Below are 64,963 nucleotides of genomic sequence, written 5' to 3' on the forward strand. Positions count from 1 at the left end.
GTATATCACCACTTATCTTAGCATTGGAAAGTCCCAGAAGTGGGCCTATCCTTGAGGAGTAACATGTTGAAAGGGCATGACTCTCCACCTTAATTCATAAATGAACATGTTGGCAATGTGGTGGATAGAAAGAGGCCAATTTGGGAACGACTTTGGAATCTTGGGAATAGTATAAGGTTTTCCTTAGAGAGTTGAGGATGTGATCCAGAGGAGTGTTTGATATAACAAATTGGCTAATGTAGTTGTGGTAAACAACTATAGTTGGGATCACGGGAAAGATATAGACTCCAAAACTATAAAGGAGTCACAAGATTATCCTCATATAGTTGAGGCTGGTGCTCATGAATTTGAGATTAGAATTAATAAATATGAGAAGTAAAATACGGATGAAGACACAAGTCTTTGAAATGGTAGCTAGGGTTACCTTTTATAAATGCTGGAAAAAACTCTAAAACACTAGGAAGTGGTGTTTGGTATTAAAAGGGCATTAAAGGAGGCCCAAGGGACTAAGTCCTTAGTAAGTAATGGATAAAAAGTGCTATCCAATGTCTAAGGTCACGAAGACAAGAGAAGTTTATCTATCCAAATTAGACAAAGCTAACAAGGATTTTGGCATGGTTAGCAATAGGCATAAAGAGGCCCATATGTAGCAATATTAATCCTGGTGTGTGGGATTACATGATGAGTATATCCAAATTGAAGAACCACTCCTTAAGTTATTGAGTAGGTTCATCCCTAAGAATACTTGTTAAGGCATGGTAAAAAGTGCAAAACTACCCTCTTAGTTTGGAGGAGAATAACTAAAGGGAAGACAAAAGGCTAAAAGCAAATAGTAAAGGAATAGAACCGAACGATAGGAATCGAAAGGAATAATCAAGGGTAATTATGCAAGTTAAGAGTGAATAATCAAGTGGGTGATCGAACATGTTATTATTAACAGCCATGATACCATGGAAAGTTTAAAGTATAGAATTGTCCACGTTAGACCATATAGCAATTAAAAAGCTTGCGAAAGGGGAGGCTTTAGCAAGCTAAGGGATAAAGTCAATTTAAGGTGAGGATTTAGTCCTTGAGTGTTCAAAGAGATGGCTTTGAATGAAAGTCGATGGTTAAAGACTTTCACACTTATGCATGAAACCATATTATGCTAGTCATGTGACTTGTTAAGCGAAATTGGTAAGTCGGAGCAAACAAAAACCCTAGTTGGAGGTGTTGACTTCAAAAAGGGGTAGCCCATGGGGCCAAGCATGAAGGAGTCCATGCATGATTATAAACTTGTTAAGTGAAAGGATTTGGTAGTTTGGAGGAATTAGGTTCCTAAGTTATAATCCATGGCATGCTTTAAGTATAAGTTGGTGCACCAGTATAGGGAGTCATGCCATGCATCTTGGGTGATGCCATCCATATATGCATATACGGAGGTTGGGTTTGAGTTCCAACCATGGTTTGGAATATGAAGACACTCATTTTTTGGTGGTCATGGACTCTGGGAACACCGCTAAGTGGGGGATGCCTTAGAGTCATGATGCACGGTTAGATTGCTTAGTGTGAAATTTAGTATATTTAACTTGAATACTTTGGTGCAAGTAACACCAAGGAGATAGGGACACCTAATTTCAGTTGCTATAGACCCTTGGTCAGAAGGGCTAGCATGGGTGCATCGCCAAGTGTGGGGTTATGGTCAACAATTTAAAGGTCTAAAAGACCTAATACTTATTGGCAAACCTGTTAAAGTGTCAAGGTTAGATCACTAGGTGATCTTACGGCTAAACAAGGACAAGGTCCTTGTGAAGTTAAAGAATAAGATTCCTAGTTCAAAGTATTGATTTAAACTATTGATAATGGTGTGGCTCGGTCAAGATAACCAAATGGGAAGGGCACATAAGGGAAATCAACTATAATAATATAATGGTATTGTAAGTTTAAGAAAATAGTTTCCAAGGAAGGACCCATGAATGGGTCATAGAGTTAGGCTATAGATAAAGCCTAGAATAGAAAATATTGGGGAGACTTACTAGGGGTGAACACTCTCTAGATTTAGCAAAAGCAAAGTTTTTGCTATGGGAATAAAGGGATACCTCAAGGATGGAGGTAGTGATCCTATATTATTTGGTGTAACAATTAAAGGATGGGAGCAAAAGATTAGTAGCTAAAAATGGGCCATGGAAATTATTGGAAGGACCAAATGGCCCTATTAAGTGAAGAACATTCTTAGGTTGGGTGCTAATGGATTTTGGGAAAGGAAATACATTTTCAATGATGGATTCTCAAATGCTTCAATTTGGTAAAGGAGAAAACTCCAAAGGAAGGAGTGGCAAGGTAGCCAAATGATAAAGTTGTGGATAGCCCTAGAACAAATTATGGGTAAATGGAATTTAGTGCCTAGAATTGCACAAAAATAGAAGAGAGGATGATGTCCTCAAGTACAAAACTTTCTAGGATGGGGGAATGGAGATTGCACAATATATGCAAAGCACGGTCTCGGAGACACGTAGGAAATTAATTTCTAAAAATCAAAGTTAAAAGGTTCCAAAGTGCTATAATTATATCAATAAAAGTTAAGACTACTTGAGTATAAATAGTGGGATTGAGATAAAGAAGGTTCTTCTAATGGGTTTAACGAGAACTAAACCAATAAAGGAAGAGAACCACTACAAGTGGTCTATGTTGGAAAGACTATACTTTTTAGAGGATGGACAAGGTTTGCTGAGCCTTCGGTGTCAAACCATTGATGGATAATTGGCTAGATGCCAAGGATGAGAAGTGGTAATCCATGATAGAGTACTTTATAAAAATGTTTACTATTTAATGAGGATATCAAACTTCATTTATGGGTGGTGGAGTTGTGAGACACAAATCCCTAAGCCTCAAAGTGGAGCTAAAAGGGTGCCATATGGTAATGGCCGAAGTGAAAGCCAAACGAGCATAACACATTTGGACTAAAAACTCTGACTTGAAGAGTTGTGGAACTCCCAACGAAATACTCAAGGAACGAGCACAAGGCAAATAATAAGAGAGCCTTTAGAAAAGGGACATAAGAAGACCAACACATGACACATGGTGGAGTCCAAGACAGACCCAAGGTGGAATCCAAGATAGAGTTTGAGATGGACCCGAGATAGAGTCCGAGATGGACCAAGATGGAGTCCGAGATGGACCAATATGGAGTCTGAGATGGACCCAAGATAGAGTCTGAGGTCAAGGCCAAGATCAAGACCAAGACCGAGACCGGGATTGGGACTGAGATTGAGACCGAGTCCGAGTCTAAGTCCAAGCTCGAGTCTGAGCCAAGTCCGAGTCTGAGTCCGAGTTCGAGTCCAAGGGTATAAACCCAAAGCTTTTATCCCTAGGGGGTTTGGTGAGCTCCAAAAGTATAGTAGGGGGAGGACTCCAATGGAGCTAGTTTGGCTAAGAAAAGCTAATGTGACCAAGGAAAACTATACATATGGTGGGTGATAAAACCACTGAGGAGTCCAAAGCTAAAGTGAACACAAATAAACAAGTGGGGTAACTTGGTGAAGTGTTTAAGAGTTAACTTTAGCTCCCCTAAGAGATCGAATGGTTGATGCTCCCAATCCAAGTGTGGGTGGGACTCTCTATTTGGATACTTTGCATGGCTCATCGGAACCTCACTCTAACAATATAGCTAAACCATCTAAAGGTAGAAGGTGGGGAGAGTACCTACAAGGCTCACATAGGGTGTCGTGAATGTGACTTCGGATATCAAAAGTTACCTATCAGTTAGTCCTTTTGGATATTCTTTCTTTACTGCCACGACGGCAAAAGGTTGGTATTGCTGGACCCGTTATCAGTTTCCCACTTGATGAAAGAAAGAATGACTCTTAGTCTAGAAATGCAAACTTTCAAGACTCAACCAACTTCTTCTTACCAACAACTTCACATAGGTTCACTTCAACATATATTCTCACGACCCCTAGTATATCTAAGCAATGAAAATCATGCCCATATTTCAACATTCAACACCAACATTCGTAAAATGCAAAATGAACATCCAAGGCCTGATCACAAAGACTATATCTTTGGATATCCACATTGCACTAACACTCTTCTTCAACAACTTTTAAAATCTAATATGAAACCAAAATGCTAACAAGAAAAAGAAAATGACATGGAAAATCAAGGTCTAAGGAAAATTCCTCATCACTCAAAATCACAATGCCACTTCCATTAACACCAGTGTTAGCCATGCCAATGCCTCAACTTCACACTTTCACCATTCAATAATCTACTCTAAGTGCAATGGATGAATCGACAAGCCATAGCAAGTGAATATTATTACCCTTTCCAACACCTTATGGGCAACCCCTCAAGAACCAAGGTACTAACATAAGCTTAGCATATCATAAATCATTATTGAGAACCAAGTCAAAGCTACTTCAATGCTACTACTTGCAAGTAGATTAGCTTCACTATCAACCACTTTATGGTTGATCATCATTTAACCAAGCAACTTTGTAAACATATTGTTCACTATCACATGGATATGACATAAAAATCATAATGACTTGATCATCAATTGAGCAACACCATGAGCAAGCCCACATTATTAATTCAAAAGTTCACATGAGTATCAAGTGCTAACTCAATTCGACAAAATGCAACATAAATGCTACACCCCACCGATAGAGATTTATAACACCAATACCACCAACTTTGTTCATAACATAAATAAGCTCATACCACTCTCTTTTTAACCAAACTCAAAACTAATCCAACACCAAGCTACTCACCTTGAAAAAAAATTGAACATTGTAACCCAAGTCTTCAATAGTAAGCCTAGATAAAATGGTATAGCACTTTATCGCTATCCATCCCATAACTCACCATTTGTAAGACTATCATTTCCAACATGCATCAAAATAAGGTCTCTTGATTGCATAACATGAACACGAGCAATGAGTTAACACTTCGTTGCAAATCACCTCTCCAAAAAGAGAAGATGATTTATGTGTTTGATCATTCATCTCTGACAACTCTCTTTTTGAACTTTACTTTGACCAAACCTCAAGCTTGCTTTTGCACCGCCTTCAATCCAATCCAAGAAAAGTTTATGAGAAAGCGTGGCAATGACTACTTGAACCAATAGACTAATTCCTATAGTCTTGGTTGATCCATGTAGCGCACCTGAATTTAGAGCCGAACTCCAAGCCCGTTGTGCTACGAATGAGGGTTCGGTACAATCGAGCACCAACTCCCCGTATCCAGCTCCTGCACGCAAAATGGTGTCAGACGGAGTCTGGCACAATTTTGGCATACCAGTGGCCTAACACGAGGAGGAGGGTACTCCACCAACTAGAACAGCATGGAGCTTGGGCTTGGGCTTAAACCTAAGCCAGACACAGAACAAGGAGTGACACAACCCAGCGGAAGGCAAACTAATGTCTCAGATGGTCAGACATGCATTCCAACCACTATCCCTACTATACATTTGGAACCCCCCACAGCCCCCCCCCCCCCTTGAGGAACACACGCTTTGGGCTTTCACCCCAAGGCTCCTTTAGTACTAGGAGTTAGTCTCTGGGACAAGCTCGAAACTTACTAATGATGTGTTCCATTTGCATGAGTTTGCACTTGGGCTCGTGAGTGAGGCACATTAGCAACTCAATGTTATACATTTGAATTGGCAGGATTAATGTAAACCTATCAGTGGTTCCATAAGTATTTCCAAGTACCATAGGTTAAAGTAAACCTCCCTTGGGTTTGCTATGAGTGGTAAATAGGCTGTTCCGTAGCTGCTTAGCACGGCATTAGTGAATCCTTCCTAGATATGATTACGAGTGGATTGTCGCGAATGTGACTTCAGGTATCAAAAGATACTTGTCGGCCAGTCCTTACGGGCACTCTTTCCTTACTGCCATGACGGCAGGAGGTCGGTACTGTTGGTTCCCTTCAATAGCCCCTCTTGTCCAAGTGTTAGCAAACTGGACTTAGCATATGTACTTGGCCGGATGAGCATAAGGAAGGAATTCCTAAGTGTCTATTTAGCCAAGCATACTTGGCCCGGCTTGTTAGTTCTCTTTTGCTCTGTCTTGCACTTGCTTGGCAAGAACCCTCACGTATTGAGACTAGTCCCTCAACATCGCCAGATGATAGCTTACCGTGTCTGCCAAACACCCTCGCTATCACGCCCTTTGTGTTGGTTTCATTTCAGTCCCAAATGCTATTTATGGAAAGTGTCTAGATTAGCTCATTTAGTATATCTACGGAATGTAGAGATCGGCCTGAACACAATGGTGTTCATCCCGTGTCGAAATTCGCAATCTAAGGACATTCTATAATTAGTAAGTTTCGAGCTTGTCCCAAACACTAACTCCTGGTATTAAGGGAGGCTAGAGCAAGCTCATATAATCTAGTACAAAAAAATAACCAAAATCTCTACCCAAGGAATGATTGTAAAGCCTTTTCACCCAAATGTATACCCACTTGGTCATTTTCATCTTTGCATATACAACAAGATTAATTGTCCAATCTCATTAGATAGTACTTGCTAAGACTCATCCTCTAATACCAAACGTAGCGCATGTGGTTTTTACCCTTTATCCTATGGTGATTTACCATAAGATAACTATGAAGTAGAACCTAAACCCTCTATATACCACGTGTTATATGCCAAATGTCACATGCCACATGTCCAAAGGACAGTGGTGTGGAACCCAAGTTTCAGAGCCTTAGCCACTGAACAAAAGAACGGTGCCAAACTCCTAAACATGAAGCCAAGGAGCAATGGCACTAGAGCATGGAATGACTCCCAAGCATACAGCTCAAAGAGCAAAGGAACATGAGCGCAGAGCGATTTAGAACAGTCCTAAAGCATCCAACATCCCAATGCCAGAACCAATATGTAAAATGGAGCCAAATAGAGTTTGGCACTATTTCAGCAAACTAGTGGCCTAATAGAAGGATATGGGTACTCCACCAACTAACATAGTATGGAACTTAAGCTTAGACCTAAGCCGGATGCAGAACAAATACAAGCATGCAAGTGGGAGCTAGACTATGCCTTAGGTTGGTCAAGCATACCTAATCTACCTACTATCCCTACTATATATTTGAAATTTAAAACCCCCCACAGCTAGTGTGATAAAGATGAATGGGCATGACCTTAGTGTAACGAACTGATATGTCAGTGATACCTTTAGGTGTTGGTCATGGGATTGGACATGTGAAGCACTTGGACCAAATGCAAAGGTTGAGTGGCATGGATGCCATTCTCGGGGCTAGCAAACCCCAAGTCCAGAATAGAACTTATGGAGGTTGTAAGTGAGACTCCTCCAAGTGATTGGAGATGTGGTTAAGTGACTAAAGTAGAATGGAAAATTTAGTTGCTTACACAAGTCCAACTTGAGTTTTCTCCTAGCCTCCCAATATGGACACAACACTGTATGCTCCACTAGAAAGCACGAGAATTGGCCATATTTTATTTCTACAGCTTCGAAAATCCTTTTTAACTTGTCTATGATGTCCCTATTTAGTTGAAGATGCCTGTATTTAAAAAACAAGCTATGTTATCCACTAAAAAATGACAAAACTAAATCTTAACATTTTTCCAAGTACAAGTGTCTTGTAATCTCTACGATAGCGTAGGCATTTGGATCATGTGAGTTCTCCACCACAGTGTCAATACCCCCATCATAGAAGAGAGCTTTATAGTCAACCTCCACAATACCTGCTTGGCCAAGAATGCATTGCCACTCCTGCCAATACAACATTGCATTCTTATTGAGAATCTAACATAGAAAAGAGCTCCCCATAAGCCATTTCAATTGAGGGGCTTTTGCTATTATCTCCACCATGTCCTCGTCCTCTACATCTCCCATTCCATACCACCCAAGGACTTTGGTCTTCAACCATGTTACCATAGCTATCATATTGTCATCCTAAGATTTGAAGGCAAATTACTCTTGTTGCACGCTTGATAGCACCAATCTCCCCTACTTACAACAATTGAAATCTCACATTTTCTTGTGAGGCTATCTGGACTTCTTGTATGTACTGCTCACACACTCGCGGCTAACTGTCTTGCATACATTCAAACCTACATGCACAATTGTTAGTAAGATGTCAACAAAACACATGAAAAGCTTACTTTGGTACATCTCCAACCTCTAGGAGATCTATTAAACATGTAGGTGGTTGCATGTCACTCCCATCACAAATTGGAACTTGGTGTGATAAATCTTCCTTCATTCGGTTGTATTCACTGTCAAATATCATAAGCAATCGATCTATGGAGAAGTGTTAGGGATGGAGGCAATAGAAAACAACACTTCTTACCTGAACTAGACATTGGAACAAATGGTGGGAGTTCTGGTACATCTTTTATTTCTTTTAGTTTTTCATCTTTTGCATTAACTCTGCCGGCATGAACAACCACCTCTTCATTGCATTGTTGCTGTCGAATATCTAACAAACTAATATTTTCTTCTTGTAGGATTTGATTGACAGCATTGCTTGGTGCTAGAGATGGTATCCCAACACTTGTAAATGCATCTGTAAGAAATAAATGACACCATCAATATAATGATAAAATTCTACAAGAAAAAAGAAATATACCATTGGTATTGTTCTCTTGCTGCCAATAGGTATATGCCCATTTTTAGTAGTGAAGCAAGTGTTTGTGCATCAAGTATTGACTTATGTCGTACAAGTAGATGACCAAAGATAGTTTTTGTTGCTTTTGTTAGTCATTGCATTCCAAAAGCATAGCTTCAAAAAGCTAAAAAGCTCTCTCCAAACTTGAGAGTCTCAACATACACCGATGTTCCTTGCATCTTGCGAGACTTCTTCACAAAGGCACCAAGCGGTGTAAATTGATCTATTGGTAGATTGTGTGGAGGACGTTGGAGCATGTCACGAATAGCATATTGAGCTGTCCCTGGAACAAAAGCATTTTTCCTAGTATGTACTGCCCCATTCCAAACACTCTAGTAGCTTGAACTCAATATCCATGATCTCTGTAATCTTTACACAAAGTTCCTTGAGCCAGCTATAGATATGCTCATACCATGCAATCTAAATAGCAATATACTTGGAGCACGACATTGTCATCAATGACTAAGGTACTCCTTCATTAAAAGAGCCTCCACACCTCAACAGTTCTAGGGTGCCAAAGACTGAAGGTTGTTTGCTGCACGTTGTTGAACACTAGCCATAATAGGTGATACAGTCTGCATGGAGATATTTTAGCTATGAAAAGCATCAAAAAAATAAACCTTACTGATGGCTCAAGTGGCAATGCACAAGCTGCCACCTCTCAATAGCGATCTGTCATTGGGCCATTGCAAGATGTTGAGGACCCCATCGAGAGAGTGTAGTGCCTGAGGCTTCTAGAAAATCTAATTGCTGACCATTGTCTAGATGCCAATGTGGCAAATGCATTGAGTTGTGACTAGGAAATACAATCAGAGAGTGAGTATTGCAAATAGGAAAAACAAAAAGCTAACCACTCTTATGCATCCCTCTGGATGTTAGAGCCAACTGTGTTAGTGTGTGCTCGGTGGTGTTGTGTGGCCTTGAAGAATAAGATTGTCTAGGAGTATAATGCATGTGTTGGCACTCAATTGTGGGATTTGAGCTGCAACAAGTTATGTATGTTGTTGCCCGCATTGATCATGTTGTTGCCCGCAAGAATCTTGTTAGAAGAAGGATGGGAATGGGACATAGATCACATATGGGCGAGAGTGTTCTCTGTGATTGTTCTCTTGGCTTGCTCATGTGCTGTAGGCATGATAGGAACTGAACCAGACAGAGTGCTACTCACATTAGATAGCCACAGAAGATTGAGTGCCTACTATGAATCCACTAGAGGATCCTTTCTCCGGGTTTCCCCACTTCTTGTTGTTTTTAGCCCACTCACCTGGAAAAAAAGAAGATATGGTTCAGATGGGACAAAGATCGCTTTAGCTTTACCATGCTGTAGTGCTGCCTGATCGATCGCTAGAACACCCGCAAGAAATGGATGATGAAGTTTGCTGCCTCTGAAGCTTGTGATAGCGGGAGAACACAAAATTGAGGCAAAACTGTAATCATGCCAAGTTTCAAATCCAATATTAATAAATTGATATCTCACACTGTCCAAAGAAATTAATTGTTTGTGTCTTGCACCAAACGGTGACCCTAACCCTAAAATGGAAAATAGCTATAACCTTATACTCATCATCGACCTAAAAGTTCTATGGAACTTATGGTTGAATTTACACTTGAATGGAGGTTCTATGGCTCTCAGATAGTAGAATAAGAATTTTAAAAATACATTAAACCAAAATTAATGGTTTTTAATTAAAATATAATTAAAAGGGAGCTAGATATTATTATAATTAAAATAAAATCAGAATTGCCCACTTTATTATCATTAAATAAATAAAGAAATCATAAATATTATTTATAATAATAAACAAAAAACTATAAACTAGGCACTATTGTGTTATTATATAGTTGAAATAAAGTAAAATCATACTTTAATTTAAATATTTCTGGCCACAATAAGCTAGTATACATTTGGCTTAGCAAAGCTAGAACATACTTGGAGGGTAAAGAGGTTTGTTATGAACTTGGATGAATGTCTTGGATGGTGCTTCCTTCAATAGTGGCTGTCACTTTAAGCGAATGGTCATGATATAGCTTAGAAAGCTTTACTGCAGTCACTATTGAAGCATTAAACTCTCAAATCTTTGTTATAGCACTAAACGCTTGCTCAAACCGCATGAGAAAGGAAGCTAGATATGAGTTTGGTGATGGAGGAGAACTTGTCAAGGTGAATTTACAACATAAACATTTGACACAAACCTTGTCCTTGCAGCCTCCTAATGCAATACTGTAGTGCACGTGGATTTTACCTTTTATCCTATAGTGATTTATTATAGGATAACACTACAAAACGAAACCTAAACCCTCCATATGCCATGTGTTATATACCAGATGCTACATGTCACATGTCCAAAGGACAGTGATATGCAACCCAAGTTTCAAGGCCTTGGGCCATTGAGCGAAAGTACGGAGCCAAACTCCTAAATATGGAACCAAAGAGCAACGAAACCAAACCATGGAGCAACTCCCAAGCATATAGCCCAAGGAACAAAAGCACAAAGTAACTTGGAATAACCTTAAAGAATTTAACATCTTAATGCCAAGACCAGCATGCAAAACGGAGCCAAATGGAGTTTGGCACTATTTTAGCATATTAATGGCCTAATACAAAAATATAAGTACTTCATCAACTAACATGATATGGAACTTGGGCTTAGACCTAAGCCAAACGCAGAGCAAAGATAAGCACGCAAATAAGAATTAAACTATGCTTCAGGTTAATCAATCATGTTTGACGTACCTACTATCCCTACTATACATTTAGAACCCCCCACACACAAATTGCCACTTTTGGCATTGGTGATAAAACCTCTAACACACAAATGCATTGTCATAGTGAAGGTTAAAGTATACAAAGTGGACTAAATAGCTAATAACATACACTCTGACAAACATGGATGGTGAGGATACTGTTTGAAAGACTTATCATGACCTCCAAAGTGATCTTTGCACAGATGATTGGGATGTGAAATATAAATATTTCACAACTAAAGTCACAATTGTACTAACTTATTAAACTTAATGTATAACATTAAATTTAATTATTCTAATAGAATAAACATAAGCTAAAAACAATTCGTAGATTTAAGTGCTTTTTTGTTTTGTGATCGTCTAACTATGAAAATTGGCAGTCGTGGAGGAGTGCATGTTGGAGGTACTGCAACGCCTGCACTTGAGTGAAATACCTCCAACAATCCGTATTAAGGATGCTACACCGCAGCTCGCGAAGAAACAGTCCCCCGCCATCAGCTGAAAAGTAGAGATCCACCTCCGCTACGTGATTCGTCTCGCTCAAGCAGCAGCAGCACGAATGGATGGGCAGCCTCTCCGAGTAGTTGCAAGTATTGCCGACCACTTGCCCCGGCTGCCGCGAGCACAGGATCTGGAAAACCTTTGGGCTGCCACGCACCATCACCGCCCAGCTGATCGTAAAGTCGCGTATCTCCTTCTTGCTCCACCGATTGCTGCCGGAGTTCCCCACCCACACCGCGCAATCGACATTGCCATCAGTAGGACGTTGATGAGCATCCACGTCGCTGGCGCCCGTAGAGGTCGGGATCTCCACCACGAATCGAAATGTACCTTGATCTTCGTCATCGTTGTCGAGATGATCGTGGAGCTCCGGCGGCGCCGCTGCCGCTTGAAACATCCGCTTGAGCGTGTCGCCGCCCCTGGCCATGGAGCAAACCGGCGAGTCCCTGTAGTGGACGTCGAGAAAAAACACGAGCTCCCGCAATCGCAGCCGGGGATTGCTGCGGCTGGATCGCCCACCGCCGCCACCGAGCTGCGCGGCGGCACTCATCCGGATGCCGTAGAAGCGGCGGTATCCCCCCGCCACACTCACCGCCTTCTCGCCGCAATCGCTCAGCGCCAGCCCCGGCCACGCCGCGGCGCACAGCCCGCGCCACAGCTCCTCCTGCCCCGCCGCTTGCTGCCACGCCCGCGAAACGCAGCAGCACGATGCCAGGCTCCGGCCGTCCAGTTTGGAGAAGACGATCCACAGCCATCCCCACCATTCTTCCTCCTTACAGCCACCGCCATCGCCGCGATCGATCGCCTCCATCCTTCCTTCTTCTCTCGCGAGAACCGGATCGATCGCAGTCTCGCATTTAGAGAGGGTGCGCGGCCGTTGGCTTGCGGAGATGCCACTTGGCTTACCACCACACGTCATCTTCTCACAGAGCCCTAAAACCAATGCGCGAGGTGTTGGATGGTAAGCACATACATGCTTTCGCCAAGATTTATAAGATGTGATTGGAACTTTGCCATGGAATGTTACTACAAAGGTGGCAACTTTCATATAAGAGAGGAGAGTTCTTTGGAATCGCGCTTACTACAAAAGTGCTACGTTTGCGAGAAAGAGCTTAGATACGTTTTTCCTTTACTTTTTTTCTCGTTTTTTTTTCTCAAAAAAATTTGGCCACGGCTCTATACAGCTGCTTCTCCTCGAACGGCTTGCTCACGTAGTCGTCCATTCCACAGCGCCGGCACTCGTCGTAAGTTGCCTGGATCACGTCCGCCGTCATTGCCAGGATGGGGACGTGAGACCCTCCGCGCTTCTCGAAGCAACGTATCCTCCTCGTCGCCTCAAACCTGGAAGAGAGTGATCGTAAGTTGATCTTCTAGATAATCTTGGCTTGGAAACTTCGGAAAGATCACGCGCTCACTCACCCGTCCATCTCCGGCATTTGGATGTCCATGAAGCACGCATCGAACTTGTGCGGCGGCTCCAGCTTCTCGATGGCCAGCCTCCCACTCTCGACGCACTCGACGCGAGCGCCATACTTTTGTAGCGCTCCCGCCGCTACTCTCCGGTTAACTTTGTTGTCGTCCACCACCAGGATCCATTTCCCGGTGAGGAGACTGTGGAGATTGTTGCTGCTGCCACTCCCGCTGTTGATGCTGGCGCTAGTGTCGCTGCTACTGCTGGTGGGAGTGCTTGATTCTCGTGTTCTCCTCTTGAGATCCAGCCCCAGCGCTTTCTCGAGATGATTTGCGATGTGGCTTGCTCGGAGCGGCTTCTTTATCACGTTGTCCGAAAAGCCAGCGGCCTTGGCCTTGTGCTCGTCGTCGTCGAAGGCGAGGAGCACGAGCTTCGGTGCTAAAGTTGGTCCCGCCTCCTTGATCTTGCTGGGATACGAGAGCCCCGTGGAAGAACCCCACGCATCTTTGTCTATCAGAATCATATCTAAGTTCCTGTGACCGAGAAAACAAATAAGATCCGATGACCATCTATCTCAAACTACACGATCTTCTCTAAAATGGAAGGACTTACTTGGATCTTTGGTGAGCTAGAGCTGAGGAGACATCACTCGCAACGTCGACCTGGATCCCGAGCCTCCGCAAGTGATATCTCGTCACCTCCGATCGAACGGGCCGTCCATCCACGACGAGAGCTTTGAGTCCACTCAGCTGCGTCGTGAGCGGCGTTGACGAGTGTGCTGCTCGCTGCTGCTTGGAGCACTCGGCGCTGTGAGCAGCCTCGAGCGCTTCTAGATCTCCCACCTTGAAGTTGACGGTGAACCAAAACGTTGTCCCAACTCCAAGGCTGCTCACGAAGCCAATCTCTCCTTTCATGAGCTCCACCAGACACTTGGAGATGCTGAGGCCGATCCCAGTCCCACCATAGTTCCGCGAGGTAGAGCTATCGGCTTGCATGAATGGCGAGAAAACTCTCTCCTGTGCGTGGACGGGGATCCCCACTCCTGTGTCTTCGACGCTAAAAACTAGCTTCACTGTGTCAACCGGTTGCTTGTGAGTTGTGAGCCGGGACTTCTCCTGTTTCAGTATGAGCTTGAAAGTCTCCCAGTTGTTCCTTCGATCGGCGGCCTCGAGACCGCTCAGCGTGCTGCACGATCCCGCAGCGTCTACGGTGTTAAGTTTGTCCGAGTGATCTTGCGTCTCCGTGACTTGTTTCGAGCACGCCTCGCATTGTGCTGACATTGCGGCTTTCACGTCCTCTTCCAGGTGCACGGAGACGAAGATATGCCCGCGATCCGTGAACTGCGAGAGAAAAGAAACCGACCATTTGAAAATGATATATCGATCCGGATCATGAGGGTGTTCAAGGAAACAGCTTGGAAGATCTACGTACCTTGATTGAGTTTCCAACCAAGTTGGTCACGATCTGGTGGAGCCGAACGGGATCCCCAAGGACAACGTCAGGGACTCTCTCGGAAACGTATGCCGCCAGCTGCAAGCACGTAAGAAACGGGATTGGAGATCTTATACAAGATTGGAGATCATTTTGCTATGTAGCAATCTAAATACTAGTAAACAAAAGCTTACTTCGATTCCTTTGTCCTTGTTCTCCGCAGAAAAGGGCGTGAGAATATCGTCGAGAATCGTGCGTAGCTTGAAAGGGACAGTCTCGAGCTCCATCCTGCCGGACTCGATCTTGGCCTGGTCCAAGACTTCGTTGATAAGTTTTATGAGTTGCTTCCCACTTTCGAGGGCCGTGTGAGCGTAATCCCGCTGTGTCGAATCGAGCTCCGTGTCCATGAGCATTTGCAACATGCCTGCGTAGAAGAAAAAACAGTTAAAATCGCAAGAAGGAATCTTTCAACCAGATCTTACGCACCAAGCACGCCATTCATGGGAGTCCGGATCTCGTGTGATACAGTAGCCAGGAACTACATAGTTAGAAAAATCTCGTGAGTCCACTGTAGAGGTGATCTAATCGTACCTGAGACTTCGCAACATCGGCCGACTCGGCTCGAACTTTAAGATCTTCCATCTTGCGATAATCCTCCTCAACTTTGGCGATGCGGTTGCCAGCCGCGTAGAAGATTTGAGCCACCAGCAAAACAATGACAACGATTCCAAAGGTGGTGGTGATCGCCGTCCACACAACAGACGCTTCCTTGTTAAACCTGGGAGAGAACAAATCTAAGAGTAAGCTCCTGAGAGAATTATAGACAAACTCTCGAGACTTTCTTTCGAAACTTTGATACGAGAATGGAGATTGCTTTCACCTGCATCGCATCTCGTGCTTCCGGAAGGGATCCCCAAACTCGAGCTGACATACTTCGATCTCGTTCCCGTCGGGAATGTTTGGGCCGTACATGACAAGCGGATTGGACTTGTTCGTGACATCGTTGACATTGACAATGATGGTCTGGCTTTCGGACAGCTGCCGCAAAAGGTTCTCCACAAGCGACTCGAAGTCAAATGCTCCACCTACATAGCTGCAGCACAGCCATGGCCCTTCCCATCAGAAAAATAGAGAAACCTTCCATGATCTTCTTCATCTCTCTTTTTCTGTCTGTGCGGTATGTGCTACTGAGTGATGTTGGTGGTAGAGCAAACAGTGGTATTGAGAAGATCTAGAGTAGTGTGAGCAGAGTTACCGACCCAGCGGTCGCTTGGATGCGTTGAGCAGGCGTTGCGTCGTCTGGAAGATCCGTCTTGTAGACTGTGAACGTAAGAACAACTCCCAAGTGATCCGACTCGAGAAGCCGGAACGGACTCGTGAGAGCTCCCTTGCCGCTTGCTCGGGAGCGTAAGATGTTCTCTCGATCCTCCTACAAAAGCCACAAAAGAAGCGCTTAAGTTGATGGAGGAAAACTTTGGAAGACAAATCGAAAACTTATAGCAAACCTCGCCAGACATCATGTCCACGGACGCTAGATGGGCGAGAGTGTTCTGCGAGAGAACCGTAGGAGCGTACTCGTCCAGGTTCTGAGCTCGCGGAGCATTGCTTCGCATCTCTTTGATGCTCCATCCCATCTCCTCCTCGAAAGCTCGCCGTTGCCAGTGCTCCACATTGTGAGCATACGCCACCCCGGACATGAGCGGCCTCTCGAAGGACGTCCTCGCAGTGTAGGCCGCAAAAGTCTCCTGCAAAGCAACAAGCCACGAAAGCTGAGCTAAAGTTCCAACTCCAAAAGCTCGAAAGCTGGCCTTGTTCTTGAGAGAAAAGCTCTCAAGAACCAGGCCAACTTTCGAGCAAAAACCAGAAAAACTGCCTTGCCTGATCGAGCGCGGATGGCTGCTTCGCGAGATGGAAAGTGGTGACGAGGGCCGTCAAGGATCGGACGTGGTTCATGCTGGAATTAAACTGGTCCTGGAGCATCCACGCTCGCTCCTTGCACATATTCGCGAGCGTCTCCCTCCGGCGCTCAATGTAGGAGTCCGTGAGCGAGTGATTGATGTAGACCGCGGCTCCAAGCCCGAGGATCAACCAAAGAACCAGCAGCTTGCCGTGATACTTCTCCCCAAAGTATTTTACGTGGCGCTGCTTGCTCATGCTAGCACTGCTGCCACTGCTGCTGCTACTCATCGTGGTCGTCGTTTGAGTCGTGGTTTGCGTGGTTGTCTGCTGGATCGTCTGCGTGGTGGTGGCGCTCGATGGTCCCAGCAATCGCCCCCTAGAAGAAGACGAGGAGGACGTGATCATCACCAAGTTGCTGTTAACTTGGTGCTTCCACGAAGAATTCCTAGCTCGCGCCTTGAGCTCCTCCGTGGTGGAGAGCTTCTCCTCCGGCATTGCCTCTCTGCTCTTCCTCTGGAGCTTGATCCTCACAGCAGCTGCCGCTGCCGCTAAGAAGCTCACATCGTCCCGCGGTGGAGGAACTTGACACATCGATCGATTTCTTGGGATTTTTTTCTTCTTCACTCTTTCCCTCTCTTGCTAAGCTCCTCCACACTGCCACTCCATGGACGATCCTAAAACCCGTCGCCCAGAGGCCACATTCCACGACCCAGTACCAAAACTCGCTCCATCGCTCCCTCGGAGAACCTCCGCCGACCCATCTATCACTCCCCTGGTAGAATGCGTGCTCATCTCTCTCCCAAAATCTCTCCTCTCTCTCTCTCTCGCTCTCTCTCCTCTCTCTCACCTCGCGCGATCAATCGATTTAGCCCATCCTCTCTCCTCCTGGCGGCCTGGGCGAGAAGAGGGACTATTGCTTTCGCTGTGTGTGTGTGTGTGTGTGCTCGAGAGAGAGCTCACACATGGCCCAAAGCCGTGGCCACAACCCGCACGGCCGTACCCGCACCGTACAGGATTTGATTTTGGGACCGACCGGTTGGCATGTCCATCCAAACCATAGACATATGATATGCGGGCCACAGCAAATCTTCCATACAGGCGTACCACCGGATTTGTTTTCATTTCTTTTTCGCCTCCAATGCGACTTGGAGTGGCGTGGAGCAACAAACCCTTTGCCCTAAAATTTATTGAAAGGTCTTCTTCGTTATGGTTTCTAGAATTTTTCCTTTTTAACTGTTTTTCTTATCTTTTTTATCCACTGGTGGGATATTTTTTCTCGCTTTTTATAAGAAAAGTTGTCGGACGCACATAAGAGCACGATTGACTTTGGGTAAAAATTTTGTTAGACTTTCTGGTGAAAGGGTGGATTCTCTCTTGCAAAATCATGGGTATGGGCGAATTGTTCCTTTTTTTTTTTCTTTTTACATGCTCTCTTTGTTGTGAGTGTGTCTTCTTGAAAAGTTCTGTCCAGCTTTGGGGCGAACCTTGGACTCCATGCGAAACAGTCAACAGATGGATCGAATCAGCACAATGCAGTGTGATGATGATACATCAGCATCATCATCCAGCCGACTTCGATTCGATGGTGCAAGCAGCAGAGAGAGAGAGAGGATCGAATTGTAATCAAGCCAAAGCCCACCATTTTAGTTGGGGTCTTTTCAAGAACAAAGGGGAGCGAGCGGTGTAAAAAAAACTTCACTGTTGTCACTAAGCAAGATCTGCAAAAGAGATGGTGAACAAGAATTCCACTGCGGAGATGATGCCAAGAAGAAGCAATCGAGAAAGTTAAAAGTAGAGCTTTCCTTGCCTCGAGAAGAACAGTGTTGCCCACCAGCAAGTTTCTTCCTGGAATCAATCTCACGCCTTCCAACAATGATCTGTTCGAGAAGAAAGAAGGCGATATCACAAGATCGACTACCTTTTTCCTTCCACAATGATCGAGGGGACACATACCAGCCGGGACTTGCGAACGATCTCGCAAGGCCATTTCCAGAACCATGAACGATCGCCCAACAAAGAATGGAATTCTAGACTCTGCGCTTCTTTGGAGGGCGGCATCCATTGAAAGGAATGGCGGTCACGTCCCTGATCTTGAGCACTGTGAGCCCGCCCTGCTTGAATCCTCGCAGCAAGTACTTCCTCTTGCCCACCCCAAATCCTCCTTTGAGCCTCACCTCCACCGCTTTCATCCCCAGCTGCGCGGCCCCTCGCGCCGCCTGCTCCGCCACCGCATTCGCCGCAAACTTGGAGTCGCGATGCGAACCCTTGAATCCACACATCCCCGCCGACGCCTGCGCCCTCGCGTTGCCCTCGAAATCCGTGATCGTGACAAACACATTGCCGTGCGTGAATCGCGAGTGCGCGATTCCGGTCTTGCGCGGCGGCGCCGACCCCGATCCTCCCGCTGCTGCCGTGCCGCCGCTGGGCGATGCCGCCGTCTTCACGCCGCAGAGACGCTGGCAGAAGAGAGCGCCCGATTCCGCCAGCGATCGCAAAGCCCTACGCGCAGCCAGCGCCATGAGAAATTTTAGGGTTCTTGGCGTGGGCACATTTTAGGGTATCTTGCTTAGCGTAATCGCTATCTTCTACACAGTAGCTCGTTTAGTAGCGTTTGTGGATTAGGGCGCCCATCGCCCACGCCCAGTGTGGAGGGCGGAGATGGAGACGCCAATGCTGTGAGTGAATGAATCGAGGTACGATTTAGCGGCAGCGCGAGGTCGCCGATCTAATTGCGCGCCGGATCTAGATTCTAGATCTGGGAGATGGAGGATTTCGCGAACTTGCTCCACAGGGATTATGGCATCAAGCCCCAGGGCAAGATGGCTCCCATGTCAGCTGCCAAGGCCACGGCATCCGCCGGGGGTGAGCCGGCGATGAAGGGTAAGAGCAGCAGCGGCGGCAGCAATGCTAGATCGGCCAGAGCTTCCTTCGGAGACGACGATCTCTTCTTTGGTTCCAAGCCGCGCAATGCCTCTTCTTCCTCGGAGCCGCTGGGTGGATCCTACGACGATGTTTTCGGTGGTCCGCCCAAATTTGCTCCTCCCAAGCACACATCGTCCTCCGCCCCATCGGTGCCTGTCTACGAGGACATCTTTAGATCGCAGCCGCCGCCTCCGCCATCGTCGTCCTCTTCCAGAGATCACTCTCTCCCGGTTTTCGACGCTCCTTACGAGGATGATATCTTCGTGGGTGTGCGAGGGACTCGCTCCTCCTCGGGCGTTTCTTACGACAATGTCTTTGGTGGTGGTGGAGGAGGAGCTAGCTCCAGTGAAAGCCCGACGGATGATCTGCTTGGGGGATATAGATCGGGACCAAAGACCAAACCTCCTCCGCCACAGTTCGACACTGGCTCCACACCTTACGATGATGACCTGATACCAGGCATGGGATCCGGGTACGTGTTCTTTGTAGTTTCGTCCTATAAGTCTGGAAACTTAAAAATGCTGTTTCCAGGTACTCTTCTTCCAAGCAGCCAGAGCCGAGCTCTTTCATCTCTGTCGACGAACCGGCCCCTGCTTCGACGGAGGTAGACCCTTTCGCCGGTATTGAACCCGATCCATTCTCTGGCGTACCTTCTGTTTCAGATCCTTTGGATCCCTTCACCGGCTATCCAAAGTCAGTTAGACAAAGCTTTGGTTCTTCCAGGAAAGCCGACGTGGACAACGATAGTGATGATTCTTTGCCAGAAGGAAAAGAGGAAGCGGTGCAGGAAGATTATGTTCCGGCGAAGGACTACGTCCCGAATGAAGAGTACATTCCAGCAGATAGTTATGGATCAGGGGACTTCACGGAGGAGGGAACTTCTCGTGAGTTTAAGGAACCTTGGGTGACCGTTCACAGTGTGCGGCTCTTGACCGACCCTACAGTAGCGCCGCCTCCTTCCCGACCACCTCCTGGTCTTGGCTACCACGAGAGTCCGTATGTGAATGGTCGTCACGACTTTCAAGGGGGACTAAGTGACGATGAGGACGAGGCAGAAGCAAGATACAAGCTTGAGAAGGAAAGAGAGTTGCAGAGAAAAGCGGAAAGAGAAGAAGAGGAACGCATACAGAGAGAACGGGAGGAAAAGGAGAGGTTGAGGAGAGAACGGGAGGCTGTTGAAAGAGCTACTCAGGAAGCGAGGCAGAGAGCAGCGAAACAGGCTCGTGAGAGAGTCGAGCGAATTGCTGTGGAGAAGGCGACGGCTGAGGCTCGTGAAAGAGCAGCTGCTGACGCTAGGCAGAGGGCTGCTGAGAGAGCAGCAGCCGAGAAAGCGGCTTCGGAAAAAGCAGCGGCCGAGACTCGAGCAAGGGAACGAGCAGCAGTGGACAGAATCAATGCTCAAGTGCGCGAGAGAGCAGCAGAAGAAGCACGAATAGCAGCAGAAAAGAAGGCGGGGGAACGAGCTGCCGTGGGAAAGATCAATGCTCAAGTTCGCGAAAGAGCTGCTGAAGAAGCACGTAAAGCTGCTGCTGCGCAAAACAAAGCGAAAGAGCAAAGATCATCGTCTGACGACTTCGAAGGAGGTATCTTCGGCCGCGCAACAAGTGCTCCCAAGCAACGACCTCCAACTTCGGTAAAAACGGCGCCTTTGTTATATTTTTGGTTGACGAGCCCCTCGTATTTTTCCTACAGGATTTCTCGAAGCCGTTTCCTTCGAGTGATAAAAGAGGCTCCTCGGGCGCGCCAGTGAAGAAAGTCTCATCAGTCTCTGGCATTGATGAGTTAACGAATTTATTTGGTAAGCAGAAGGCGTCTTTAGTGCAATGGTCGGCTAACGGGCTCTATGCTTTCTCTTAGACAATCCATCTTCTCCTTTCAGAGAGATAGATGGTGAAACACCTGATAGAAGGAAGGCTCGGCTGGAACGGGATCAACGCACACAAGCACGAGCAGTGAGTGTTTTCCAAGTTTCACACTTTACGCTTGCACTTACGTGCTGTTTAATAGAGACAAGCTCTGGACGAAAAGCATCGGAGAGATTTGGCGACCCAGAGAGAGCAAGCGGAGAAACACGTAAAACGTTTTTCAAACATTAAGATGCGTAGAACCTTAATTCGGTTGCATACTTTTGCAGAGAGCTAGCGAGACATTAGACTCGGAGATAAAGAGATGGGCTGCAGGGAAGGAAGGAAATCTTCGTGCCTTGCTTTCGACCCTGCAATATGTAAGTAGAAAACGCATTGATCGATTCATCTCAATTCTTTGGTCCATGAATTCGCAGGTATTGTGGCCGGAATGTGGGTGGCAACCCGTTTCCCTCACGGATTTACTTACTGGAGCGGCCGTGAAGAAAGTGTATAGAAGAGCTACTCTGTGCGTGCATCCTGATAAGGTGCAGCAGAAAGGAGCGACGATCCAGCAGAAGTACATCGCAGAGAAAGTGTTTGATTTGTTGAAGGTGGGGAGATTCTCTCTCTTGTTCTTCCCATTTCTCTGGAGCTCACATCTCTTGTTCTTGGTTTTCTCCAGGAAGCTTGGAACAAATTTAACTCAGAAGAGCTTTTTTGATTGGCAGGGATCGTTGTTTCGCATTTTCTTCTTCGCAGGTATTATTGTAAATGTGGTGGTGATGCCAAATAAACAAAGATATCACATTTTGAGGCTCAAGGGTTTAGGGTTAGGGTGGGAGGGGCGATGGAGAAGGAGAGGAGGGATAGGCGCCATAGGGTGGAGGAGGACGATCGCTGGCACCATGACGAGAAGCGCGAGCGGCGTCACCACAGGGACGTGGATCGGGAGGAGGATGATCATCGCCGGCGCCACAAATCTTCTTCTTCGAGGTATGACAAGCAGGAGGATGATAGGCGGCATCACAAATCCAAGGAGGAGAGGCACGACCGAGGTCACAAGTCTTCCAAGGAGGAGAAGGAGAAAACGAGGTCGGAGAAGCGCGGCAGGGAGCAAGATGATGATTTGAAGAAGCGTAGCAGGGATCAGGAAGATGGATCTAAGGTGGAGAAGCGGAGCAGGGATCAGGAGGATGAATCAAGGAAGGACGCGAAGCGCAAGCGCGATTTGGAGAAGGAGACGGCCGATAAGTCGGTGAGTAAGCGGAGTCGTAGCGAATTTGCTGAAGAAGAGAAAGCTTCCAATGTAGAGATGAATGGACAAACACCAGCACAACCAGTGGTGGCCTTAACTCCGGCTCCAACTCCGACACCGGCTCCATTTTCATCTCCAGCTCCAGCTCCTGTTCCTGTTCCTACCCCTGTTCCAGCTCCAGCAGCAGCTCCAGCGGCTGTTCCACAGACTGCCCCTGTTGCTCCAGAACCGTCTCCAGCACCGGAACCAGAGGTGGCACCAGTTGCTGGTGATGCATCGGCCATAGCGAAGGCCAAGGCGAGAATGAGGCAGCTTCGCAAGGAGCTCAACGAGAAGCTGAAAAAGTTGCCACTGGTAAGTGAAGTGGAAGTTTGTTATTTCTTTCGTTTGAGTTCCTTTTTCTCTTCTCTTGTTCCTAGTTGGAGCAGCTGGCAAACGAAAATGATAGCGCGAACACTATAACCCCAGATTCTGTGGTGCCTTCCGGAACAGTGGACGTTGTTGCTAATGCCGCAAACATAGCGAGTTACAAGCGTGCTCAGGAATGCGTAGCTCGCCTCGGCTTCCAACAGCCGCCTGGTTCCATGGCACTTCACGTACCGGGTGTTCCATCGGCTGGGCCAAAAGTTGTAAAGCACCCCGTTCTTCGCTTGGACAAGCAAGGAAGAGAGATTGACGAGCACGGTGTCGTTGTGGATAACCGGAAGTCAAACATCAGCACACTCAAGGTGAGTTGGTTGTTTTGGGGTGCGGTCTGATCTTTCTACGGTTTGTTATATGTACTTAGGTGAACATCAACAAACAAAAGAAGGATGCTTTCCAGATTTTACATCCAGAATTGGAGGAGGATCCAATAAATAATCCTCATTTTGATGCGGACATGGGAATGGACAGAACAAAGCTTGTACGTCAAAGGAGAAACTCCTTTCAGTTCGTGGAAGAGGGAAGATGGACGAAAAAGGCGGAAATCTTTCGACTTAATGTAAGGACTCTGATTTTTTTTCTTCTACTAGTCACTCATAACTTGTGTTTAGAATCGTTTTGGGGCTGCTAAAGCCCGCGAGATAAGGTCGAAGCAGGCGGCCCTTGCAAAGGCCAAAGCAGAAGGGGACATTAACCCAAATCTTATAGAAGTTACGGAGAGGATATTCAAGGATGACAAACAGCACCAAGACCCGATTCCTCATGTGGAGTGGTGGTAAGTTTTCTTGAGTTAAGCACAAAGTAAAATCTGACATGAAGTTTTCCTACAGGGATTTCGCTGTTCTACCTCCTCAGACACAGAGTTACGACGAGGTGATCGACGGAGCTGAGGTGAAGTTCAAGAAAGAGAAGATCAATATCTACGTTGAGCACCCCGTACCGATCGAACCCCCAGCAGAGCCAGCGCCTCCACCACCACAGCCACTCAAGCTAACGAAAAAGGAGCAGAAGAAAATGCGGACCCAGCGTCGTCTAGCCAGGGAAAAAGAAAGGCAAGAGCTGATCAGGCAGGGAAAGATCGAACCTCCAAAAGCAAAGGTGAAGATGTCCAACCTCATGAGCGTGCTGGGAGCCGAGGCAACCCAGGACCCGACGAGGATGGAACACGAGATCAGGACTGCCGCGGCCGAGAGAGAGCGCGCTCACACGGACAGAAACCTCGCCAGGAAGCTCACTCCAGCCGAGAGACGCGAGAAGAAGGAAAAGAGGCTCTTTGACGACCAGGGGACGCTGGAAACCATAGTCGCGGTGTTCCGGGTGAGCGACATCTCCCATCCCCAGACTCGGTTTAAGGTGGACATCAACGCCCAGGAGAACAGGCTCACAGGTTGCGCGATCATCACCGACGGCATGACGGTGGTGATCGTCGAGGGTGGCGCAAAGTCGATCAAGCGATACACCAAGCTGATGCTCCGGAGGATCAACTGGTCCGCGAAAGAAGAAGGCAGCGGTGGAAACGAGCAAGGGGACGAGGAGGATGGAAACGAGGAGAAGGAGAACAAGTGCGTCCAGGTGTGGCAGGGAAGCGTAGCTCGGCCAGCGTTTGACAGGTTCTTCTTCCAAAAGTTCCACACCGCCGGGGCCGCGAGGAAGTACTTGTCCGACGCTGGAGTTGGGCATTACTGGGACAGCGCGCTGCATTACAAGGAGGAGTAGATAAAGAAGAAGATCGCGATGATCCATTGCGCTGCATTACAAGGGGGAGTAGAAAAGAAGATCGCGAGCGATGCAAAGAAGGATGATGGTCGAGTGGTGATCGAAGTTTTGCTACTGCTACGAGCAAGATGGTGAGTGGTCGAGTTTCTTGCTGAAGGATCTGGTTTTAGAATTCTTTCGTGTTTCTTCCAGCGCTCGATCGAGGTAGAAAGCTGCGAAATGCTAAAGCTTTGGTCAAATAAAAGAGGAGGGTTTGGTTTAATTGGTTTAAAAACAAGTATATGATTGGAGGATCACGGGAGGAATAGGGAGGAGAGAGCGATGGCGGCGAATCACGCGCCATTGTCGCCGCTCAGCTTCCTCTATAGATCCGCGGCAGTGTTTGGGGACAGGACATCGCTGATTCACGGCGCCTCATCCTTCACTTGGTCGCAGACTCTGGATCGATGCCGTCGTCTCGCGTCCGCAATCTCTCTCCGGTTCGGCGTCAATCCTGGCGCTGTGGTATGCGAAATTCCAGTGCTCTCGATCGAAATTGGCCGATTGATCCATCGAAATATCGTGTTCTTGGTTGTCATTTCTTGTTCTTCCAGGTCTCCGTCGTGGCCCCCAACGTCGCCGCGATCTATGAGATGCACTTCGGCGTTCCCATGGCCGGGGCTATCCTCAACACGATCAACTTCCGGCTGGACGCGCGCACAATCGCGCTGCTGCTGGATCACGCCCAGAGCCGCGCGGTCTTTGTGGACTCGGAGTTCTTCCCTCTCGTCACGCAAGCTCTCCAGCTCCTGGCCGAATCGTCCAAGCCTCTCCCCCAGCTCGTCCTAGTCAAAGATAAGTCCTATACTTCTCAAGCAGCTCACAGCTATGGTGGAATTCTAGAGTACGAGGAGTTGCTCGAGAATTCCAGCCCGGATTTTCCTCTCGTCCTTCCCGACGATGAAGAACAGTCCATCGCCTTGAACTACACGTCCGGTACCACTTCCAGGCCCAAGGGCGTTCTCTACACTCACCGTGGAGCGTATCTCAACTCCATAGCCAGCATTCTCCTGTGGGAGGTGGGACCTTTTCCAGTCTACCTCTGGACGCTCCCAATGTTTCACTGCAATGGCTGGTGCTTTACGTGGGCGATCGCGGCCCAGGGTGGAACCAACATTTGTCTACGCAACGTCACTGCCAAAGCCACCTTTGATGCCATAGCCGAGAGCTCCGTCACTCACCTCTCTGGAGCTCCCACGGTCCTCAACATGATCGCCAGCTCCATCCCCAGCGAGAGGAGAGATCTTCCGGACAAGGTGGCGGTGATCGTCGGGGGCGCTCCTCCGCCAGCGGCGATCCTCTCGAGCATGGAGGAGCTCGGCTTCGTCGTGACACACGCTTACGGCCTCACGGAGACTTACGGGCCGGCTTTAGTCTGCGCGTGGCGGCCTCACTGGAACTCTTTTCCTCTCGAGGAGCGAGCCAAGCTCAAGAGCCGGCAAGGCGTCGTCCACCTCGGGCTCCACCAGGCGGACGTCAAGGATCCGGCAACCATGGAGTCGGTTGCCCGAGATGGCCGGACGCTGGGAGAAGTGATGGTCCGCGGAAGCACTGTGATGAAAGGCTACCACAGAGACGATGAAGCGACGAGGGCGGCGTTCCAGGGAGGATGGTTCCATACCGGTGACTTGGGAGTGATCCATCCGGATGGTTACATCCAGCTGCGCGACCGATCCAAGGATATCATCATCTCGGGTGGCGAGAACATCAGTAGCATCGAGGTGGAGTCGGTTCTCTACGGCCATCCGGAAGTTCTTGAGGCGGCTGTGGTCGCTCGGCCCGACGATTTCTGGGGGGAGACGCCCTGTGCATTCGTGACGCTCAAGGACATTGGTGGTGCGACCAGCGCTCGAGGGATCATCGATTACTGCCGGGCTCGGATGCCCCACTTCATGGTTCCTCGATCCGTGGTGTTTGGAGAGCTTCCAAAGACGTCCACTGGTAAGGTCCAAAAGTTCTTGCTCCGAGACAGGGCCAGAGCCATGGGAAGCCTCAAAGCTCCCAGCAAGCTTTGATACTAATTATGTTTAGTAAGATGGTAGTAATATAAGAAAGCATTGATCAAGCAGAATTCTAATATATCACAAACTGAGTTGTTTCAAATGTGCCACAATGGCACGTACCATCAATAACAGGTCCTTTGCAGCAATCGTGCAAAAAGCTCCTTTTAAGCACTTGTGAATAGACTAACATACTGAGATATACTTATTAGCATCTTAAATCATATGCTGCATGAATACAACAGTGAACGAATAACGTTGTTACAGGATTGAATAAGATTTCCTGCTTTCTCGTAATTCATGGTCAAGCGACAAGGTTGGTCCAAAACTTCTCTCCTCCAGTATTTGTTATTGAAACTGCGAGGAGACTTTGTCGAGAAGAGGAACTCTTTTAACTGCGAGAGAGATTTTGTTAAACCAGTTATGAAAAAAAGAGAAGCTGTGATACTTACCATCACCTGTAGCAAGCCATGGTTACTGGGGTGGAAATAATCTTCTCAGCAACTTTGCCAATATCATCCAAAGTCAGCTCTCGAACGGTGTCGATAAACTCCTTTGCGGGTTTCCTGTCACCAAATAAAATGGTCACAAATAGATTCACAAACCATTTAGCTCTCTAACCTGCAACCATAGGTGAGAATTTGCCGACCAATGTCCTCATTCACGACCACCTACAAAGAAAACATTTTGTTTATCTATGGAAAGACAAAAAGTTTTTTTTTTTTGGAAGAAAATATTGTTCTACTTCACGAACCCGAGACTCGAGATTAATCAAAACAAGTGAAACGGTTGCATTCTGTGTGCGCTCCAATTCAATCTCGTCGACTGGAATGGAAAAGAGCGATCAAAGACAAGCTAGAATTGAAAAGTTTCAAAGTAGCTCATCTCCTATGAGATCTACAAGCTCGCCTACAAACTTGTGCTCCTAGAAGAAGATCACAGGAACACGCGTTTAGCAACTAGAAACTATTGCGAGAGAGTGCTACTCACAGACGATGCGTGAATTCCAAACAAGCCGGAGTCATTGTACACGGAAGTAAAAGCAGTAAAATTTTCCACCTTGGGATGAACAGCCAGAACGCGAGTATCTGGAAGAGTTATTGCAAAAATTAAGTAAGAAGAAAACCAAAACCACGAACGATACTTACACAATCTAGAATGGACACCCTTGCCCTGGCCTCCGGAAGAAAACGAACCACCTCCTCCAAGAAGCGACTAAAGGACGTAGACATTCCTACAGTAAACTTGATAGAGAAGGGAAGCTTACTTGTAACACGGTCGCCGTGACAGCATCGCATTCGTTTCTCCAGCCACCAGGGATTTCAAGCGCGATGGAAACCGATGTTCTTGACTTTCTACTGCATATTTATTGAACTCAAACCTTTAGTAATTCATTGTAGGTGTCAATAAATCTGAAAAGATCACAAAATCAGCATATGCATCTAAAAACAAAGTCCTCTGCTTAATATCTAAGCTCTACAAGCTTATTGATAAAGTGTAGAAAATCTTCATAAAAAAGTTGGTTTGGATTGGCTGATTACCATGAAATATGGCCAAGTTTTGTCATAAAAACTCAATTTTCATTTTGTCCTCTTAAAGGTTGTGAAACAACTTTCCCAAATTACTTCCTGGTTGACATATTAATAGCCATCCCAGACACAAAATTGATTTACACCTAACCCAGGCCATAGAATATTCTTGAAAAATTCCCCTGATTTACTTGAAGTGCATAGAAACAGGAGGTTCTCTCCCACGGTTTGATGCAAAGGATGCCCATGGGAGATTGTTATGGTGGATGATGCCAAGGTGCCACAATGACATTGTGACATAAAGGTTTCCTCTCAATTTCAAGCAAAAACTTTAAAGTGGGTTTCTTACAGTTGGCTCAGACGCGCATGGCATACAGGACATAGATGCGGAATAGTAGAAGACACAAGATGAGAGCTTCACATTATCAGCCATGGCGACCATAAAATCCTTCTTCTTCTTCTCCCAGTGGCCAGCATGTTGCCTGAAATCTCCGACGGAAGTTATAAGCAGCTACTTGGGCTTTTTTTTGTCGATGGTGTTTGCTTTTGCTGGAGAAAGAGTAACGAGTGTTAGCGGATTTTTCTTTTCTTGTGGGAAAATACCTTGATGAGCTCTTCCTGCTGTTCTGGAAATGCTGGCGCTCTTCTCGCTGGGAAGCAGACGAACGCTCTGCAAGAAATCAAACAGCAAAAGATGAAATAACCAGAAACGAAAGTCCAAGTTTTTACCTGGAACAGAGCGATCTAAAAGTCAAGCCATTTGCTTAGCTGCAGAAAGCTCTTCAAACTTAAGACGCTATCATCTCTTGTGGTGTCAAGGAAACTAGCCCTCGGGTTCCGAAAGCGAGTTTCTGGTTGGGCCTTCCTCTTCAACTTATCCGGCCAAGGATCATCACTAACGTGGAGTTCTTCAGCCTCACTCGCCACCTTCCTGCCCTTTCTGGAAGAAGCATCGGAATGAGAACAGCTCCATCCTTGAAGCCACATATTTGTTGTTGTTGAGCGACTCTATATGTTGCTGCTGCTGCTGCTGCTGCTGCTTCTCTTTCTCCCTCCTCTCACCGCAAGACAATCAAGCAAACTGGGAAGAACTCGATACCCGAGTTGTGTGGAGGAACGTAGCGAAAGCTGCGAGCGACAGCAGTAGCGTTCCTGTGCTGTGCTAATCTTCTCACGGCCAAGCTGACGCTCCCACTGGCAGCACGGCACCAAGATCTTAGATCGTCGAATCTTGGTCGATCCAGTCGATGGAAGCTGCTTGAATTCCCGGGGCAATCTAAACAAGGAGTCGTGGCCATCTGGATCCAAAGTCTTCGATGTGGAGCTGCTGCCCAGGCTTACTTGCAATAGCGGTCGGCTTTCTTCCCTGGATCCCTGGATTTCTTCTTCGTCTCGACCGCTTGCCCAAGAGCCCTAAAATTTAGGGTCCTTAAACCTTGAATAAACCCTAGCGAGGGGGATGAAGAAAGCGAGGCGGCTGGGCGAGGTGAGATCTCTCATTGGGAGCTTGAATGCGGCGATTGAATCAGTTCTTTCAGGCCGCTCTCGATACTTGGAGATCGATCTCGACTTCCAGAGTCTCCAAGCAAGCTTTAGCAGCCAGAACAGCAGCCGCAGAGGAGCCCAAAGGAAAGGGGTTGCTCTCGTGGTTCCAGCGCAAGAAAAAGAAGGGCCTGCTATCAGATCTTCCCACGCTCTACGAGCCTCTTCCAGGCGTCAAACTCCCTCTCGATCTGGACGATGGCTTTGCTCTGCCAGTGGAGACTAAAATCACCAAACTCGCCAATGGATTGACGGTGGCTTCCGAGAACACTATGGTGAGAAGCTCTTGCCATTCTCGATGGTTTTCTACGCTCAAAATCGTTTTTTTTTGTGAGAGTTCTTACTCTATCTCTCGTGCAGGGACCGACAGCAACCATTGGAGTTTATGTTGATTCCGGCAGCTCTCACGAGACTCCTTTCAACTCCGGCGTGAGCCATATTCTGGAACGCATGGCTTTCAAGAGCACGCGAAACCGGACGCACTTGAGGCTTGTCCGCGAAGCGGAAGCCATCGGCGGTAATGTTCTTGCGTCTGCTTCGCGAGAGCAAATGTCTTATACGGGTGATGTGATAAGGAGCTTTGTTCCCGAGATTGTGGAGCTTCTTGCCGATAGCATCCGGAACCCGGCTTTCCACGACTGGGAAATCAAAGAACAGGTCCCTTTCTCGCTGGTTGATTGATCATCTTTGAGAACTTTCTTTTTCTTTTGGATCCACAGGTGGATATCTTGAGAGAAGAGATTCAAGAGATGGCAAAGGATCCTCAAGCGATGCTTCTGGAGGCTCTCCATCCTGCCGGTTATAAGGGCCCTCTTGGCAAAGCACTGGTGACAAGCGAGTCCTCGTTGGATAGAATCGACTCTCGCGCTCTTCACGAGTTTGTAGCTGTAAGTTCTTCCTCTCTTCTTTTTGTTTTCCTTGTTCTTGTGGTTTTCTAATACCATGGATCTTTCTAGGCAAACTATACAGCTTCACGGATGGTTTTCGCTGGCTCTGGCGTCGAACACGACTATTTCCTCTCGCTGGTTAAACCGTTGTTCGAGGACATGCCTCTGGTGGCTCCTCCAGAGCCTGTGAAGTCCGAGTATGTTGGTGGCGAGTGGCGGCTTCAAGGCGAAAGTGATGTAAGAGTTTTTCTTCTTCCTCTTCGTTTTTTTCTTGTTCTTTCTGTGTGGAAGTGTAGACAGATTTAATACTTTCATTCCTTAAGCAGACTACATCGGTTTCCATCGCGTTTGAAATCCCTGGTGGCTGGAGAAACGAACGCGATGCTGTCATGGCGACCGTGTTACAAGTAAGCTTCCCTTCTCTATCAAGTTTACTGTAAGAATGTCTGCGTCCTTTAGTCGCTTCTTGGAGGAGGTGGTTCGTTTTCTTCCGGAGGCCCGGGCAAGGGTGTCCATTCTAGATTGTGTAAGTACGGTTCGTGGTTTTGGTTTTTTTCTTACTTGGATTTTCCAATAACTCTTCCAGATACTCGCGTTCTGGCTGTTCATCCCAAGGTGGAAAATTTTACTGCTTTTACTTCCGTGTACAATGACACCGGCTTGTTTGGAATTCACGCATCGTCTGTGAGTAGCACCCTCTCGCAATAGTTTCTAGTTGCTAAACGCGTGTTCCTGTGATCTTCTTCTAGGAGCACAAGTTTGTAGGCGAGCTTGTAGATCTCATAGGAGATGAGCTTATTTCTGTGGCAGAACCTGGAGAAGGTACTTTGAAACTTTTCTCTTCTCGCTTGTCTGTGATCGCTCTTTTCCATTCCAGTCGACGAGATTGAATTGGAGCGCGCAAAGAATGCAACCGTTTCACTTGTTTTGATGAATCTCGAGTCTCGGGTTCGTGAAGTAGAACAATATTTTCTTCCAAAAATTTTTTTTTTTTGTCTTTCCATAGATAAACAAAATGTTTTTTGTAGGTGGTCGTGAATGAGGACATTGGTCGGCAAATTCTCACCTATGGTTGCAGGTTAGAGAGCTAAATGGTTTGTGAATCTATTTGTGACCATTTTATTTGGTGACAGGAAACCCGCAAAGGAGTTTATCGACACCGTTCGTGAGCTGACTTTGGATGATATTCGCAAAGTTGCTGAGAAGATTATTTCCACCCCAGTAACCATGGCTTGCTACGGCGATGGTAAGTATCACAACTTCTCTTTTTTTCATAACCTGTTTAACAAAATCTCTCTCGCAGTTAAAAGAGTTCCTCTTCTCGACAAAGTCTCCTCGCAGTTTCAATAACAAATACTGGAGGAGAGAAGTTTTGAACCAACCTTGTCGCTTGACCATGAATTACGAGAAAGCAGGAAATCTTATTCAATCCTGTAACAACGTTATTCGTTCACTGTTGATTCATGCAGAATATGCTTATAAGATGCTAATAAGCAAAGGACATGTTATTGCGTGCCATTGTGGCATATTTGAAACAATATCAGAATTCTGCTTGATGCTTTCTTATAATACAACCATCTATTAGTATCAAAGCTTGCTGGGAGCTCTGAGGCTTCCCATGGCTCTGGCCCTGTCCCGGAGCAAGAACTTTTGGACCTTACCAGTGGAAGTCTTTGGAAGCGCTCCAAACACCACAGATCGAGGATTCATGAAGTGGGGCAGCCGAGCCCGGCAGTAATCGATGATCTCTCGAGCGCTGGTCGCACCACCACTCCTCTTGAGCGTCACGAACGCGCAGGGCGTCTCCCCCCAGAAATCGTCGGGCCGAGCGACCACGGCCGCCTCGAGAACTTCCGGATGGCCGTAGAGAACCGACTCCACCTCGATGCTACTGATGTTCTCGCCACCCGAGATGATGATATCCTTGGATCGGTCGCGCAGCTGGATGTAACCATCCGGATGGATCACTCCCAAGTCACCGGTATGGAACCATCCTCCCTGGAACGCCGCCCTCGTCGCTTCATCGTCTCTGTGGTAGCCTTTCATCACAGTGCTTCCGCGGACCATCACTTCTCCCAGCGTCCGGCCATCTCGGGCAACCGACTCCATGGTTGCCGGATCCTTGACGTCGGCCTGGTGGAGCCCGAGGTGGACGACGCCTTGCCGGCTCTTGAGCTTGGCTCGCTCCTCGAGAGGAAAAGAGTTCCAGTGAGGCCGCCACGCGCAGAATAGCGCCGGCCCGTAAGTCTCCGTGAGGCCGTAAGAGTGTGTTACGACGAAGCCGAGCTCCTCCATGCTCGAGAGAATCGCCGGTGGCGGAGGAGCGCCCCCGACTCTCACCGCCACCTTGTCCGGAAGATCTCTCCTCTCGCTGGGGATGGAGCTGGCGATCATGTTGAGGACCGTGGGAGCTCCAGAGAGGTGAGTGACGGAGCTCTCGGCTATGGCGTCAAAGGTGGCCTTGGAAGTGACGTTGCGTAGACAAATGTTGGTTCCACCTTGGGCCGCGATCGCCCACGTAAAACACCAGCCATTGCAGTGGAACATTGGGAGCGTCCAGAGGTAGACTGGAAAAGGTCCCATCTCCCACAGGAGAATGCTGGCTATGGAGTTGAGATACGCTCCACGGTGAGTGTAGAGAACACCCTTGGGCCTGGAGGTGGTACCGGACGTGTAGTTCAAGGCGATGGATTGTTCTTCATCATCGGGAAAGACGAGAGGAAAATCCTGGCTGGAATTCTCGAGCAACTCCTCGTACTCTAGAATTCCACCATAGCTGTGAGCTACTTGAGAAGTATAGGACTTATCTTTGATAAGGACGAGCTGGGGGAGAGGCTTGGACGATTCGGCCAGGAGCTGGAGAGCTTGCGTGACGAGAGGGAAGAACTCCGAGTCCACAAAGACCGCGCGGCTCTGGGCGTGATCCAGCAGCAGCGCGATTGTGCGCGCGTCCAGCCGGAAGTTGATCGTGTTGAGGATCGCCCCGACCATGGGAACGCCGAAGTGCATCTCATAGATCGCGGCGACGTTGGGCGCCACGACGGAGACCTGGAAGAACGCAAGAACAAGAAATGACAACCAAGAACACGATATTTCGATGGATCGATCGGCCAATTTCGATCGAGAGCACTGGAATCTCGCATACCACAGCGCCAGGATTGACGCCGAGCCGGAGTGAGATTGCGGATGCGAGACGGCGGCATCGATCCAGAGTTTGCGACCAAGTGAAGCATGAGGCGCCGTGAATCAGCGATGTTTTGTCCCCAAACACTGCCGCGGATCTATAGAGGAAGCTGAGCGGTGACAATGGCGCGTGATTTGCCGCCATCGCTCTCTCCTCCATCTCCTCTCCTCCAATCATATTCACATATGGTTGTCAATCACAAACATAAAATTGATAAATATCCCTTTACCTTTTTTATGTTTTTTGAGTTGGTCTCTCTATTTCTATCATTAAGATTTCCTCCTTTTCATCATAGTCATCATCATTAATGTCATATTTCTCAATATCCCACTCCTTTGCCATCTATTCTAATATATATCAATGAAATGAGTAAGGAGTATAACTTTAGGGCAATACTACCTAAAACATAGAGAAGGAATAATTTTATGATAGAAAGTTAAAGATTGTTTAAGAGTGCAATATTGAGAGTCTTTGCGAGTTAGAGACTAAGTTGAGCATAATTAATAATAAGCATCTACAATCAATTGAATTGATAGATAAAGCATATAAATTAGTTTTTAGAAGTGGGAAACTGGAGTATAAAAAAGTACCTACTTTTGCTTAATTTTGTTTACAATAGTGCTTAATAATTAATTATTAGCATTGCCATTCATAGCAATGTATAGTTATAAATCAAGGCTTATTGTGAGTTTGAGTTTAGTTTTTGTTTGAGTGCCTTTTATTTGTGATTTTCTCAAGATTATTCAAATAATCTTGAGCAGGCAAGCTCAAAAACAAGATAAAAGGTTAACTAATGAATATCATTATCATCAAAAGTATAAAATTGATGATAAAATTTTCTTTAAGCTATGTAATGTAAAATGGTCTCTAAAAGGAGGTAATAGTGTGAAGTTGTCTCTACAATATTATGGACTTTGGACAATTTTACAATATGTGGGGGATCTTACTTACACTTTGGATTTATTAGTTAGTTTGAAAATTCATCAAACATTCATATCACCAAGTTTAAAACATATATACACTCTAGTGATGTTATGGATCAATTCATAATCCAAGTCCTAAAGATTAATGCTGAAAAGATTAGTCCAATAAGAATTTTCACTCAAAAGTTAGTAAAGGCATATAACAAAACAATTTAGGAATTTTTGGTTCAATAGAATAGTTATTCATGGATGAGGTCACATGAAATCAAGGATGACATGAAAAAAGTGTTTCTGAGTTTCCATTATGGCTTTCCGAAGAAGGGGAAAATTAAGTTTTTTAACCGTATTATTATATAATTTGAGTTATTGCTTTATTCTTATTCTTTTATTTCCATAACTGTATTATCATATAAATTTTTTTTTCTTTCATTGTTGTTTGCTACAATGTTAATATTGCTATTTACACATCTTTTCTCTATGGCTGTATTACTTTGAACTCCCTTCATTTAAGTATTACCTTGGACTCTCTTCATCTAAAGCTAGTTTAGCTTTTCAAATACTACTATTAATGGATGAAAGGAGAACAACACGACCAACTGAAAAATTCTAAGAATATTCTATGAGCGTTGGCCTTTGTTTGTTTCACCCACAGCCATGAAATAAGAAACTAGCAAACAACACAACAAAATCGTGTATCACACCAACATTGTCCTCTGTGGCGTGTCGGATCGATTGATTGGCCACTCATCCTACAAGGAATATCATATTTCCAAGTATATTCTCCATGTGTGGTAGTGTTAAAGCCTGTTAAAACATCAACTTCAGTGATATTTTTGAGTAGGACAATACATTTTGGGCTATCACACACCAAGCCAGATAGAGGATCTGTACAAGTAGTGTATAATAGGATATTATAGAATCTTTCGTTACATATTTTATTTCAACATTTAGTTTCACATTTACGTGGTTTATAACATACAGCCACTGGCAAGTTATGCCGAAGTAGATGTCTAAAGATTCAAGGGTTAAAGAATCTAGAGCCCTAAATTTTAGGGTTCTTAGGGATGGCATCGTCCGCCTACGAGAGCGTCAAGGGAGGTAAGCTCTCGCTCAAGCTCGGCGCCAATGCGGCCGACAGGCCGATCGCGAAGAAGAGGAAGAAGAAGAAATCCAAGGCGCAGGAGGAGGAAGAATCCGGCGCAGGGAAGACACTGGAGGAATCCGGGGGCTATGAGATCGACACAGGGATAGGGCATGCGCCGGATGGGAAGAAGAGTAAGAAATACGAGGAGCTCTTCCCTGTGGAGACGAAGAGATTCGGGTATGAGATCCCGAAATCTTCTGCTGCCGCGGCCGCGGCTGTCGCGGCGTCTGCGAAGGAATCGGCATCGCGAGAGGCGGCTCTGGACGAGCGCGTGAAGAAGAAAGCCGACCGCTATTGCAAGTAAGAAAATACCTTGTCAGCAGCTTAGCTAGTGTGACATGGCCGTGCCACATCGGAGACTTTGGATCCAGATGGTCACGACTCCTTGTTTAGTTTGCTCCGGGAATTCAAGCAGCCATTTGGCCTTCCATCTTCCCGGGACGGCTGGACCAAGATTTGGATTTTTACTGCTCGACGATCTAATGGGAGGCAGCTTTGCTTTGGTGCCGTGCTGCTGGATTTCTCATGGAAGCCCGTGTTGCTGGGAGCCTCAGCTTTGCCGTGAGAAGATTAGCACAGCACAGGAACGCTACTGTTGTCAGCTTTCGCTACGTCCCTCCACACAACTCCGGATATCGAGCTCTTCCCAGTTTGCTCGATTGTCTTGTGTCTTCTAATGGTGGAAGGGATAAGCAGCAGCAGCAGCAGCAGCAGCAACATGGATATAGAGTCGAGCTTCGTAGAGTAGACCAGGGAAGATTTCGTGTCCCTCATGGCTTCAAGGATGGAGCTGCTGCTCGGCTCCCGCCATTGTTATTTTTCTCCTCCGATGCTTCTTCCAGAAATGATAGGAAGGTGGCGAGTGAGGAAGAGAAAGAAAAGGCGAGGAAGTGGCGCAAGAGGCTTGTGGCATCAGTGGAAGAACTCCAAGTTAGTGACGATCCTTTGCCGGATAAGTTGGAGAAGAAGACCCTTCTGCAAAAGACATGGAATCTGCTTGTGAGGATCGGTTCGGGACTGAGAAACATGGCTTCGATGAGCAGGCAAGGTTTTTTGTTAGTGCTAGTTCCTTGATTTTCTTAATAGTTTGCTTACTCCAGAGAGGACTGGGCAAAGTGGCTCAAGAAAGCAAAGACGACTGTGTGGCTGGAGTTGCAACATTATTGGGTTGGAAGTAAGTTGCTATGGGCGGAGATCCGGATTTCCACCAGGCTTCTCGTCCAGCTCTCGGGTGGTAAGAAGCTAAGCCGAAGAGAACAGCTCCAACTAAGGCGGACAGCAGGAGACATTGCTCGTTTAGTCCCGTTCATAATTATCGTCATCGTGCCCTTCATGGAGTTCTTACTGCCAGTTCTTCTCAAGGTCTTCCCCAACATGCTACCATCAACATTCCAGGACAAGTTGAAGCAGGAGGTCCGTTTTATATCTTTTGCGCCAACGTACAATCAGTCTAGTTCTGTTTTTTCAGGCGGAGTTGACAAAACGATTGGAAACACGGCTTCGCCACGCGAAAGGCTTAAAGAATGCGTTACTGGAAATGGTGGACGAGCTCAAATCCAAACGGGGAGAAGATATTCAGAAAACCGCCAAAAATCTTGACGACTTTATGACCAAGGTCCTCGCGAATAATATTTTTTGTCATCTGGTTTTATGGAACATGCTTTGTCTCTGGCAGGTCCGCACTGGACAAAACATAAAAAACGCGGACATACTGGGATTTGCAAAGCTCTTCAATGACGAACTGACTTTGGACAACATCAGCAGGTCTGAGCCGTGATTTTCCTGCACCAAAGGTTTAAACGTTTTCCTTGTAAACGCAGGCCGCGATTGATAAGCATGTGTAAATACATGGGCTTACGACCATTTGGGACGGATGCGTATCTGCGCTACACTCTTCGCAAAAAACTGGCATGGTAAGAGCTAGCAGTAGCTTCAAGCTTACGCAGTGTAGCTCCTTACTTCCAGGATCAAATCCGATGACCGGCTAATCAGAATGGAAGGAATAGACTCACTTTCGGAACCCGAGCTTCGAGCTGCTTGCCGGGAACGAGGAATGCTTGTTTCTTTGACACCACAAGAGATGAAAGCACAGGTAAAGTCTCTATTTTTCTTAAGAAAACTGCGTCTTAAGTTTGAAGAGAGCTTTCTGCAGCTAAGCAACTGGCTTGATTTGTCACTAGATCACTCAGTACCATCCTCGCTCCTCATCTTGTCCAGGTAAAAACTTTACCTTTCGTTTCCGGCTGTGTCATTGTTTTTTCTTGCAGGGCGTTCGTCCCGGACAAACTAAAACCGGCAGAAGCTGTCCAAGCGACACTGTCATCGCTTCCAGACGAAGTGGTGGACTCGGTCGGTGTCACAGTGCTGCCCAGCGAGGACACGCTTGAGGAGCGCCGGCGCAAACTGGAATTTCTAAAGCAGCAGGAAGAGCTCATCAAGGTATTTTCCCACAAGAACATCTCTGCAAAACCTCTACCACCGCTCGCTTTCCAGCAAGAGCAAACGCCACCAGCAAGAACGCCTGAGAAGCCCAAGTAGCTGATCCGTCGAGTTTTCAGGCAACTTGATGGCTATTGTTTCAAAACATCCGACTGACTTCTTACACATTTTTGCAGGAAAGTCTTACTTCAAAGCCAAGGAAGTGATTGAGGTGGTTCTCTCTGAAATTCATAAACAACAAAGAGGAAAAACTATCACGAATCTTGATATCTTACATAAACACCTCCAAATGTTACAGCTTGCTGCCACTACCACTCGCTCTCGCGCGTCACGTATTGGAACAAGATGACGGTGCTCGTCAAAATAATGAAAGACGAGTAAGCGAGAAACATGGCGCCGATCTCTATCAACATCGCATGGCGCAAAATGGCCGGAATCGCAATGCTTCCCACGGTTGAAAATCCCGTCAGGAACTTTGCAGCATCAGCCCAGCTATAACAGTCCAGGTAAGCTCTCTAGAGAGGAAGAAAAAAAGAGAAGCTTACTCTCCAGTAGCATCGCCGACAGATAGAAGCGACTCGGACGAAGAGCTTCCGAAGAACAAGCAAGGCATTGGAACCATCACGTACATGAGAGCTGGAGAAGAAGAATCAAAGCAAAGAACTTCCAAAGTTGATCGAGGTACCTGTGAGCATTGGCCACCAATTGCTGTACAAGGCACAAGCCTGTGAAAGAAAACGAGTTTTAATCCACCAGAGAGAAATCTTCCATCTACTCACCAGGATTTGCATCATAATTCCCACAGAAAACATGAACGCCAGTCCAGCAAGCCTACAGGGGTGCAAGCACGCGAGAAAATAAGCTGAAGTGTCTGCCATTGTGCCCGTGAGAACAACACTCACACTGCTCTCGGCGACGCCGAATCAATCGCCATCGCCAGTGCCACAGCGCGCAAGAATCCGTGCTATAATCTTAGCTACATGACCAGGGATGGAATCTCAAATCGCCAAACCTTCGATCGTCATCGCCATAGCAGGAGCTCTCCAAGTAATAGTGAAAGAAACCCTAGAGAGGAAGGAGAGAGAGGGGTTTGGGATCGAACACGCGACGTCCACGTGTACGGTAGGGGTTGGAAGGGATTTGCAATATATTCCTTGCGGAGGGCGAGAGAGAGAGGAGCAAGACGCGCGGACGCCTGGCGCTGGCGTCGATCGATCGATGACGCTCACGGGAGGAGCGGCGATGGAGATCGCAATGCCTGCTGTGAGGAATGCGGCTCAGGTGAACGCTCTAGGCGCTGGAGTGGGAGAAATCTCCTGCTCCACCTCCTCCTTTTGTAGAATGCAGCAGCGCAGGGAGAAATCTCCATCTCTTGCATGGCGTGGGAGGCGAGCTATAGCCTCCGCGATCGATCTAAGGTCCGATTCGGCTGTGAGCAGCAACGGCGTCGCAGCTGCGACGCTGATCCCAACGCCGACCAAGGATCTCAGCAGCGGTGCCAGCGATGATCCACCTTTCGGGATTCTCTACAGTGAGAATTTTACTATACGCTGTTACGAGGTGGGCACGAACAAGAAGGCGTCCATCCAGACCATCGCAAATCTTCTCCAGGTATGGAAATTCTTTCCTTTCTTCGCTTGTCAAGAGCTTTTTGAGAATTTTAGGAGGTGGCTTGTAACCAAGTGAGAACACTTGGATTTTCCACGGATGGATTCGCGACAACTTTATCGATGCGAAAGCATCATCTCATCTGGGTGACTGTTCGCATGCACATCGAAATGGACGATTATCCAAACTGGTTGGTAAAACTGCGTGCTTTGTTTTTCTTTTCTGTGACAGAGCTTTTGATCTTACAGGGGTGACGCCGTGCAAGCCCAAACATGGTTCCAGGAGAATAGAAATGGGACCCGACGCGATTGGCTGTTAAAGGATGTCAATACCGGGTTGACACTCGGTCGAGCTACCAGGTTTGTCTTTTTGCAGTATCGATTCTTTGTTATAGCGAAACGGTTTTTCTTTCTTTTTTTTCCCTTTTTGTTGTTGTGCAGCACCTGGGTGATGATGAATCAAGAAACAAGGCGATTTGCAAGAATAAATGAAGAGATCAGGGGAGAATATCACCAATACGCGTTAGATCCTCCAAGGTCGGGATTCAGCTGTTTATGTCGCAAGCGTGACGCCGTTCGTATGTTGTTTCTGCATTTTAGATTTTCGTTCCCAGAAGATCATGCCACATACAAGAAGCACCAACTGGCGAAACTGGAAAACGCAGAGCATCATATCACCGGGCTCAAGGTAAATCGTGTCTTGTCGTGGTGCTATCTTAAACGTTGCTGCTTTGAGGCTTTAAACTCTCCATAATGCAGCCGAGACGGGCGGATCTCGACATGAATCAACATGTGAACAACGTGGCGTACATAGGCTGGATGATGGAGGTACTAGAATCACATTTCTCGTGCTCTAGCAGATCTACTAATCCTTACAAAATCCTAGAGCCTCCCGGCTGACATCGCAAACAGCCACGAGCTCCGCGGGATCATCCTGGAATTCAAGCAGGAGTGCAAGCACGACGACTGCGTGGAATCGATGGCAGCTAAATTCTCTCCAGCGGACCAATCCGGCGACGAAGAACACCAGTTTTTGCATCTTCTCAGACTCGATGGCAGCAGCCGAGAGATCAACCGAGGCTGGACTCACTGGGTGAAAGCCAAAGAAAGTTCACAGCAGGGAGCTTGACAGGGAGCTTGACTTCTGTGAAGTTTTGCGAGGGTTTGGAGGTTAAAAGGTAACCTCGTTTCTAAGATTCTATAGTCACATCCTTCCTCGCTCTGTGCTCTTCCAGATCACAGGTACTTGATCGATACGTAAAAAAGACACAAAGGAACCACCAATAAAAAGTCAAACGCTACGAACGATATATACACTTCGTCCAATCAATCAACCATCCTTCACAGTTTTGAGCTAAAGTAAAGAATCTCGTAAACTCTTGACTTGATCAGCCCAGCTGAAAATCCGGGTCGATTGCGTCATGATTAGGATGGGCGCTCCAAAATGTGTGTCGTGGTTGGCTTCATTAATAACATCTCGGCTGGCTGCCAGCGGATCTCTCACCCGTTAACGTATAGATACCCAAGAATATCACCGGAATCTCGAGAACCTGCCCAGCACTTTGTTTATACAATCAAGAAAAAAGGTAGCAAGCTGGTCCTTTCCCTTTCTTTTCAAACGCCCGGCGGTTTCCCGCGCTGCCAAGCGTAGGTGGCGAGATAGTATATCGTATTAATACGGACGCCTTAAAGGAGATCTCTCGCTTCCCTCTGGAGAGAACTCCCGCAGAGTGGCAGCGCAGCTATAGCTACTGTCCATCAAAACGTTGCTTTCATCTCTCCGCCAATGTCGCCGTCGAGCTCTCACTCACTCGGTCGCCGTCGAGAGCGCGCAGAGATTTTAATGAATGCCTCCGCCATGGCTCACAGTCACAGCAGCACAGAGAAAAGAATCGAAAGGAAAAAGCATGACTTGAGTGAGTGCTGCGAGGGAGGCGAGTAGACACTGGGCACAAGTCCTGTGTACTATACTGTAGCGCAATAGATGAGAGTACACTCGCCTCCACTGGTCAGCAGCAACCAGCTTGAGAGATCACTTCACCCCCTTTTCGCTTTCACGGCTATGAATGCTCCCTCCCCGGATGGATCAAAGTGGCTGCGTGTCCAGATTCCAAAGCAACGAGACGAAACTGTCGCTGAGAGCGAGTGATCGCCACCGCTGCTGTGGTTACCCCGTTCCAGTCGAAAGAGCTGCTTCTTTGATCGGGTTGATCGATCGATCGATCTCTTCTTTGCTCGCTAGCTTTTCGTCGCAAATGGCGCACCCGAATTGATGGAGAGCTCGCTTGGTTGGCTGCCTGCTGCTATGTGCCAGTTCCAACTTTTCCTTTCTTCTTTTCTCTTGGCCACCACGGACGGACGGACTGCGCCGCTGCTCGCTCTGGCACCATTTAAGAACGCTTCTCCACGAAACTTTTCTCCTTTTCTTCCTCTCTGTTCCCGGCCCAGGGATGGAAGAAAAGAGGTACCTTGCGTGCTTGCTTGCTTGCTAATGCCGCTCTAGCTCAGCTCGCTGCGCACTCGCCTCCTTTTTTCTCGCATCGCATCTGTCCGGTCACGAAAAGCAGAGATCACCTGGCACACACCACAATGTTTGTGAGCAGCGATGCCACAATTAAAAACATCCAAGCACATGCCATGCCACCCACATTTGCCACGAAAAAAGAAACTATTCTCTTGAATGAATGATGCCAACGATCCGAGCCCCCATTCATGGCACACGATGCGATAAACAAAAGAAGGAAAAGGCAAGAACACAAAGAAAAAGCAAAAAAAAAAGAGCAAGAGCTACCTTTGGGGGTGGCTTTTCAATCCTCCTCTCCAAGACCAACTAGTCGAGCCGATGACGATCCCAGATCCTGCCAAACATCCGAAAAGGACTGCTTGATCACCTCGTGGTGCTCGGGCGAATTCAAGCTCAAGTAGCAGAACAAGAGCTCCTCGAGATCGCACCACTGCTGGAGACCCTTCTCCCGGATCATCTCCAGCATCGAGTCCCGGAAGTCCTGGTAGGGATTGTGGGAGTACTTCACCAGCGGGATGCTGTCCGCCACCACCCCCTTGATCTCCGACGGCAAGCATGCAGAGAAGCTGTTGTCGTTGTGATTCCTCCTCTTTCTCGCCCAGCCACCGCCGTGGCCGCTGCATGAGCCGGCCAGGTCGAGATCGCAATCGCCCTCTTCCTCCTCCCCATTCTCTCCCCCTGGATCGGAGCAGCAGTCGGAAGAAGAAGTGGAGCACGCCTCCACGATGTCAAATTCCGCGATATGAGGATTCCTGAGCAAAGGGGGAAGAGCGTCGTGATCTTCCTCCTCGCCGCCCTTGTTGGATGATCGCCGCCCTGGATTATTCCCGTCGAGATCACTGCGGCAGCTAGACATTGAGGAGAAATCCTGGTCCCAGGGAGGCTCCTTCCTGCTCCTGAGATGGTTCTCTATCAGAGACCCTGCTGCTGCGCTAGAGCTACTGCTAATCTCCTTATCTTTGTCCGAGACACCCATCCTCTGGGGCAATGCTGCTCCAGATTTGGGCGCTCTAGTGGTGGCATTCTTCTCGGCGGCGACTGATCCCCTCACCGTCAAATCGTAGCCCCCTCCGCCGCCGCCGCTGCTGCTGTTGCTAGCGCCAGCTCCATCTCTCTTGCCCGCCGCTGTCCCCCGGAGCTTTTGGTACCAGCTCGACTGCTGCTCGCTTCCTCCTCCCATGGCCACTGCCGCTTAACGGGAAGGAAAGAGAGAAAGACGAGAAACCCTTAAAGCGTGTGTGTGCTCTCAATTCAAGAGCGGAAATTCTTTAAGAGAATATGCTAGAAACCTCATTTAAAATGCTAGGGTTTTCCCTCCTCTTTTAGCGCTTTTCGACTGTGGAATCGAAGCTTTGAGGATTGGAGTTGTTTGAAGCTGCGTCTCCAAGTCCTGCATACGAGGATGGCCATAGTTCTAGCAAGTTGTATGCTTGGCAGTTTCGCGAGTGAAATAAGAATTTGGTCAGCAGGATGCTCGATCTCGGAGCAATATTGACCAGCAGCGAAGATTATGACAGGTTGTGCTTCCGCTCACGCCGTGAACAAGCTAAGGATTCCCCAGAGTCGTCCATGGTGGAGCAAGAGTTTGAGCAGTAGGTTCAACTCTTCTACAGAGCTTCATTCACCGAGTGAGCTTGTGTTTGCCAGCATGGGCTTGCAAGTGCGATTAAGCACCAATTTTGACCACATGGTCAACGTCGGTCAAAAGGAGGCTCAAGGATATATTATAATTTACCTTAGGGCTCATAATGAAGTTAGTGGACCAGCAATGTAGTGGAGCTTTTGAGGTAGTTCAGAGGTGGTTGAATGGTGAGGAATTTCAAGAGGTGGCATAACATAATCTAGACTGACTAAATCTTTGTCTTTTTGCACCAAATAATAACAACTATTATCACATTGAGCAACAGTCCTCTCCATCTTGGCAAGTTCCTCTTGCTCGAGTTGCTCCTCTCCACCATGGTGCTCGGCTACATGCCTTGAGGAATCAATTGCCAGTCAACCGTCGTCCGGCAAACTATCCTCCAACGATTGAGCTGCTCCTGGTGGCATCGCCATACAGGCTCGCTGCAGAGTCCACCTCTTGCACTACTGTTTTGGAAGTCAGACTCCCCCAGAAACAAGACTCTACCACTGGCTTCCATACTTATCACACACACCACGTAGCCCCATGCGCGATCTTTGCCAGCTCTTGCCTCTTGCCCTAGCCTGCGATCCAAGAATTGCTCCCAGCCTACAGTCATTCACCCACTTCTTGAGAAGCGCATCAAAAGCTCTCTTGATCCAAGATAGCTGCAAAAGAAAAAAGGGCCGGATTGCCTCGTCAAGCAAATAAGCTACAAGATCCCACCGTGAAGATGCTGCAACCAACCCTCTCCCACGCGACATCATGACCCGCCAAAATTCGCCAGCTCTTGCGCCACTTGCCTCGGCCAACTCTCACCCAGGCAGGAGAAACAAAGCAAGGTGATGATTGTTGTGGCAATCTTCTCTTCTGGACATAGAACCGTGCACCCCATGCTCATTTACATGGACGGAGCCATATGAACGATTTAAACGTATTTCAAACCGATTGACCATTTTTCAAAGAACGTGTTTGGCTAAACCTAGAAACTCAACGTATTTCTATTTCAAACCGATTGACCATTTTTCAAAGCATCTAGATGCATCGCTTCATAACGTATTTCTGATGCTCGGCCTTGTTTCTTCGCGAAAGATTGTTGACTTCGGTGTGATTTAACCCTATCCAGAGTTTCTCATGCAACACAATGCAAAAATGGTGCTGTTATTGCTATTGCTCCTTTTCCCTGTGATTCTCATAAGCATGAGGTATGAGCTTCCACCTGATTGGTATTATCGACGGCAGGCAACAATTATTCGGTTTTTATGAACACCACAGAAGGCCTTGAGGCCAGGGACAAAGATATTGTCAGTGACAATGGGAATTTCTCACTTGTATCCTTTATACTTCGGAAACTATTTTGCCCTTGGCGTAGTGTTGGAAAATGCAGCTTCCCTAGTGTTACAAAACTCTGGTGGCAATGTTTCGATTTTCCCTCATAATTTCTCCTCCCAGCCCAGATTTTCACAACAGGGATGGGCCTAATTAGGAATGACTATGAGACTCAAGCTATTGTCCAAGACGAGGGACTGTTTTGGATTTCTTCTACTAAACTTCTACAAGAAGGACACTTCCAACACCAAGCAAATCAAGCATGGTGATTTACTTCTACATGTAAGCTCTACCTCAACTTTTCTTCTGTACACTGGCAGTAATTTGACCCTCTCCAATCATTATCATTAAAATGAATCAAGTACTCAATTTCCAACCCAAGATGCATCAGGAGGGGCAACAGGCAGGTCAGTGAAGTCCAGGGCAGGGACAGAAGGCTTGGTGGCAGAAGACCTGGAGAAGTTCAGCCAACTAATGCTTCATGAGATCATCAAAACAGTTTACTATAATCCATTGGTCTCATACCACAAGACCTTGTGAACAGTTAATGAATGAATGAATGAATTTGATTCAAATGGGAGCATCACATCTTCCAAGTATGAAGAAATCAATGGAGAAAAAATATTCAGCTAACGGACTATACAAACTAGATCAAATCATGGCCAGGAAATCCTGCATGTAAGGATTGTTCTCCATATGAGATCTGCAATACCCACAATGGAAGCTGAAGCTGCTTGAAGGGTGATAACTTTGTCTATCTAATTTTGATTTAAGTTCTTGCTCCAATTTTGAGTTCTCCCAACACTACATTGTGATGAAACACAAGTTTCCTGGTATTGGATATTATAGAACTGAATTCATGCAACCCAACCAAAGGAATTCCTCTCTAGACAACTGCACTAAAGCCTGCTTTTCTATGAATTGTAGCAGCTGTATGTCACTTATTTTCAATGGCGATACCAAGGACTGCTTCTTCATTGACTATGATATATATGGGAGTTTCTACAGAGATGACACTTATCATCAAAACTCTGAAGCCTCACCATCCACTGACACTTTATATTATAACTCTTACCATGAGTTGCATTTTGATAGTCCTCTGCTTTCTAGCGGTATGTGCTCTTTCGTTTCATGAGTGCAAGCTCAAGTTCAATCCGGCAAAGGAGATTGAAGCATTGCTGGCTAGTATGCAAGGCCGGTTGCCCCAGAGATTCTCATATACTGCATTGGATACTGCAACAGAAGGATATAGCACAAAGCTGGGATCTGTTACAAATAGGGGTTTTGAGCGATGGTAGAGTTGTGGCAGTCAAGAAGCTCGACTACAGTGGAACTCAAGGGGCAAAACAATTTGTGAAAACCGAGATTGCTGGAACTGGAGGCATAAACATTGTCAAACTTTGTGGCTTTTGCATCGAAGGAGCAACACAGTGGCTGCTGGTGTACGAATTTATGCCCAATGGATCACTCGACAAATGGCTTTTCGAGCAAACTTCAGAGAATTTATGGCTCAGTTGGCAGCAGAGGATCGACATTGCCCTTGGCACGGCTCAAGGACTTGCGTATCTTCACGAGGAATGCAGGGAGCCCATACTGCACTTGGACAGCCGGGAGCCCCAAAACATTCTGCTGGACACAGAGTTTGTCGCAAAGGTGGCGGACTTCGGGATGGCCAAGCTGCTTGAGAATTGCAATGAGACGCAGGTCATGACGATAATAGGTGGCACTCCAGGCTACATGGCTCCCGAATGGCTCACACATTTCATGGCTACAAAGAGATGCGACGTTTACAGCTATGGAAAGGTGCTTTTGGAACTAATTGGGGGTCGCAGGAACATTGATCTCTCAAAGGCTGTGAACTCTGGGGACAACACTCAGCCGGAGGAGAGCCGGTTTTTTCCAACTTGGGGAACCAGGTGGAGAAGGGAAACTTTCTCGATGTGATTGATGAGAGGGTGAGAGCAAGTGCCAGTGAAAACTATCACCAGGCCAAGAAAATGGTTCCTCTTGCACTGGTGCATTCAAGACAATGTTGATGCTTAGCAGAAGTGTTGCAAGGGCATTTGGATTTGGGTTCTGCTCCTTTGATAGCAAAAGTGGCATTTTGTTATATGTTTGAGATTATATAAACATATTATGTAATACAAAAGTTGTGGTGATGAAGACTGAAAGTCATTCTAACTATATAAATGCAGCCACATATTTAAAGCAGAAATTACCTCCAAAACAAGTGCTTGGTCACATGGTGAATTCAAGCTTAAGGAGCTCTTCGAGATTGGACCAATTGTGGAGACCCTTCTCCCAAACACTGGACCTGTGAGATAAAAAGAGGTCCAGCCTCTGGGACAAGTGGTGCAAGTTTGTTAGCTAAAAAGTAACGAATTATCTTGTATTTATCTATCTTCCAAATCTGCTTTCATAGCTCAGTTTGTTAGAGCACTTGTTTAGTAAGTGGGAGGTCTTGAGTTCAACTCTTAGTATATTTATTTTTCCAATGGGGGTTCAGGCTTTGCTACAAAGAGCCAGTTCTTTTGATAGTGGCGGAGAGTGGATTCGTGGCTGCCATTTTTGATAGTGGCGGAGAGTGGATTCGTGGCTGCCATATATGAATGTCACGAATGAATGTGATTTTGGGTATCAAAAATTACTTATCGACTAGTTCTTACAACACTCTCTTCTTACTACCACGACAGGAAAAAATTGGTATTATTAAACCTTTTATCAGTCCCTTTTGTTCAAATGTTAGTAAATTGGACTTTACATCTATATTTGGCCAAACGAACATAAGGACGGAATTCCTAAGTGTTTATTTAGCTAAGTATATTTAGCCCAGCTTATTAGTTCTCTTTTGCTCTATCTTGCATTAGTTTGACAAGAACCCTCAGGTATTGAGACTAATCCCTCAATATAACTAAATAATAGCTTATCGTATCTATCAAACACCCTCTTTATTTTATGTTAATCTTATTCTGGTCCCAAATGCTATTTATGGAAAGCATTTAGATTTGCTCATTTGGCATATCTATGGAATGTAAAGATTGAATGATGTTCGTCCCATGTCCAAATTCACAATTTAGGGACATTCTATATTTAATTTCAAGTTTGTTCCAGAGACTAACTCCTGGTACTAAAGGTGAAAACCCAAAACATATGTTCCTCAAGGAGGGGGTGGGGGTTCCAAATGTACCAACTATATAGTAAGGGTAGTGGGTAAGTCGGGTATGGCTGACCAACATGAGATATAGTCTAGCTCCCGCTTGCATGCCTGTTTTTGTTCTGCATCTGACTTGGGTCTAAGCCTAAGTTCCATACTATACTAGTTGGTGGAGCACCCATATCCTCATGTTAGGCCACCAATATGCTAAAATAGCATCAAACTCTGTCTGGCTCCGTTTTGCATATTGGTCTTGACATTAGGATGTTGGATACTCTATGACTGTTCTAAGTCGCTTCGTACTCTTATCCCTTCGCTCCTTGGGTTGCATGCTTGAGAGTTACTCCATGTTTTAGTATCTTCACTCCTTGGCTTCATGCTTAGGAGTTTGACACAGTTCTTTCATTTAGTGGCCTAAGGCCCTAAAACTTGGGTTCCGCACCATTGTCCTTTAGACACATGGCATGTGACATGTGGTACATGGAGGGTTTAAGTTTTGTTCCATGATGGTAAATCACTATAGGATAAAGGGTAAAAACCATGTGTGTTACAATAGGGCATCACTGAGCCATCGAAACAATCACCTACTCATCCTCGTTTCCATCTTGCCAGCAACAGCAAAAGCTAAAGCCTAACAATGGCAATGGTGGATTTAAGAAAAATGTAGCTCTAGCCTCTCTAGCTTTGCTATGATCTTGCTGGTGGTGGTGAATTTGGAGGCTTCATCCTCATGGTGATAAAGTCAGCCTCACAACACCAGTAAGCTGGCTCAGCCCCAACAAAAAGTACATGGAGTTGTCAACTAAGGGACATGCCAAATCATCTCTCAAAGAAAAAAAAAAGAGTTTTCCATTTGCCTTGCAGGCAGGGACAAGGTTGACCACCCACTCTGAGTTCTCCAAAGGGTAAATAAAGTTACATGTTAAGTTTTCCAACATTGATCTCATGGATCAGCACAGCAAAAGGACTCTCAATGGCAAGGATCCTTTTTCAAGTTTGTCATTCTTCGGACTAGTGGGGTTTTCATGAAAGACCAGCTTGAGTTGGAGCTGGAGAACCTCATCAACTATGGCATGTTCCAGACCATGGAGATGGAAGGCATCACTCAGGCTGATGAGACTATGAAGATCAACATTAACTTTGTTGAGAGCCTGGGAAGCAAGAAGAATAGTACAAGAAGTGGGTGAGGAAAGCTAGGAAGTGCATGCTACCGAGAAGGATCAAGCAAGAAATTTCAGGCTGGCTGTCCATCGAGTCTCGTGTCATTGCGAGAATGCTGCAGAGAATTCGAGAGAGAATGCAGAAGTGGTATCACGATATGCATGTGTTCAAGTCGTCAACTTCTTCCTTTTAGTATGCAGCACAAAATAGGGCTTATAGCATATTCTCTTAAAGAATTTCTGCTCTTGAATTTCTATTCATGGGTTTCTGTTCCAATTCTTCCTGTTGCTCTTCCTCGTAGGAGGAGGAAGTGAGCAACGGTCGAGCTAGTATCAGAAGCTTCGGGTGACAGCAGCAAGCAAGCAAGATGGAGCTGGCACTAGCAGCACCAGCAGTAGCAGCGGCGGAGGGGCCTACCATTTCACAATCAGGGGATAATTTGCTGCCCAAATCTGGAGCAGCATTACTGCAGAGGATGGGAGTCTTGGACAAAGATAAGGAGATTAGCACTAACTCTAGTCCAACAAGGTCTCTGATAGAGAACCATCTCAGGACATCATTTGTATGTCTGTGATGTCCCTTTCCATTACTTCATAGACTATTTCATTCATATTGGTTCTTAGTAGCTTTATGCACAGCAGCTTAGTGATAGTGATCCAAAGTGGGAATTTTGTTCCCAATACTATATTGTGAACAAGCTTGATTTTCTTTTTTCTTTTATTCTTTTAAAATTTGTGTTGTATGTCAATTAACCCAAAAACCCTAGCTTATATACAGGAGTGAGTGGTCTGGATTGAAACCACTCCGACAGCTACCAAAATCCCACTATACTAATATTAGTATATGGCATCGTAGCTATACACTTAGACCTCACATCATCCTCTTCTCTCGGAATAATGGAAGACCATCAGGGTGGGATTTAGAGGAACATTAAGAGGAGGCATTGGTGGATATGTAAGTGGTACCAATTGTTCCTAATCACTTTGTACGAAGTGTTTCAACCACTGTATATGCATAATTTCTAGAGGATTGGCTTGCTAGATGTTATGCCGAACCTCATAAACTTGCGGTCCAACTTACTGCAACATCCAATACGGTCCTTTCCACTGAGCAAAGAGCCTTTAGATAAACTACATACTGTAAAATGGGGAAAATAGACTAACACCAACTTATCCACTTTATACTCCATATGTGGACAATAATGGGAGTTGTAGCGGCATTGTTGTCCCACTTTTACGTGGCCCAAGTGTTCAGTAAACTCTATTTGGACAAGTGAAAGAATGCTTGTCAAATATTGATCCTACAACCTAACATCGGTAACTCGTGGTAATTGTGAAGTTAAACTCAACTCCGTTGGTAATATTAGATCATGACCATATAAGAGTTTATATGGTGAAGCACCAATAGAACTCTGCACCTTTATGACATATGCATGCCGAAGAAATAGTAAATAACCATCCCAATCCGAATGTTGAAAGTTTACATACTTTATGATCATCCCTTTGAATATCTGAATGAGCTGTTCCACCAAATTATATGTTTGTGGATGATAAGCACTCATGAAAGCATGGCATATCCTCAATCAAGATGTCAAAACATGAAATGCCTTAGCCATAAATGTGGGACCATTATTTGAAAGAATCTGCTCTAGATAAGAATGCTAGAACACCACACAATTAAGAAGGAAGTACCTAATAACAATTGTAAAGGCACTAGCAAGAGCATGAACTTCCACTCAGCGAGTCAAGTAGTCAAAAGTAATAATAACATACTTATTGCCAACAGTCGATCGTGGAAAAGCTCCCATAAGATCAAATACCACCAACTCAAATAAATGAGAAATTGCAATTGACTCCAACCATCTTTTTGTGGCATGAGGGGGAGTATTATGAGCATGGCACCAAATGTAACTATGCACATACCAGATTACATCATGTTGCATTTTCGGCCAATAGAAAGACTTGTGCAGCTTCTTGGTCACACGATGATGTCCCATATTCCCACTTAGAATAGGAGAATCATAGTAGGTATGGAGAAACCATGGAATAAATATTAAAGGCACCACTAGTTGTAAATGATCATCATGATTTGTCCCTACAAAATAAATAAGGTCGTCTTCAAAACGATATTGAGAATGTAAATGTCGGAATGACAAGTTATTAGCAAGTGATGCAGGATTTTTAAACCCATCTCAAACCTTCGAGTCCATGGCTCAATCTTTTGAGCCTCACGAACCTCATCAAGAGAAGGTAAATCTTGTTTTACATCTTGTGGACACTAAATGTCAAATACAATAACTTGCTAAACACTCCTTCTTTATCGTGGAGTGATTTGCCTTCGTTAGTTGTAATGTACAGTTTATATATACAATGAGATGGTGCTAACCAAGCACAGTTTGGGGTTTTGAGAAACTTCAAGAGGCCGTGCTCCCAGTGGAGATCCAGGTGCCATCACTCTCACTTTCACTTTGATATGCAACAGCGATGCAGCTTAGCGATGAGGACAAGCTTCATGCACGTGACTTGGAGGTTCTTGCCTTGGAAGAACAGCGACAATCCATGACTGAACATCTCCTTTGAGGCAAGTAGAAGATCAAGTCAGTCATCGATCACCAGCGGTCTGCCGAACCATTCGAGGATGGCGATCTCGTTCTACTCAAGGAGTTCACGCCACCTTCGAAGTTCTCCCCTCGCTGGACCGGCCCCTACTTTGTCCAGCGACACATCGGAGGTGGAGCATATATGCTAGTTGATGCTGATGGACATGAGCTCCCACACGCTCACAATCACTCTCATCTCAAACGCTTCATCCGGTGAGGTGTTCCTCTTCTCTTCTTTTTCTTTTTCTTTCTCTTCCTTTCTTTCACTTTACTTTCGTGGCTACTTTTCTTACTTTTAGAGGATGTTTCTCCATTGGACAATGGCCCATGCCTTGGATTTCGTGCTCAGGCTACATTGCCGTTTGTATGGAGGTTCCTTGCTTGGCTTAGTCTATGTTCCAGGTTCTTTGGCCCTTCCCTTACCATTACTACACCCCACACATTCTCCTCACTCATTCCATATCATCTACACTCACAATTCCATTACCAATCACTTCCAACAGTGTTGCCCAGACTTATCTCTAGATGCCCATCTTGCATCTTTCATTCTTTCACCATCACCTCACATCTCCATTTGAGGTCACGTTTACACCATACCACAGACACACATACGTGCACTAGCAGCAAAAGACACCACCTCATTTGGACGTGCCGTTTCTGAGATGTCCTTATGACCATTTGCCGACGATGCACTAGCTTTTCTGGAGCGACTTTCTTCCAACTAGGTGAACCTGTTCACCTAGGTGGATCTTTAGGCGAGGCCACAGAAGCCAAAGCCACTTTCTTCTGCTCCAGCACTCAGTGGACACATGCCACCTCCCTTCACCGGCAACCCAGCGACTACGCCGTCCTTTTCAGCTGCTATCTTCTTCAGTCCGACACATCAGACTGGCCACCTTCTCAGAGTGCCACCCCATCTCAGTGCTCCGCCGTATCACTCCACCATATCGGTGCTGGAGCAAGCGCAGGAGTAGGAGCGAGAGTAGGTGGTTACCGGTTACTGATTACAAGTACTCGGCTACTGGTTACCGATTACCGGCTACTCCGAGTGGTCAGTGCTTACTCTACGGGCCAACGGTTATCAATGGCTACCACTTCAGAGTGCCACCACCATCTCGGCGCTCCACCATATCACTCCATCTTTCATCATTTCCTCACTTACCACCCTTGGGCAACGCATCCCCTCTTCTACCTCTCTTTCTTTCTCAATTTCGGCCAATCCTTGGAGCATACCGGAAGTCATCAAGAGGCTGCATTTGCATATTACACTTTCCTGAGCCGAAATCCAGGTACGGGTTAAGTTCTTTGGGTACTCACACTCTTTTTCCCCTATTTTTCCTCCTCTTTTCACACTTTTTCTTCACTTTTTCTTCAACTTCAGGGTCCAGTTTGACTATAGGGTTTCCCACCGGGTTTTCTCCCTGTTTCCAAACTTCACACCTACCTCTTTTCTTTCTTTTCCACTTTGTTTTCTAGAGTTTCTACTATTTCACGCAGCTACCAGCACTCGGCATCAGTAGCAGCAGTACACTCTACACTCTTCAGAGGGTTCACGTGCGTCTGGAGCCAACACGATCCACCGTGGTCGCATGTTAGGGCGTAGCCACCGAGAGAGTGAGAGAGAGAGAGGGAATATTCTGGTCCTCAGAATATTCCCCATCTTCCTTGTATAAAACCCTTGCCTCACAAGGGCAAGGGGGGGCATTTTTGCAGAGAGCAGTGAAGCATTTCTCGTGTTTGAGCGAGCGTTGGGGGAGGCACCCCTCCTTCCCCCAACAGAACCTCACAAGGACCTTGTCCTTGTTTTATCCATAAGATCACCTAGTAATCTCACCATGGCAACTTAATAGATTTGCTAATAGGTACTAGGTCTTCTAGACTTTTAAGTTGTTGACCATGACCCTAGGGGCATCCCCCACACTTGGCGGTGCACCCAAGTCAACCCTTTCGGCTAAGGGTCCATAGCAATTGAAACTAGGTGTCCCCATCTCATTCACTACGTCCTTAGTGCCACTTGCACTAAAGTGTTCAAGTTAGATATGCCGAGTTTTCACACTAAGCAATTTAACCGTGCATCACAACTCTGGAGCATCCCCTGCTTAGCGGTGTGCCCAAGCTAGTCTCCTTACTAAGAGTCTATAACCACCAAAAAATGAGTGTCCTCATATTCCAAACCGTCACTATGCCTTAGTGAGTTGGGACTCGAACCCAAGCACTAGAGGGTCGGGACTCAAACCTAACCTCCGTATATGCATCTATAGATGGCATCATCCAAGATGCTTGGCATGATTCCTCACGCCAGTGCACCATCTTATACTTAAAGTGTGTTACAAATCACAACTTAGGAACTTAGTTCCTCCACACTGCCAAGTCCTCTCACTTGACAAATCTGTAATCATGCATAGACTCCTCTATGCTTGGCCTCATGGGCCGCCCCTTTTGAAGTTAGCACTTTCAACTAAGGTATTTGTTCCCCCAACTTGCCAATCTCACCTAGTAAGTCATCCAACCACTGTAACATAGTTCATGCATAAGCGTGAAAGTCCTTAACCATTGACTTTCGTTCAAAGCCCTCTCTTTGAACACTCGGGAACTACTTCCCTAATCTTGATAGCCTTGCCTCATGGCAAGTTTCAAGATCGCGCTTTTGTTGTGCCACTTTGATTTCACGTACACTATGAACCATTTACCTTTGGCTTTCTAGGTATTTATCTACCTAGAATTGTCTTTGGGAACCTTCAAGGAACTTTTTGCTAAGGCCTCTCCTTTTTACAAGCTTTTTAATTACCATATAGTCTAACATGGATAATTCTATATTTTAAACTCTCCATGGTATCACGGTTGCTAATAACAACTTGCTCAAGCCCCCACTTGATTTTTCACTCCTAACTTGCATAACCACCCTTGGTTATGCCCTTTGATTCCTATAGTTCAGTTCTATCCCTTTACTACTTGCTTTTTGGCCTCATATGTTTCCTTGTGATATTCTCCTCTAGACTAAAAGGATAGCTTTGCATTTTCTACCATGTTTTAGCAAATATTCATAGGGATGAACTTACCTGATAGCCTAGGGAGTGGTTCCTCAATCCGGGTATGCTCACCTTGTAATCTCACACATCGGGATTAATATTGCTACTTATGGGCTTTTATATGCCCATCACTAGTCTTGTCAAAATTCTTTTTTGGCTTTATCCAATTCGGGTAAATGGACTTTTCCCATCTCTGCAACCTTGGATGTTTGGATAACACCTCTTATCCATCATTGCTAGGGACTTAGTCCCTTGGGCCTTATTTAATGCCCTCATAACACCAAATACCACTTTCTGGTGTTTTAGAGTGTTTGGGTGTCCCAATAATGGCCTTCTTTGACAATGAGCATTCTCTTTCCAACATTGACTTACTATATCGCAAGCAATTTATCCCTTATAAGGGTTATGTTTAACTTCCTTATCCCAATAAGGTAGTTACCTTCTACTAGTTTAATCCATTATTTTGCACCTTTTGCTTAGTTGTCTCATAGTTTTCAAGTTCTACAACTCATTGTTGGTGCTTCCACACCTCCATTATTATTTGGTCACCACACTTTAATTGCATATCTTCCAGCTTAAGCTATGCCATTCTCATTTCCCTTAGGATTCATTTGGGAAGGGGTTCTTATGAATCGGCCAACTTGACCTCAAGGCATCATGCTTTGGCACATTTGGTGTCTTCACACCATTAGCTCCATAAACCTACTTTCATGACACTTCTTACTTGTGTTTAGGTCTTTGCCAAGACCAATACAATTGTCTCTTATGCCAATTATTCATTAGTACTGCATCATAGAATTTAGACACAACTTTGTGTCAAAGTTGTTTTCTTCTGGGAACCTTTTTCCCACAACTTTAGCATGGCACATTCTGCCATCAATGAGATACCCATTATTCTCATATTTGGATCTTATGATCCTCTCCATTCTTTGTGGGCAAAATGCACCTTAGTCCAAATGCTTCTACCAATCCCGTAGGATTATTCCTTGACTCTACTTGAGTCATTCAGCTTTTTGGACTTTGCTAATCTGATGACCTATAAGGTTCTACTTTTGAGGTGCCAGCTCGATACAACTTCTTGTATTCATGTCCTACTCATAAGGTTCATCTTTGCAAGTGTTACTCCAACACTTGATTATTTTTCGTTCTCTATGGGCTACCTTTGCATCTTAAGACTATCCATCCATATGATGAGAATACCGACTCATCCTTTGAGCACACCCCCAACTCTTTGGGTTTGTTCCAGCATTTATAAAAGGGTAGCCTATCCACCACCTCACCTACAAGTTGACACATGAACTGTAGTGGAGAGCCATGTCTTCCTGACCTTCTACTCCTAAAAGATAGACCCACTCCTAGGACCTTCCAATGCCAACACTAGTGGTGATATACTTGAGCACCAATAAAAGTCAGACTAAAGAACAGCTCTGATACCAAATTGTAAGCGACTAATTTTCCATTCTACTTTAGTCACTTAACCAAACCTCTGACCATTTAGAGGAGTCTCATTTACAACCTCCATAAGTCCCATTTAGGACTTAGGGCTTGCTAGCCCTGAGAATGGCATCCATGCCACTCAACCTTTGCACTTGGTCCAAGTGCTCCACGTATCTGATCCTATGATCAACACCCTAAGGTACCACTAACATATCAACCCATTATGCTAAGGCCATGCCCATTCACCTTGGTCATACTAGTGGTCCGACATCACTTATATCATAGTCCCGTCTCTTACAGATTGGGCCATCCGTCCATGAGTGATCATCTTAAATCCACTCCTTAGCATCTTTAGGATGCCTACAGATATGGGTACAACCTTCCCCAATATCCCTGTTATAGTCCCCACCAAGTCCCTTTTCTGTCCATAGCCGTGTTCACCAATACTACCACTGGGATAAGGCCCACAAGCCCGACCACTAAGTCTCATTGTTCTCTAGGACTTCCTCACCACATGACTGTATCCTTGGTCACTATACCAGAGGACTACTATTTTTCCTTTCCACAGTCTGGGACTTTGGGACAACATTTCTGAACATTGTACCCCTACGTAAGCCTTGTGGGTACTCTCCCCGCCTTCCACCTTTGGGTGCTTTAGCCATGGGATTAGAGTGAGGTTCCATTGAGCCACGCTAAATATCCAAGTAGGTAATGCCACCCACACTTGGACTGGGAGCATCGACCATTCGATCTCTCAGGGGAACTAGAGCTGGCTCTTGAACACTTCACCAAGCTACCCCGCTTGTCGGTCCGTATTCACTTTAGCCTTGGACTTCCCAGTGGTTATTTCATCACCCAGCACTTAGGTATAGCCTTCCTAGGCCAAACTAGCCTTTCCTGGCCAAACTGACTCCACTAGGGTCCAACCCCCACACTCTCCCTACTATACTTTTGGAACCCCTTGCAGCTTCCCCCCTTGGGGAATGATTGCTTTGGGCTTTCACCCAACAACTTGTATTAGTATTCGGATTTGGACTTGGACTTGGACTCGGTCTTGGTCTCGGATTCGGACTTGGACTCGGTCTTGGTCTTGGTCTCGGTCTCAATTCCATCTTGGACTCCATCTCAGGTCCATCTCGGACTCCATCTCGGACTCCATCTTGGACTCCATCTCGGGTCCATCTCAGGTCCATCTCCGACTCCATCTCGGGTCCATCTCGGACTCCATCTCGGGTCCATCTCCAACTCCATCTCGAGTCCATCTCCAACTCCATCTCGGGTCCATTTCGGACTTTATCTTGGGTCCATCTTAGACTCCATCTTGGGTCCATCTCGGACTCTTCTACATATCATGTGTTGGTCCTCTTATGTCCTTTTTCTAGAGACTCACTAATTGCTCACTGTGTGTTCGTTCCTTAAGCACTTCATTGGGAGTTTCACCCCCACTCTTGACTTTTCAAGTTGAAACTTTTAGTCCAAATGTGTTACGCTCATTTGGCTTCTACCTCAGCCACTACCATGTGGCATCCTTTCGGCTCCCCTGTGGGGCCTAGGGATTTTGTGTCTCACAACTACACCATTGCAAGCGTTGTTGAAGTCATTAACGTCATCTTTTATTTAATCTATGAATTGTGAGCAGACATTCATGGATCTCAAAGAGCTATTGACAACTCCCTTGATTTTGGCGTATCCTAACTACACTCGACCTTTCATTTTGCATATAGATGCTTATGATATTGGTCTTGGAAATGTGTTTATGCAAGAGAGTTTGAGTGTGCTGATGGCATAGAATCCTTGTCTAGAAAATCCATAAATGTTGGAATAACAGACTTATCAAAAACATGAGAAGAGAGCGAAGAAGAAAGAGGAGCTCGAGAAAGGGCATCATCATCAGCCATAGAACTCTCTAAGCGATGAACAACATATAAATAATATATTTAAAGCTTCAAAGCCCACTAAGTAGTACAACCAACCAAGTTCTTTAACTTTAATAATGAGGTAATGGCAGCATGATCACCTTCCAGTAACGTCTCAGAACCATGTAAATATGCAGTCCCATAGACAAGGGAGAATGGGGTCGCAAAGATGGATGTCTTGAAGGATGTCCAAAAGGCCCACAACGCTGTAACCAAGTGCTCGTGCCAACGCCTTAGGTGATCCTCCACAAGCTTTGAGATGACTGTCTTCAATATCTTGTTGCTGGACTCCGCCTAGCCATTGCACTCAGGATAATAGCTGCTGCTCTTCACATGCTTGACCTGCAACTGCTGGAGAAGACGCTGCATCACATATCCAAGGAAGCCGCTGCCACGATCAGAAACCAAAACTGCGAGAACTCCGAATCGGCAAATTATGTACTCGTAGACAAACTTTGCTGTAGACTGTTGATCTGCTTGTCGCAAAGGGGTGGCCTCGACCCATTTTGTGAAATAGTCCGTCGCCACGATGATGTATCGCTGTCCTTTTGAGCTTGGTGGGTTGATCGGGCCAACGAAGTCAAGTCCCCACTGGAAAAAGGGACCCGGAGAAGTGATGATCTGGAAAGGAAGACATGGAACATGGCTCTGGGGGTTGAACCGTTGGCACTGCTCACATGACTTTGCATAGGCCAAGCTGTCTTGGTGAATCCGAGGCCAAAAGTAGCCATGACGCAAGAGAAGCTGTGCTGTAACCTGTCCCGAGAAATGCCCCGCACAAGAGTGGAAAGCGCGAAGGAGCTCAGGGACCTCGTGTTCCCCCACACACCGCAACAAAACTTCCTGAGAAGTCCTCCTGTAAAGGTGTTCATCAAGAAGGCAAAACCCCCGTGCTCGGATCTCCAATGCCTTTTGTTGTACTGGTGAGGAATCTGCTGGGAACTGACCTGAATCCAGGTACACCACAACATCCTGTAATGCTGCTGGGACCACAAAGGAGGTAGCTTCAGCAACCAGGAACTCGCTTGGATCCATCACACGCTTCCGCCGCATGTGAAAAGTTGGTTGGAACTCTTGGATGGTCACAATCCAAGATAAAGTACGAGGACTATGAACCGGTCGCTGTAAAAGAAAGGTCAGCACATTAAAATAGACATGGAAATGGATACGGGCTCCAGCGAGAAAGTGACGGAATCGCTCCAAGGTGTAAACAACAGCCACTGCTTCTTTTTCCGCATCCACATATTTCTTTTCAGTCTCCTTGAACGAATGTGAGGCATAATATGTTGCATGTGGTGGCTTGCCAGGCTGTGAACATTGGCAAAGGCATACTCGAAAAGCCTCTGTACCCATTGTGATGTAAATGTCAAAAGGAAGTTGTCGTTCTGGTGGTTGGAGTACCGGGGCTATGCGGAGTGACTGCTGTAGTGATTCAAAGGCTTGTTGTTGGGACTCACCCCAGATAAATGGAACACTGTGTTGTAGCAAAGCTACCAGAGGCCGTGAATGTGCAGCATAGTTGTGGATGAAACGGCGAAAGAAACCCGTTTGCCCAAGGAAACTGCGAAGCTGCTTCAAGTTGGTTGGTGGGTTCCAATCCAGAATCTCCTGAGCCTTGGCTACCTGGGGTTTGATCCCATCCTGAGAGACGTCAAAGCCCAGTAACCGGCCTTCGGTTACCCCGAATTTACACTTTGCCGGGTTCAATGAAAACCTGTGGTGTCGGCAGCGAGTGAAAACCTGTTCCAAGTGCATAAGATGATCCTCAAAGGAGTCCAAGGTCATGCACAGATCATCCATATACACCCTCAAGGTGCCTCCAATCAAGTCGTGAAAGGTGTGGGTCATAAAGTGCTGAAAAGTAGCTCCGGCGTTACACAAGCCGAATGGGAGGACATTGAAAGCAAAGACGCCCCAAGGTGTCCGGAAGGCCGTAAGATCTCGATGATCTGGATGAATGAAGATCTGGTTGTACCCTGAAAAGCCATCCATGAAAGAGTAGTACCGGTGGCCAGCCATCTCATCCACAATCGCATCGATAAACGGAGTTGGAAAGTGATTTTTAGCAGTTGCCTTGTTCAAGTCTCGAAAATCAATGTAGAGGCAGAGTTTTCCATTTGCCTTGCGTGCAGGGACGAGATTGGCCACCCACTCTGAGCTCTCCAAAGGGTAAATAAAGCCGGCTGCCAGAAGTCGCTCGATCTCCAACTTCATCTCTGAGTGAGCTGCCGGGCTGAAACGCCGCATTTTTTGACGGACTGGTTTGGCTGACTCTGAAAGCATGATATTGTGCATGATTGTGTCCATGGGAACTCCTGGGAGCTGGCTGTAGTCCCAAGCAAACACGTCCTTGAAACAGTGAAGGAGATCCAAGAGCTTTGCTGCGTTTGTTGAAGCAAGCGATGTGGCAATAAAGACCGGGTCCTTGTCATCACCTAGAAAAACGCCATGAACCCTGGAGTCTGGAGAAACCTTGGTTTCAGGAGGCTCTATCTTTAATTCTTCCCTGACCCTGGAAACCGAAGAGCAGGGAGTGCCTTTAGCTTCTCGCATCGTGGTGATTGCTTGGTGTGATAACCTGTCTGCCCAAAAGTTTTCTTCACGGGGGACACTTTGAAAAGACACCTCAGAGAACTCATCCTTCAGGTTGACCGCCCGCTGCCATAGCTCTTTCAGGTTCTCTTTGCAGACTTGGTATTCTCCAGTAAGTTGGCGTATGATGAGTTGTGCATCTCCAATGAAAGTGACTCGCCTAAACTTGAGGTTTGTGGCCAGCTTCATGGCACTGATGGCCGCCAAGTACTCTGCTTCATTAGCTGATGTTGCTGGCAAAGTGATAGAGAGGTCAGCTACTTTGTTCTCCGCAGAATCAATCATCCAAACTCCAATGCCGGCAACCTGGTTTTTGGGGTAGAAAGCACCGTCAAAATAAGCTGTAATCATAGGAGTGGCCTCTTCCTCAAATAAAGATGCTGGGGACACTACATCCGGCAAGACCGTCTCTGGTAAGTCTGGTAAGAACGTTGCTGTTGGATCCGGAGTCTTTGTTTGTGGTTCTCTTTGCTTCTGATGCTCTAAGTGCTCGATGTCCAATGCAAGGACTGCAGCCAGGTACTCTGCAAGGGAAGGAAGATCCTCCACCGAAGTCCAGTCCAAGTCTGGTGCTAAAGTTTCAGTGTAATACCCTTGGATTTGTACTGAGGGCTCCATGGTAGGAAATTCTGAACTCAAAGAGCTATAACTTGCATGCAGCACGTCCGATTTGCTTGATTCTTCCTGCCAATTGTGTGACTGGATGTCATCTTCCGTCTCCAAAAAAAAGCATGACAAAATACGCTCGAAGTCTTCAGCTATCGCGATTTTAGTAGGAAGATGCTGGCTGTGTAACACCTCAGGGAGTTGCTGAGGAGAATTGAGTTCAGCTGTGTCCTGTGAAAGATGGACTCGGTCTGGGGTGACTGTGTCATCAAGCTCGATAAGAGAGAGTTGGTCCCATGCAAAAAACGAATCAAGGAGCCCTTCCTCTATCAAGAAACACTCTGAAAAGCTGGATATGTGAGCCCGTATCCTATAAGCCCTGCCCTCAAATAAAGAGGGCCTGTCTAGAGGCTCAACCTTACTCTCAAATAAAGAGAGTGAAGCTGAGAGATGTCTCGGGCTACCTGACTCACCTCCAACCGTGAGTCATGCATGAGGAAGCATCCGCCATATAGATGGTTGATGCCACTGCCAACTCAGGAAAAACCTCTGTGAGGTCGGGAGGAAAGTATGGTGTGGAGGCCATCTTAGTCCGAGCTTGCTGGGCTTGTTGAGAAAGAGCTCTGCCATGGTTGTTGAGAAAGGTGGCGCTATGGGTTCCATCGCTAATTTCTAACTTGCCTTGTGCACTATCAATGGTGCAATGGGCTGTGACTTGCCATGAGCGGCCAAGGATGTTAGAGTCCTTCAAAGAGGATGTTCCAAGACGTTGGTAGTCAACCACGAGGAAATCCACCTCAGAAATAACACCCTGCACAGAGACCTTGACACCACAACAAATTCCCGCTGGAGGAACGATATGGTTGGCGAAGGTTTTGAGCACGATGGAGGAGCTCTCAGTGATCTGTAGCTGTGCTGAAAGGGCAGCTTCGAGAGAGATAATGTTGCTTCCAGAACTGGAGTCAACCAAAGCATCCATCCTACAAGAGGAAGTACCGATCTGCACCGGGACGAAGAATGGACCAGGATCCCCTCCATATCTTGTCATATCGACAATGTGCACCTCTTGAGGAGTCCTCTTGAGAGTGCTCTCTATTGTTCCTGACCGTGCAAACTCCTCCAAACGCTGGCCGAATCCTGGGACAAGACACAACATATCTCGGAGCGAAAAGGTGACGGGAGTGTCAACCAGCTGTTGAAGAACTGGCTCCAGAACAGGAGTAGCTATTGGTGAGATCTCAGAAGGAGGAGAGAGAAGTGACTTGAAAGGGAGTTTACAAGCCACCCTTTGTGTCACTGGGCCTAATGACAACGGAGAGTCGCTCTCAACTGGCGCTGAGGGATCTATGGTAGGCTGAGTGGCTACCTTCTTCTTCGCTTGGGCTCGAGTGGCTGCGGTTTGCTGTTGTTGCCAATAAAGTTCCTCGGCTACCAAAATCATGTTGACCGATGAGACCGGTGCCTTGCCTTTGCTTGACGAAGGAGCTGTCTCAATTGCTTGTCGCTCCAACTGCTCCTGATATGTCTCTGGACCCTGAGGCTGTGTGGAGTTATCAGCAAAGGGATGTTGTTGGACACGTTGAGAAGATGGAGGCCGAAGCTCTGGGTGAAGCTTGAAGCAGCGCTGTGTGTTGTGTGTGTTCGTCTCGCAGTGAGTGCACCAACGGGACTTAAATCTGCGTTCCCAAGCTGTAGCAGCCTCTTTCCTGGACTCTACCAGCTCCTGGAGCAGTTTGTCATGGTGTGATTGCTGTTGAAGAATGATCTCCTTCAGCTGCCGCATCTCATTGGCAAAGTTCTCAAGAGCCGGGGGTGTATGCTCAATAGCGACAGGCTTTGATGTGGACAGGCGTATAACGGCACAAGGTGACTCTAACGGGATGATGGCTTGGTCAAAATCAACTCTAGCAACCCCCAAGTCGACCAGAAGCTCTCTTTCCAGCTTTGTGGCAAACGAAAATGCCTCACGGCAAGACCTGAAAGTCTTCTTAAGAAGTTTCCGCTGCAAGTTCCCACACAGACCTGCTGTGAATGCTGTGATCCCCTGTTGCTCATCTTGGACTACTCTGCGATCCCAACACTGCTTCCAGTAAGCTCGAAAGCCTGTGATGTAGTCAGGAACAGTCTCGTGAGCACCCTGTCGGAACGAAAAGAGGTCGACAAGTAGCCGATTTGTGGGTTTTTCTTCAACGAAGCGTTCTCTGAAAGAAGCAAGTAGTGTCTGGAAGTCTGTCCGGTCCTCTGGGAGGAGAGAATCTGCCCAAGTTGTTGCTTTGCCTTTGAGAGACTGCAGGAAGTCGCGGCACATACGATCATCGTCGACGATCATGTTTGTGGTGCAGTAGTAATCAAAGCGACTAACATGCGATGTTGGAGAGACTGTTCCAACACCTGAAAAGACCGGCAGATCACTCCCCTTCTGCAGAACATGGAGCTGAGGTCGAGCTAAGGGTGGCTGCGCCATAGCTTGTAGATCTAAGTCACTGGAATCTGTTGAGGAGGAAGAGGACTCGGCCCGAGAAGGTGCAGTGTCGTACCTAAGCTGCCTTTGGATGTTGGAAAGTTTACTCCATACTTTAGGGCCTTGAGGTATGGTGAAAGGGTGCCAATTTGTCGTATGTCTAGTTTATACCGGCATCAAATACCCTGAACACTACAAATGCTTGGTCAAGGCAACTGGGTTGATAGGAGCAAGAAGACTGTAGGCTAGTGCTCAAGTTGCTCACGTAACCATTGACCCGTAGGATAACCGCCAGAGTAGCCACTGGAGTAGCCGCTGGAGGAGCCACTGGAGTAGCTGGTAGCCGGTAACTGGGGTAGCCACTGGAGCAGCCACTGGAGTAGCCGCAGGAGTAGCCGCGGGAGTAGCCGGTAGCCGATAACTGGGACCTGAGACCTATAACCGGTAACCCCTACTCTCGCTCCTACCCTGCGCTTG

At 46.5% G+C, this 64,963-nt stretch overlaps 12 protein-coding genes and 3 long non-coding RNA genes across 19 annotated transcripts; 7 read left to right on the forward strand and 8 right to left on the reverse strand.

Annotated features, from left to right (window-relative positions):
- Positions 1-12,882: 12,882 nt before the first annotated feature.
- On the reverse strand, positions 12,883-17,604 carry LOC9630157 (probable histidine kinase 4). The gene is made up of 11 exons (XM_024666265.1): positions 16,580-17,604; positions 16,207-16,446; positions 15,961-16,130; positions 15,582-15,794; positions 15,293-15,479; positions 15,188-15,239; positions 14,896-15,125; positions 14,702-14,800; positions 13,883-14,610; positions 13,279-13,803; positions 12,883-13,200 (listed from the first exon to the last, which is right to left on the reverse strand). The coding sequence occupies exons 1-11, from the start codon at positions 17,189-17,191 to the stop codon at positions 13,014-13,016; spliced, it is 3,243 nt and encodes a 1,080-aa protein (XP_024522033.1). The 5' UTR covers positions 17,192-17,604; the 3' UTR covers positions 12,883-13,013.
- An 892-nt stretch (positions 17,605-18,496) lies between these two features.
- On the reverse strand, positions 18,497-19,166 carry LOC9630158 (ribosomal protein S11, mitochondrial). Its single transcript, XM_002992572.3, has one exon. The coding sequence runs from the start codon at positions 19,117-19,119 to the stop codon at positions 18,628-18,630; it is 492 nt and encodes a 163-aa protein (XP_002992618.2). The 5' UTR covers positions 19,120-19,166; the 3' UTR covers positions 18,497-18,627.
- Positions 19,167-19,221: 55 nt separating this feature from the next.
- Positions 19,222-22,186, forward strand: LOC9630159 (auxilin-related protein 1). The gene is made up of 8 exons (XM_002992540.2): positions 19,222-19,994; positions 20,054-21,155; positions 21,215-21,320; positions 21,380-21,474; positions 21,530-21,595; positions 21,657-21,746; positions 21,804-21,980; positions 22,052-22,186. The coding sequence occupies exons 1-8, from the start codon at positions 19,363-19,365 to the stop codon at positions 22,088-22,090; spliced, it is 2,307 nt and encodes a 768-aa protein (XP_002992586.1). The 5' UTR covers positions 19,222-19,362; the 3' UTR covers positions 22,091-22,186.
- A 6-nt stretch (positions 22,187-22,192) lies between these two features.
- LOC9629726 (protein RDM16) lies at positions 22,193-25,031 on the forward strand. 2 transcript variants are annotated; one of them, XR_002991186.1, is made up of 6 exons: positions 22,193-22,978; positions 23,044-23,352; positions 23,412-23,606; positions 23,659-23,822; positions 23,878-24,894; positions 24,956-25,031. XR_002991186.1 is itself a non-coding variant. In XM_024666242.1 (5 exons), exons 1-5 carry the CDS (start codon positions 22,217-22,219, stop codon positions 24,761-24,763), a joined length of 2,316 nt encoding a protein of 771 aa, XP_024522010.1. In that variant the 5' UTR covers positions 22,193-22,216; the 3' UTR covers positions 24,764-25,023. The 2 variants fall into 2 exon arrangements, 1 of the variants encoding a protein (XP_024522010.1); XM_024666242.1 differs by having other exon boundaries at positions 23,878-25,023.
- On the forward strand, positions 24,768-26,881 carry LOC9629727 (probable acyl-activating enzyme 1, peroxisomal). Its single transcript, XM_002992542.2, has 2 exons — positions 24,768-25,267; positions 25,357-26,881. Exons 1-2 carry the CDS (start codon positions 25,085-25,087, stop codon positions 26,815-26,817), a joined length of 1,644 nt encoding a protein of 547 aa, XP_002992588.1. The 5' UTR covers positions 24,768-25,084; the 3' UTR covers positions 26,818-26,881.
- Positions 26,882-27,335: 454 nt separating this feature from the next.
- LOC112343192 lies at positions 27,336-27,571 on the reverse strand. Its single transcript, XR_002991193.1, has 3 exons — positions 27,557-27,571; positions 27,424-27,473; positions 27,336-27,368 (listed from the first exon to the last, which is right to left on the reverse strand). It is a non-coding gene; the product is annotated as an uncharacterized LOC112343192 (long non-coding RNA).
- A 110-nt stretch (positions 27,572-27,681) lies between these two features.
- LOC9629728 lies at positions 27,682-28,098 on the reverse strand. The gene is made up of 4 exons (XR_002991189.1): positions 28,070-28,098; positions 27,951-28,017; positions 27,793-27,890; positions 27,682-27,727 (listed from the first exon to the last, which is right to left on the reverse strand). It is a non-coding gene; the product is annotated as an uncharacterized LOC9629728 (long non-coding RNA).
- Positions 28,099-28,625: 527 nt separating this feature from the next.
- Positions 28,626-29,722, reverse strand: LOC112343183. Its single transcript, XR_002991188.1, has 3 exons — positions 29,061-29,722; positions 28,935-29,001; positions 28,626-28,880 (listed from the first exon to the last, which is right to left on the reverse strand). It is a non-coding gene; the product is annotated as an uncharacterized LOC112343183 (long non-coding RNA).
- A 36-nt stretch (positions 29,723-29,758) lies between these two features.
- Positions 29,759-32,278, forward strand: LOC9630160 (mitochondrial-processing peptidase subunit alpha). Its single transcript, XM_002992543.2, has 13 exons — positions 29,759-29,817; positions 29,870-30,148; positions 30,234-30,530; positions 30,593-30,760; positions 30,830-30,997; positions 31,087-31,167; positions 31,220-31,286; positions 31,347-31,444; positions 31,510-31,582; positions 31,638-31,708; positions 31,789-31,838; positions 31,894-32,006; positions 32,064-32,278. The coding sequence occupies exons 1-13, from the start codon at positions 29,791-29,793 to the stop codon at positions 32,108-32,110; spliced, it is 1,539 nt and encodes a 512-aa protein (XP_002992589.1). The 5' UTR covers positions 29,759-29,790; the 3' UTR covers positions 32,111-32,278.
- A 20-nt stretch (positions 32,279-32,298) lies between these two features.
- On the reverse strand, positions 32,299-34,115 carry LOC9629729 (probable acyl-activating enzyme 1, peroxisomal). Its single transcript, XM_024666236.1, has 2 exons — positions 33,906-34,115; positions 32,299-33,808 (listed from the first exon to the last, which is right to left on the reverse strand). The coding sequence occupies exons 1-2, from the start codon at positions 34,101-34,103 to the stop codon at positions 32,348-32,350; spliced, it is 1,659 nt and encodes a 552-aa protein (XP_024522004.1). The 5' UTR covers positions 34,104-34,115; the 3' UTR covers positions 32,299-32,347.
- Positions 34,116-35,931: 1,816 nt separating this feature from the next.
- Positions 35,932-38,761, forward strand: LOC9630161 (mitochondrial proton/calcium exchanger protein). Its single transcript, XM_002992544.2, has 11 exons — positions 35,932-35,965; positions 36,113-36,307; positions 36,505-37,054; positions 37,112-37,424; positions 37,480-37,626; positions 37,687-37,775; positions 37,832-37,924; positions 37,977-38,103; positions 38,164-38,228; positions 38,279-38,450; positions 38,627-38,761. The coding sequence occupies exons 1-11, from the start codon at positions 35,932-35,934 to the stop codon at positions 38,654-38,656; spliced, it is 1,815 nt and encodes a 604-aa protein (XP_002992590.2). The 3' UTR covers positions 38,657-38,761.
- LOC9629730 (vacuolar protein sorting-associated protein 55 homolog) lies at positions 38,703-39,543 on the reverse strand. 4 transcript variants are annotated; one of them, XM_024666241.1, is made up of 6 exons: positions 39,463-39,500; positions 39,353-39,414; positions 39,230-39,281; positions 39,136-39,175; positions 38,996-39,086; positions 38,703-38,942 (listed from the first exon to the last, which is right to left on the reverse strand). In XM_024666241.1, the coding sequence occupies exons 2-6, from the start codon at positions 39,382-39,384 to the stop codon at positions 38,759-38,761; spliced, it is 399 nt and encodes a 132-aa protein (XP_024522009.1). In that variant the 5' UTR covers positions 39,385-39,414; positions 39,463-39,500; the 3' UTR covers positions 38,703-38,758. The 4 variants fall into 4 exon arrangements, with proteins under 4 accessions (XP_024522009.1, XP_024522007.1, XP_002992621.1 ...); XM_024666239.1 differs by having other exon boundaries at positions 39,230-39,353; positions 39,463-39,543; XM_002992575.2 differs by lacking the exon at positions 39,353-39,414 and having other exon boundaries at positions 39,463-39,542.
- Positions 39,544-39,592: 49 nt separating this feature from the next.
- Positions 39,593-41,416, forward strand: LOC9630162 (oleoyl-acyl carrier protein thioesterase 1, chloroplastic). Its single transcript, XM_002992545.2, has 8 exons — positions 39,593-40,061; positions 40,115-40,248; positions 40,307-40,417; positions 40,499-40,594; positions 40,658-40,745; positions 40,817-40,885; positions 40,944-41,235; positions 41,293-41,416. Exons 1-7 carry the CDS (start codon positions 39,669-39,671, stop codon positions 41,184-41,186), a joined length of 1,134 nt encoding a protein of 377 aa, XP_002992591.2. The 5' UTR covers positions 39,593-39,668; the 3' UTR covers positions 41,187-41,235; positions 41,293-41,416.
- A 181-nt stretch (positions 41,417-41,597) lies between these two features.
- LOC112343173 lies at positions 41,598-43,819 on the reverse strand. Its single transcript, XM_024666238.1, has 2 exons — positions 42,849-43,819; positions 41,598-42,631 (listed from the first exon to the last, which is right to left on the reverse strand). Exon 1 carries the CDS (start codon positions 43,759-43,761, stop codon positions 42,865-42,867), a length of 897 nt encoding a protein of 298 aa, XP_024522006.1. The 5' UTR covers positions 43,762-43,819; the 3' UTR covers positions 41,598-42,631; positions 42,849-42,864.
- Positions 43,820-46,662: 2,843 nt separating this feature from the next.
- On the forward strand, positions 46,663-49,872 carry LOC9630163 (G-type lectin S-receptor-like serine/threonine-protein kinase At2g19130). Its single transcript, XM_002992546.2, has 3 exons — positions 46,663-47,447; positions 48,038-48,123; positions 49,640-49,872. The coding sequence occupies exons 1-3, from the start codon at positions 46,663-46,665 to the stop codon at positions 49,870-49,872; spliced, it is 1,104 nt and encodes a 367-aa protein (XP_002992592.2).
- The last annotated feature ends 15,091 nt before the right edge of the window (positions 49,873-64,963 follow it).

This window comes from Selaginella moellendorffii, unplaced genomic scaffold (genome assembly GCF_000143415.4).
Source record: "Selaginella moellendorffii unplaced genomic scaffold, v1.0 SELMOscaffold_138, whole genome shotgun sequence".
NCBI lineage: Eukaryota > Viridiplantae > Streptophyta > Lycopodiopsida > Selaginellales > Selaginellaceae > Selaginella > Selaginella moellendorffii.

What these genes read in the sequence shown, in the direction of transcription:
- LOC9630162 (XM_002992545.2), top strand. Translation starts at nt 39,669, where the DNA reads ATGACGCTCACGGGAGGAGCGGCGATGGAGATCGCAATGCCTGCTGTG. An exon ending in CCATCGCAAATCTTCTCCAG is followed by an intron (nt 40,062 to 40,114) that starts GTATGGAAATTC and finishes TGAGAATTTTAG; the next exon opens with GAGGTGGCTTGTAACCAAGT. An exon ending in ACATAGGCTGGATGATGGAG is followed by an intron (nt 40,886 to 40,943) that starts GTACTAGAATCA and finishes ACAAAATCCTAG; the next exon opens with AGCCTCCCGGCTGACATCGC.
- LOC9630157 (XM_024666265.1), bottom strand. Translation starts at nt 17,191, where the DNA reads ATGTGTCAAGTTCCTCCACCGCGGGACGATGTGAGCTTCTTAGCGGCA. An exon ending in AAGCACGAGATGCGATGCAG is followed by an intron (nt 15,480 to 15,581) that starts GTGAAAGCAATC and finishes GTTCTCTCCCAG; the next exon opens with GTTTAACAAGGAAGCGTCTG. An exon ending in TGGTTGGAAACTCAATCAAG is followed by an intron (nt 14,611 to 14,701) that starts GTACGTAGATCT and finishes TTTCTCTCGCAG; the next exon opens with TTCACGGATCGCGGGCATAT.
- LOC9629726 (XM_024666242.1), top strand. Translation starts at nt 22,217, where the DNA reads ATGGAGAAGGAGAGGAGGGATAGGCGCCATAGGGTGGAGGAGGACGAT. An exon ending in AGCTGAAAAAGTTGCCACTG is followed by an intron (nt 22,979 to 23,043) that starts GTAAGTGAAGTG and finishes TCTTGTTCCTAG; the next exon opens with TTGGAGCAGCTGGCAAACGA. An exon ending in CAAACATCAGCACACTCAAG is followed by an intron (nt 23,353 to 23,411) that starts GTGAGTTGGTTG and finishes ATATGTACTTAG; the next exon opens with GTGAACATCAACAAACAAAA.
- LOC9630163 (XM_002992546.2), top strand. Translation starts at nt 46,663, where the DNA reads ATGAGTGCAAGCTCAAGTTCAATCCGGCAAAGGAGATTGAAGCATTGC. An exon ending in TTTCCAACTTGGGGAACCAG is followed by an intron (nt 47,448 to 48,037) that starts GTGGAGAAGGGA and finishes ATGGGGGTTCAG; the next exon opens with GCTTTGCTACAAAGAGCCAG. An exon ending in TAGTGGCGGAGAGTGGATTC is followed by an intron (nt 48,124 to 49,639) that starts GTGGCTGCCATA and finishes CTCATGGATCAG; the next exon opens with CACAGCAAAAGGACTCTCAA.
- LOC112343173 (XM_024666238.1), bottom strand. Translation starts at nt 43,761, where the DNA reads ATGGGAGGAGGAAGCGAGCAGCAGTCGAGCTGGTACCAAAAGCTCCGG.
- LOC9629729 (XM_024666236.1), bottom strand. Translation starts at nt 34,103, where the DNA reads ATGGAGGAGAGAGCGATGGCGGCAAATCACGCGCCATTGTCACCGCTC. An exon ending in GCGTCAATCCTGGCGCTGTG is followed by an intron (nt 33,809 to 33,905) that starts GTATGCGAGATT and finishes GCGTTCTTCCAG; the next exon opens with GTCTCCGTCGTGGCGCCCAA.
- LOC9630159 (XM_002992540.2), top strand. Translation starts at nt 19,363, where the DNA reads ATGGAGGATTTCGCGAACTTGCTCCACAGGGATTATGGCATCAAGCCC. An exon ending in TGAGTTAACGAATTTATTTG is followed by an intron (nt 21,321 to 21,379) that starts GTAAGCAGAAGG and finishes GCTTTCTCTTAG; the next exon opens with ACAATCCATCTTCTCCTTTC. An exon ending in AACGCACACAAGCACGAGCA is followed by an intron (nt 21,475 to 21,529) that starts GTGAGTGTTTTC and finishes GCTGTTTAATAG; the next exon opens with AGACAAGCTCTGGACGAAAA.
- LOC9629727 (XM_002992542.2), top strand. Translation starts at nt 25,085, where the DNA reads ATGGCGGCGAATCACGCGCCATTGTCGCCGCTCAGCTTCCTCTATAGA. An exon ending in GCGTCAATCCTGGCGCTGTG is followed by an intron (nt 25,268 to 25,356) that starts GTATGCGAAATT and finishes TTGTTCTTCCAG; the next exon opens with GTCTCCGTCGTGGCCCCCAA.
- LOC9630158 (XM_002992572.3), bottom strand. Translation starts at nt 19,119, where the DNA reads ATGGCGCTGGCTGCGCGTAGGGCTTTGCGATCGCTGGCGGAATCGGGC.
- LOC9630161 (XM_002992544.2), top strand. Translation starts at nt 35,932, where the DNA reads ATGGCATCGTCCGCCTACGAGAGCGTCAAGGGAG. An exon ending in AGGACAAGTTGAAGCAGGAG is followed by an intron (nt 37,425 to 37,479) that starts GTCCGTTTTATA and finishes CTGTTTTTTCAG; the next exon opens with GCGGAGTTGACAAAACGATT. An exon ending in CTTCGCAAAAAACTGGCATG is followed by an intron (nt 37,925 to 37,976) that starts GTAAGAGCTAGC and finishes CCTTACTTCCAG; the next exon opens with GATCAAATCCGATGACCGGC.
- LOC9630160 (XM_002992543.2), top strand. Translation starts at nt 29,791, where the DNA reads ATGAAGAAAGCGAGGCGGCTGGGCGAG. An exon ending in AAGCGAGGCGGCTGGGCGAG is followed by an intron (nt 29,818 to 29,869) that starts GTGAGATCTCTC and finishes CAGTTCTTTCAG; the next exon opens with GCCGCTCTCGATACTTGGAG. An exon ending in TCATGGCGACCGTGTTACAA is followed by an intron (nt 31,168 to 31,219) that starts GTAAGCTTCCCT and finishes TGCGTCCTTTAG; the next exon opens with TCGCTTCTTGGAGGAGGTGG.
- LOC9629730 (XM_024666239.1), bottom strand. Translation starts at nt 39,328, where the DNA reads ATGGCAGACACTTCAGCTTATTTTCTCGCGTGCTTGCACCCCTGTAGG. An exon ending in TTGGTGGCCAATGCTCACAG is followed by an intron (nt 39,087 to 39,135) that starts GTACCTCGATCA and finishes CTTCTTCTCCAG; the next exon opens with CTCTCATGTACGTGATGGTT. An exon ending in GTCGGCGATGCTACTGGAGA is followed by an intron (nt 38,943 to 38,995) that starts GTAAGCTTCTCT and finishes GGACTGTTATAG; the next exon opens with CTGGGCTGATGCTGCAAAGT.